This window comes from Cornus florida, unplaced genomic scaffold, assembly GCF_030987335.1.
Source record: "Cornus florida cultivar Cherokee Brave unplaced genomic scaffold, ASM3098733v1 CherokeeBrave_3.0.0_Hap2_Chr11, whole genome shotgun sequence".
NCBI classification, from domain to species: Eukaryota; Viridiplantae; Streptophyta; class Magnoliopsida; order Cornales; family Cornaceae; genus Cornus; species Cornus florida.
This window is the reverse complement of record NW_026775581.1, coordinates 90,636,755-90,688,362: the sequence shown is the minus strand read 5'-3', so window position 1 is coordinate 90,688,362 and position 51,608 is coordinate 90,636,755. Positions and strand designations below refer to the sequence as shown.

At 34.1% G+C, this 51,608-nt stretch overlaps 4 protein-coding genes across 4 annotated transcripts; 2 read left to right on the top strand and 2 right to left on the bottom strand.

Moving 5' to 3' along the window:
- Positions 1-6,745: 6,745 nt before the first annotated feature.
- On the bottom strand, positions 6,746-18,235 carry LOC132283623 (uncharacterized). The gene is made up of 7 exons (XM_059785609.1): positions 18,146-18,235; positions 9,066-9,696; positions 8,795-8,964; positions 8,631-8,711; positions 8,399-8,474; positions 8,180-8,266; positions 6,746-7,387 (listed from the first exon to the last, which is right to left on the bottom strand). The coding sequence occupies exons 2-7, from the start codon at positions 9,676-9,678 to the stop codon at positions 7,224-7,226; spliced, it is 1,191 nt and encodes a 396-aa protein (XP_059641592.1). The 5' UTR covers positions 9,679-9,696; positions 18,146-18,235; the 3' UTR covers positions 6,746-7,223.
- Positions 18,236-26,943: 8,708 nt separating this feature from the next.
- Positions 26,944-28,535, top strand: LOC132284829 (MYB-like transcription factor ODO1). The gene is made up of 2 exons (XM_059786965.1): positions 26,944-27,327; positions 27,955-28,535. The coding sequence occupies exons 1-2, from the start codon at positions 27,065-27,067 to the stop codon at positions 28,490-28,492; spliced, it is 801 nt and encodes a 266-aa protein (XP_059642948.1). The 5' UTR covers positions 26,944-27,064; the 3' UTR covers positions 28,493-28,535.
- A 6,512-nt stretch (positions 28,536-35,047) lies between these two features.
- Positions 35,048-37,260, bottom strand: LOC132284830 (non-specific lipid transfer protein GPI-anchored 7-like). Its single transcript, XM_059786966.1, has 4 exons — positions 36,833-37,260; positions 36,601-36,633; positions 36,024-36,050; positions 35,048-35,314 (listed from the first exon to the last, which is right to left on the bottom strand). The coding sequence occupies exons 1-4, from the start codon at positions 37,158-37,160 to the stop codon at positions 35,232-35,234; spliced, it is 471 nt and encodes a 156-aa protein (XP_059642949.1). The 5' UTR covers positions 37,161-37,260; the 3' UTR covers positions 35,048-35,231.
- A 3,102-nt stretch (positions 37,261-40,362) lies between these two features.
- On the top strand, positions 40,363-41,392 carry LOC132285290 (21 kDa protein-like). Its single transcript, XM_059787460.1, has one exon. It carries the CDS (start codon positions 40,471-40,473, stop codon positions 41,092-41,094), a length of 624 nt encoding a protein of 207 aa, XP_059643443.1. The 5' UTR covers positions 40,363-40,470; the 3' UTR covers positions 41,095-41,392.
- The last annotated feature ends 10,216 nt before the right edge of the window (positions 41,393-51,608 follow it).

Below are 51,608 nucleotides of genomic sequence, written 5' to 3'. Positions count from 1 at the left end.
GTCTTATGAGGAAGTAGTGGGACATAGATATACAAAGCAGCATCAATGATTGTCTGTTTTATTTATTCCACAAAAGGAAAAAATATACTTACCAATATATATATCAAGAAAAAAATAAGCTCAATCAAAGCAACATAACCTGAACTACTTTCTCATTGAAAGATGACCAGAACAATGATGTGCCAGACAATACCAGATCTCATGCTTCAGGGTAGCTTTTACCATTTGAATCATATGGAAGCAGTGACTTATATTACCATTAATGAGGAGAAAATTTAGTAAACATGAATTGCTTTACAGTTTATACCAGTAGTTTTTTAATTGTACCGGTAGTTTCCACAAAACATCTTTACTGTGAAACCAAAAAAACATGATACTTCTATATAAGGGATATGTATCTATATCATATCAGTAACAGATATATTAATACTTCTTCGATACTCGCGGATTAGTGTCAAAAACTTCTAAAACATACTGACAAATTAAAAATATTTGTTTTGAACACGTATTACGGACATGATACTTCTCAAAGACCATGTATAGGATATTTCTCAATACTTCAGGACGCTTGTCTAACAGTTTTTGAACATCAAACATGTAGCATTTCTTAGCATAATATCATAGTATAATTGTAAGGAAAAGCATAATAAGAGTTCAAATATAGAGAATTTATTCAAAAAGACGAATTGAGATATGATGATAATTATCATTTCTAAAATAATATAATAATTATGTTTCCAGCAATACAGCTATCAGCTTATTTTCAAAATGAAGGATTTCAAAGGGAATGTTAGTAATAATATATAAAACATCACAAAATATTATTATTTTATATTTATACACGGATACATATATAATTTTTATTTTTAAAAATATTTACATTAATACAACATATATTCATATACTCCATAACGTTGTTGTACCTGTATTCTATCTTTCAAGAATTTGTTGAATCACTGTGCCATGTCTATATTCCTTTTATACAATCTACATCAATGATTTATAGCATGAAACCAATTGCCACAGAAACAATAGAGAAAATAGAGGAGTGGTTCGCAGAAGCCAACTTCTATATTCTAGTCTTAGTTAATCTGATAAATTGATAAAAACACAAAATAATGATCCACAATAAATATTTTCTATATTAGAGCCAATTATTTTTTAAAAAAAAATAAGCAAGAAATATAAATTTAGGGGGAAAAAAGATTAAAAAAAATATTTCTTCGCTTCAGCCTCAACATAGATAAAAAAATTTCTTGGCTTCAGCCTCGACATGGTACTGTATGAAAATTAAAACAATAAATTTAAAACTATAAGGCTTCTAGAATTAACTTGTCCTCATGAGATTAACTAAGCGTCAAATCCACCAAAATTGTCTCAAGAAACCATATCTATCCAAAGAAAATTTACTGTAAAAAGCAAATAAATAAATAAGTAAGAACACAGTACTTGATAACTAGCAGTTTGGATGAAATAGAGATAGAATTTACTAGATATTTGTTGAGATTTTGGCCTCAAGGCCAAATGCTTGTTGCAAAGCTCATTGAACATGTACTGGATGATAAACAGCAACCAACTAGAATGACATTGAACTCGGCCAAATGTTAAGTTTAAATCACAAAATATACTGCTTTACAACACTACTGGAGAATTAAAGTCTCTACTGGAGAATTCCTACAAATAACTAATGACACAATTGCATACCCAATAACAGCCAATAAACAAATTAAAGTAAAATAAAGAAAAGTAGACATCCATTTCCTTTTTTCCCTCACCTTCTTTTTCTTTGAATAGCAAGTCGTGGCATAAAATTAAGACTTTAATAGATAGATTAAGTACAGCTGTGGTAATGAACAGGTGGATATAAATTGAGACCCAAAAATTGTGCATCTCCTTTTATAATTACAACACAGACGAACACTTGCGACATTATAATTGAAGAAAAATAAGTTTTTTTCCCAAATCATCGTCCTAAGTACCCTAAAGCAGTAGCAAGAAGCAATCATAAATAACCCAATACAAAGTCCTAAAACTAACACAAAACCTTGTTCAATTCAAATGGAGCTCAGCCAATAATATAAATTTACACAAGCCCCAAAACTAGCTGCATAAGCTAGCAGCACTACCTATAGCTTCACAGAGCTAAGTTCACTACTCTTTCCCATCTTAAATAGTAAAAAAAGGTAAACCCAGTGCATAAGGGTTGCGCCATTGCAGGGACTGGAAAGGGTCAGATATACGCAGTCTCACCTCCGGATGCGTAATACATGTGACCTCCGTGTCACAATTGAGCAACCTTACCATTGCGCCAAGGCTCACCCTCGCCTATCTTAAATACTCACAGGATAAATTACACTGAAAGTAGTCTGAAACAAAAATTGAGACATGGTAAGGTAATTCAATTTCATGATTTAATCTCATCATGCACTCCTCAAATTCCCATTCTTATACAAAAGTAACGAGAACAAAACCATATTAATATTTCACAATCAGAACAAAGAGTGACATTTTTTGAATTAAAACAGAGCAACAAAACACAATGAAAGCATATTAATTTCAGACTACAATTGAAATAGTTGGGCAATGATGAGGTAAATGGCATTTTGCTTTCCTTTGATAATAGTAGTACAATCAAAAAGTCGACAGCTCCCTTTCCTGCAATACTGCACACACAAACACATGGTATGTCGGTTTTATCTTATCAATCATCATGCCACTGTTGACACCCATTTTAATAATTGGGTTTGGGCTTCAATTGGACTTGATGATCAATGATAAGTAATATGGGCCAAGAACATAAAGCCTGGTCAGTGATGATGTGCTAGGAGTTTGGGCTGAGAAGGATATCTGGGTCATGGAAGGTGATTGGATTGAAGGTGGTTTAGAATAGCATTTTAGTTGGAATAAAATCCATTAGTGCTATACATGAACAGTGATGTGGCAGTTCTCATACAAAATAACGCTATATGCAAGGATGCTACATGGATAGAATGTTCTTGAACTTTATGTTAGATAAGATTTATGTGTTTACTTGATTTTTGAATTAGTATTTATCTAGAAATGTTTAGTTTGAATTTATTTTTAGTTGGTTTATCGATAGGATTAGATTTTATTTGGAATTAGTATTTAGTTAGGATTAGTTTAATTTGAATAATTTTGTGGTTGTATTAGAATATAACTAAGATGTTTGTATTTAGGAATTTGTTTTACCATTTATTCTATAAATAAACAGAGAGGCACGCTGTATAAGAGGTTCAGCACCCTCAAAATCCTTATTATTATTTGTTTGCTTCTTCGAGCCTTTCTAAGAATAGCATCTTTGCTATTTCTTCTTCATCTCTATTTCTCAATCTCAATCTCTCAGTATCTCTCTCTTCTTCTCTCCTTATTCTTTCCTCTTCTTTTCTTGCTATATCCATTATCTTCCCCTTTCTATTCTCTTGTTACGTTACTATAATTTGTTCACAGAAAGTCCTTTTAACTAAGGCAATATTGAACTCATTTAGGAGTTTATTTGTTCTCTATCTCCTATAATCGCCTGAAGTTAACATTCCCTAAGAGACTAAAAGTTGACAATTTACAATTGAACCATATATTTGGTTCTGGCACGCCCGTTTTCCATCAATTTAAGATCGGCTCTAGCCAGCCGATTTTAGGGTTAACATTTTTGGCATGCCCGGTGGGACACCACTAGGTGAGTGATTTATAGTAAAAATATGCAGTCGACTTCTCAACTGACATACAAATATTTTGATCAGTTAAATCAGCCGATGTACCAGTATTATAATCAGCCATATAGTTGGATAGACGATTATCGGCATGTTCCAGCAACTGATTATCGGCATGTTCCAGAAGTCGCTGATTATCAGCATGTTCCAATAACTGATTATCGGCATATTCCAGAAGTCGCTGATTATCAACATGTTCCAGAAGTAGCCGATTATCGACATGTTTTAGCAGTCGATTATCGGCAAGTACAGATAGTCGATTATCGGCAGACGCCAACAGTCGCTGATTATCGACAAGTTTCAGCATCATAATATCGGCAAGTTTCAGCAACCGATTATCGGCAGACGTCAGCAACCGATTATCGACAAGTGGTAAATCAGCATGTCACCCCCGTATCACAAATTTTGGTACTCAGGGGGCAACCGATGGTCAATCAGCAAGAAAGTTGGACAGAATTTAAGCAGAGGATGAAAACACTAATGGCTCAAATACAATGCCTACCAGTTATACCGATTCCCTCTCAGGGAAAACAGCAAAAAATAAGGGAGATTGATCAGGAGATTAAAGAATTGATAGGTCAGCTTATCCAGGCCGAGGTAGCTCAAGGGGGTAAACGTGCTTAGCCTGTGTACAAGAAACCTTATCCTGACCAAGTGGTAAATCATCATGTCACCCCTGTATCACAACCTCTGTTACATGAGGGGCTGCCGATAACCAGTACCGAAATTGGCCAGTCCTGTCGACCTCGGCAGGAAATTTTATCAGAAAATCGGCAGCAAAGTTTGACAGAATATTATCAGTTACCGACTGCCGATTATCGGCAAGTTCCAGCAGCCGATTATCGGCAAGTTCCAGCAGCCGATTATCAGCAGGTGGTAAATCAGTCACAACAGATGACTTATCAACAACAAAGTTGGAAAAGCTATCGGCATGTTACTGATGAATGGAAGGGTACAAATCGGCTGAAAGCAAAGCGGCTTATGTACCAGAATTTTTTGCCGATTGTGACAGCTAATAATCGGCAAAAACAATCATCAGCTGAAAGAATCGTTTTAACTCGCTGTCCTAGGCCTAACTTCAAGAAAAGAAGAAAAAGACTAGCCGATGTTAATTTCAAAAGGGTACTTAGAGATTGGTTGAGAAAATCGGCTAAGGCAAAATCGGCTGAAAGAAGATCGGCTAAAAAACCAACGGTTGCCGGGGGGCATGTGATTGCAAAACCCCAACAAAAGTTAGTTGATCTACACGCTCCACTTCAGCATGCCGATTATAGTGAGGTCGTGCTTGCCGATCAATGGACTTTTGGGCATAATTCAGTCCTGTCGATTGAACTGAATGAATCGGCAAAAGTTATTTTACGACATATCTCGACTCATGCCGATTATAGTGAGGTCATGATTGCCGATAAAAGGACTTTTGGGTATGATATAGTCCTGCCGATAGAGCTAAATGCGAAATCGATAGAAAGGAAATCAGCTAAGAAAATTCAGTCCTAGCATAATGTCATAGAGATAATAGGCAGATCGGCTAGAATGACGCTTCACAATAATTTAATTCCTACCGATTATGATCATCATTTGCTAGCGGAGTTAGAAAATGCATGGGGGGCAAGTCCTTCTTGGGTTTAGCAATTAGTTATTTGATAGAGTTTGATGCAAGTAAAACACTTGCATATAGGAGTTTGTTTTATGTAGTTTTCTATAATTAATGCTATAGGCATACTACCCCAGCACCCTCAGAATCCTTATTTTTATTTGTTTGCTTCTTCAAGCCTTTCTAATAATAGCATCCTTACTATTTCTTCTTCATCTATGTTTCTCTATCTCAATCTCTCAGTGTCTCTCTCTTTCTCTCTCTCTCTCTCTCTTCTTCTCTCCTTATTCTTTACTCTTCTTTTCTTGCTATATCCATTATCTTCCCCTTTCTATTCTCTTGTTACGTTACTATAATTTGTTTACAGAAAGTCCTTTTAACTAAGGCAATATTGAACTCATTTAGGAATTTATTTGTTCTCTATCTCCTATAATCGTCTTACTATATCCATTATCTTCCCCTTTCTATTCTCTTGTTACGTTACTATAATTTGTTTACAGAAAGTCCTTTTAACTAAGGCAATATTGAACTCATTTAGGAATTTATTTGTTCTCTATCTCCTATAATCGTCTGAAGTCAACATTCCCTAAGAGACTAAAAGTTGACAATTCACAATTGAACCATATATTTGGTTCTGGCACGCCTGTTTTCCATCAATTTAAGATCGGCTCTAGCCAGCCGATTTTAGGGTCAACAGCCACTCTTGGAGTTATATATATATATATATATATATAATGCAGACCAGTTTGAAGTCAGTTACCCAGTCTGATTTTGGGACTGGGTTCGTCGCCAGAGGAAGAAGCTACGTCCGCTGCTTAGGCCAAGAATTTCTGAAGCGACAGCCGCTTCGACGCATTCTTTTTCCGTCGTCGGTGGAACTTGACGCGGGGGACCTGATACAGATATCAAGGTGGAGGGAAGGGAAAGGAAAAGAGGAGGGAATTTGTGTACTACCACAAGGGCAGAGAAAGAACTGAAGATGGAGACTGTTAGAGGTTTGTCCAGGGAAATGAAATTGTTATAAATTTGGCCGGACATCAATGGAATACGTTTTTGGAGGAGTTTTTTTATTTTTTTATAAAAAAATAAAAAGCAAAAGAAAAAAAAGGATAGGAAGAGGGAGTGGGTGTGCCGACTCTCGAAATACGGAGTAATATTTTGTTGTCCTAAATTTGGTGCGAGGATCACCGCATCTATGCCACTTTTAAATCTAATCTAATATTAACATTACATTTTTAGATTTGTCATCATCATCGTAAGAATTGATACTATAATATAAACACAAAATCCAGTAGACCAAATGTTATGTAACATGCCAAATTTGGTATTGAATTTTAACTTCATGTGGCTAGCGCCATTTAATACTGTGTAACCAACTAAATATCTTTGGATTTACAACCCACATCACGCTTGTTCAAGAATATGACACGCACAAAAATAAAATCCCACACAGTTAAAATAAGGCATTGTGAGTATATTTGAATTACACAAAGATCTATCTCTGGAAATGCAGTCCCAGACTTTTATTTGCGAATGAAAATAACAATAAGGCATTGAATATTATATTTAATACTTCTTATATTTAATGCATAAATCTTTTGATAATGCCCAATATAGTTAAAATTGCAGGGACCTATAGGTATATTATATATATGCTACTACCCATGGACTCAAACTAGCAATCCCACTATATACATTAGCAATCTAGCTAATAAGCTAACAACATAAAGATGTATAGCATACAGAAACTGTTGCTTTAAAACTATAGAGTATGGATTCTGGGTAAAGGCTGTGGGAAGTCTCAGAGAGGGGGTGCCAAAAGACGAGCTCATCGATGCCTCCTAAACTGGTCCATGTTAACACCATTCGCAGCTCTTATTCTTGCTGAAGAAGAGCCTGTTCTATCTCCTATATCTTTCATTTTCTCGGAAAGCTTTTGATCGAGATGAACCTGCTGTTTCTCCAACATCCTGTTTCATGCCCTCCAAGTGCTGAGCGTGCTGTGTTGAAGGAAGAGCCCATCCATCCCTGCTCGCCAGCCCATTCTGCCCACTGCTGCTGGAAACTGTTTACACAAAATAACAGTCTAAGATCTAAATATTCCAACAATTATTACTACTAAGGGCCCAAACATTAAACAACCGCATCAAATTGCAATATCTGACCAGGAAACTAATTGCAGCTGTAAGCAACACCAAACAAACATTTTCACTTGCTTGTTTTAAAATATGCAGTTCTGGGGTGCTATTTGTTTCGCTTTAGAACCATGCGTACAAATGAAACCATATTATAAAAATGGTTACAGTAACTTGATGCAGATTTAGTGTAGTCAAATTCACGCATGCAGTAAAACTAATGTCAGATATATTGCTAAAGATGCCAAGCACATTAGACATATTGACATTGTTGAATTAGTAGTGCCGCATTGGAAAACCTTCTAGAACATCTGATCACATGCTCGGCTGCTGCCTGCTGTATGCCATCATACCATAAAGTGTGCAATCATCAAGATAAAAACATTTCTCAAACATGGGGTTATTATGGGAATCATTAACTCATGGTAACATCACAAGAAAACTAATTCCGTGTAAGAGGCACAGCCATGTGTCACCTAAAAATCTTGGGACATACTTGCACCAAAAGAAAATATCAAGTGAAAAAAAAAAAACATACAAGAAAAATTCAACTGAAGAATGTTAGAATTCATAAGGAACGTCACAGGATGAACACGAACACATCAATATAAAGGAAAAAACACAATTTGTGCCTGATAACCTTTTAAAGATACATAACTTGAATTACAAACGCACACAAACAAAAAAGGATGAGTTTGGTGCAGCCAAAGGGGTCACCATACCTTCATGTACATTGAATCGCTCCGACCAACCAGGTAGGTGCTTTCCAGCATTCCCTTTCCAAGATTCTTCAAAACCAGCTAACTCATCTGATTGTTTTGTTTTTTTAAAAATAATAATAATAATAATAAAAGGAAAAAAAACATTTGGTTAACCACTCTCTCCAACATCTTTCTGTCTACAGACTTTACATGCATTAACAAGATAAACATAAAAAATACCTTCATTAAGATTGTGCAAAGTCTGCATTGTGTCCACCCTACCATCTGAATTAAGATTCCTTGAAACGGAATGTCCCTACAGCATCACAAAACAACTTTATTCTCATACTTTAAGAATAACTGACGACTTTCCCATGTCTGAAAAATATTCAACCCAGATATAGGCGTGGCATAATTAATGAACTTAAAAGACAAATTTAACAGCGGTCGAGAGATAACATCAAATAGGTACCTTATCATAAATTCCCCTAGAGATCCTATGAGCTGCTTGACCAGTAGCCGTATCAGCTTCTTTACTTTCATCAATCATCAACTGGAAATCCAAAAACCACTCCATAAGAAACATAGGAGACAAACAAATTTGATTTGTAAAGCAGTTAAGCTTACAGTACTTACACCATCACTTCCTGTCCTCGTAGTTCTAGATGAGGTATAATATGCTCCATTTGCTCCACCACAATTAACAGTGGAGCTCTGAAACGTGAAACTATGGTTTCGGGGCTCTATCTGTGCATTGTTCAACGTGTTGAAGTTATTTCTGTAATGCATTTGCTTACTCTTTCTCTCTGCAACAATAATTAAAAAAAATAAAAAAATCCATATAACAATAATAAGCAGGAAAAAAAACAAATGCATCATTAATTTAAGTTTAGGAATCACATTTTACCTTCAGCTACATCATCTGGATCCTCAACATAAGGTACTTTGCTCAACCTACCATGCTTTCTAGGAATATCTTTCTTCTCCTTCTTACCTTCTTCCTCTCTTTCATCATCAGAGTTCAATTCTTCAATGATTGGTCCCCTATACATATTGGTCTGCGGGACTTGATGTTCAAGAAATCCAGATGCTTGTGGATTTGCAAAAGGATGTAATCCAGATGCATGTGGATTTGCAAAAGGATGTGGATTTACAAAAGGGTGTGGATTTACAAAAGGGTGTGGATTTGCAAAAGGATGTGGATTTACAAAAGGGTGTGGATTTGCAAAAGGATGTGGATTTGCAAAAGGACTACCAAAAGGACTACCAGTAGGACCAAAGATGCTTGACTCAAACATGCTTCCAAATGGGCCCCTGAAAAAAGGATTTGCAAAAGGACTACCAGTAGGACCAAAGATGCTTGACTCAAACATGCTTCCAAATGGGCCCGTGAAAGAAGGATCATCAAATGGGTCCCTTCCTCCAAAAGAATTAGACAATAAACTCCTGTGGCCACCAAAGCCCGCAAAAGGATCACCAAGGTCAAAGAAAGGATCTTGGCGTCCTCTGTTTCCCTGCATTTTCAAAATTCTATATACCTGAAATCACAACCAAGATACAAAAAGCTTTAAGAGATCTGTGTATTCAAAATTACAAGTTACAGAAAGAACATGTACTAGAACTAAACAAATGTCAAAGTAGTGATAACAGAAAACAACCAAACACACCATTAATCACCAAAACCCAGCAAATATAATCTTGTGCAACTACTAGCACAATTTCACAATTAAACCAGCTCATAAATGAGAATGACCAAAGCTGGCACAGAGATTTTAAAAAATAATAACATCCCCCTCAGAAATTTCTGAATTATCATAACACTAATTGTCATTGTTGGGAATAGATAATAGAGAATAACCTCAACAAGACCTCACCAGTATAAAGCTATAGCACACAAAACACTCAAACAACTATACTAATTACTTTATTGTAAATAAGGATACATCAGTGGTGAGGGAGAAAAAACAAAAAAATGGAACACGCTTGTAGTTTTTCCCATATTTTACAATGTTGATGATAAGAAATAGTATTGCTGTATAACCCAGAAAATGAATTTCAGAAACTCCTTGTACTTGCAGTAATGCCCAAGGGGCACTTGGGGGTAAGGATCCCCTCTTATAGTAGTAAGTAGGGAGTGTAGCCCTGTCTATGGCTATTTTTATGTATCCTGATGGTCTCTCAAAATATACCCTCAATGGAGAGGTGGCTTAGGATCTTCAAACTATCATTTTAAGGCTTTATGGATACCTTTAGGGACTTCTCAAAGACAAGGATAATGTGGATAAGGTTGCTAAGTATACTCTATAGACTACAATACCTATATTGGCTACCATAACTCTACCCCTCTCCTCCAGTCCCCTCCTGGGCAAGGGCAACACGCTCTTACTCACCTCCGGGGGGATTTCTAAGTGGTGAAGGCTCTAAATCAAGTTTTAAGGGCTTTTAGTGGCCTCTCAAACAGGATTTAGAGTAGCTTACCCCAAGCCAGTTCGAAGAAGAGACTCCAAGAGAATCTCTCCTTCCCAACCGAACCTAAGCCTAACAACCCAACAGATTAGTGAACACACGCATATACATATCCATATGGCCTCAAACTATATAGGCATGTTAGCACTGGAAAAAAATTATAGGATGGTCTAAGCAGTTATTGACATGAGAATTTCTTAACAAATTTTCAGATAGATAGCTGGGTTGGATAAAAAAAAATTATCAAAAATCTGCTCATTTAATAATTGTACACTGGAATTCACTTTTTCGATATTTTGAAAATACAATAAACACAATAACTTAGAAAAAAGAAGAATCCAAACAAAAAAATAAAGACAACATGTTGAAATTCAATATTCTGAAAATACAATCACAATAATTTACTCAAAAAAAAAAAAAAAATTACATAATGTATTTTTTTTTTTGGAAAGACAACGTATTGAAATTCCAAAATAAATAAACAGCAAATTACATGAAAAATTAATTTACCAGAAATGCTTCAAAACAGACAAAAAATTATGATTGCCAATCTTAAATCTTCAAAAAACACCGGTGCAGAAATCTACACAAGATTTTGTTCTTCCTCAAAAGAATAAGTGTCAAGTTGCTCAAGTCGCATCAAGACCAACTGCTCAATGCATCCTACTTGTTCAACAAGCTTCCTATACAATTTTTATTAACTTAAAGGGTTTAAATAATTGCACAGATCAACCTTTAGCACAAGAAACCTGTCAAAATTATGAAATAAATGACAGTTCAAAAAGCTTGCTGAACTAAAATGGCATTTCTTTTTATCAACTGACAATACCTTACCAGGACTCACTAGAGTGATTTAAGAATGTTCAACAAAAGACCATAACCAGTTTGTTCAATTACTGGGAGATTCATGGGGATATTTATCAACTGACAATACCTTACCAGGACTCACTAGAGTAATTTAAGAATGTTCAACAAAAGACCATAACCAGTTTGTTCAATTACTGGGAGATTCGTGGGGATATAAAAACATATGATTTTTATAATCACAGTTTGCACATTATTCTGGATGCTAGAAAATACTAACCTCAATTAAGCCAACTAGTTGCTATAAAATAAAAATAAAAAATCTAAGCTCAACTAAGAAACTAATTGCATAAAACTATGGATATCATGGTTACAAAGGATCCAAATTAATAACCATAAATTTATTAAGGTAAATAATAATTTTTTAAGGGGTAAAGTTGACTCCACAATTGCATGACTAAATACCCAAAACATCGAAACCAAATAAGAACAACTCAATAACCGCCACTAGGAACTACTGGCGGTTATTGAGTAGTTTGAGAAATCTTGATACAACGGGTTTTGGTACTTGGTTTGAATTTTTGTGGTATTTAGCCATGCTCTCATTGAGCGAAAGGTACATTGATCTCAACTTCAGGGCATGACAATCTAGCTATAGGAAAACCAGACATGGAAAACTGCCCCTCCCCCTTTCTCTTTTCCCCCAACTCTCTGGTATTTAAGAATATTAGTCTTAGGAACTACAACCCTTAATGTCAGAGCAGAAAGCTAATGCAATGCACTTGTAGTTTTTCTCAAACCCAAGAAAGACAAGCAAGTAGACAAACACAAAGGGAAATTTACACCGACATCAAAATGATAAAATCAATTATAAATTTATGACTTGTTTTTCGTGCTATGTGTTGTGTCAAATTTTTAATTTCAAAAATTATCTTAACTTTTTCTTTCTTTTGTTCTTTAAATTCCTTAAATCTCTTTAAAAAAAAAGTCAAATTTCCCTTTTTGAATCATACTTTTATTTTTTTCTTTCAAATATATCTCAATTTTCTTTCCTTTTTTCTTCTTAAAATTCTTCTTTTTGCCTGTTATATCAATGTTAGTTGAATTTTTTATTTTTTTTTTAAATTGTGCCCCCTCTAAATTAAAATCCTGGCTCCGCCCCTGGGTAGAGATAGTTTACAAATTAGTAGACTGGAAAGAACACCAATGGAAAGAGAGAGTCCCATGGGGTACACAGGTTTGTGTACATGTGCAATACCCCTATATTTTAAAGGTTTATTTTATTTAAATTGTTTACATTAATTGAATTTATTTCAATATTTTTTTTATTTGATTTAAATTGATTAATTTTTTTGATTATGGTTATTTGTTGGTTTAATTGTCAAATTAAATTGTTATGGTTGGTTAATTTAAATGATTTATGTAAATTTTTTTGTACATGTGTGCTTAATTACTTAATGTAAGTTTAATTATTTAATTGCTATGTTAATTTAATTGTTTGTCTATTTTAATTTAGTATGGATTGGGCTTAAAATTAGTACAACCCAAAGTAACGAGTTTGGGCTAGTTGAAGGAGGCCTAGGTGTGTTGAGAAGGATTTGGGCCATGGGGAATATGTTAGTTATATATATATAGAGAGAGAGAGAGATTCTTATGATATATATATTATTTTATTTAAATTAAATTATCATATATTGCATGATATATATATTATTTAATTATTATTTTATTTAAATTAAATTATCATATATGTCATGATATATATATGTTTGCATATTTGTACGTGTATATATATATATATTAGGAGTATTATTATTATTATTATTATGTTAGTTGGGTTTGGGTTAAGATTTGTGGGTAACTTATATATATGTTTAATAGTTAGAGAAGAGAGTTTTTTTGGTTTCTACATGAGTTTTGAGAGAAGAAGAAAAGGGGCTTGGCACAAGGAGAGAGAGAGAGAAAGAAGAAGGTGACTAGAATCATTACCGGAGTTGAGGAAGACGACCAGAGAAGTTGTAATTGATTTTCGATCCGAAAATCAAAGAGGCAAGTTCTATGTTCTACTCCTCCCCTTAGTTCTTATAAATTAAACACCTTATGTTTGACTTTAGGATTTAAGTTAGAGAAAATTGAACATGATTACATGCTTTAATTTGATATATAAATTTCAGACGATCTAAGATAAAATTTTGTCCAAACGGACAGAATTCTGAACAACAGTTTGATAAGTCCGATTTCGAACAGATCATAGTGTTTTTTGGGTGGAAACGATCGATTGAGAAAAACTCACTAGCTTTAGCTTGTGGCCCATGTCAGTTTATGGCCGACCATCCTTTAGGGTTCCGAAATCGCATTTTAAATTGTTAGTAGGCATCGCAGTGTTTTTGTGATTTTTGTTAAAGGCTGAAATAAAGTCCGATTGTCCTCATATTTTAAATTTGGTTGTTTTTGTTGATTATGTTTCTTATTCTATTTTTCCAGAATTTTTAGAGAAACTTTATTTTTAGGCTTATTTTCGGAATTGCATTCATCGCACTAAAACTCGATAAATTTTAAATGATGAGTTAAATATAGAGTGTATGTTTGATAAATAATATTAATCATATTGAAAATATACTGGGTATTGTATTAGAAGATAATAATCATAATTGAAATATATGGTGTAATGTGAGAAACGCTATTAAGTGTAATTATTCATTCTCCTTGATAACTGATACTTATAATATCATTGTTATTATTGGATATTTTGAAAAATGATATTGATCATATTATAAATTATGTTAATCATAATGTGATTTATTGTAATTTAAGTTATTAATTATATTATAAATGATATATATATCATAATTGGATTTAATGGGATTTATGATATTAACCATGTTACTTATGATGATTAATCCATAATGAGATTGTAGTTGTGTTTGTGATACTCATTATATTGGTGTGTTATGGGATATTGTAATAGATGATGATAATCATGCCTTTCTATATATTCTTAAATGATGATTATTATATATACACAAGGATGAGCTTACTTAATTTATAAGTTGTAATTGATAATAATCATTCATATATGAGTTGTGTGCACTATGGAGAACATGTAGGTTAGCTAATAAGCATAAACTTGCTTTTATAATCTGGTTTGGTTGTGTTGTATTTAGTGTCAATATTAGATATGGCTATGATGAGAATAATGTGTATCTGACATGATCATTGAGATAGCTAATAAGCTAGACTCCTTAATCTTTTATGCCATTGTCAGGATATGGCTTGGTTATATTGATAAGTATAGGTGGACTGACTAATAAGTTAGATCCATTCTATTTTATGCCATTGTCAGGATATAGCTGTGTGATGTGTGTATATGTGGGTGAGCTGGCTAATAAGTTTAGACTCACTCCATGTTGTGCCATTATCAAGATATGGCTACAATATCTTATATGTTGTCATGCCATTGTCAGGATATAGTTACAGTAGTTTATATGTTGGTGTGCCATTGTCAGGATATGTCTAGATATATATTTATGTGTGCCCTGATATTAGCTTGAGGTCTCGGGATTATGACTAAGGCGTATATTGCCGGTTCTAATGGGCAGCTGGATATATGAGATGTATGCGCCTTGGTAGGAGGAGGACTCATGACCACCTTGTGTTCGATTTTTTATTATATACCCACTACACGGTTAAGACTGCTCTATAGTCCAGTGAGAGTCTTTAGTGTGTATATATATATATCTACCGACTATGTAGTTATTGCATGAGTTTGGCTAGGGATGTATCGTTTATCGGTTCTCTGATCGGGTTGTAGTAGAAAGAACTTGTTTGTGGGTCTCAGGTCCACGTCAATTCCAGACTTGTTCGTTCGTGCTAATTAGATAGCATCCATATTCACTCTTCCGGATTGTTAGGACATTACCTTAGATTTCATTTAATATTTAGATTTTATTAGTATTTCAGTTTTATGATTTATTTAGGGGTCCAATATCAATGGATTCCCGAATTGTACTTGGGAGAGAATTTTTATTTATGGTTATTTATGGAGATTCATTATCATGGGATTATTTCTCGAAGATTATTATCAGAGGAGTTTAATTGTTTCTTATTTAGTTTTCCTTTCAGCGTATATAAATTTAATTTTATTTCATTTTGTATTCTATGCTTGTTTAAAAATATTAATTGTTTGATATCCCCCGGTCTTCGGGTGCGGACCTGATCAACCCGTCTTCGGAAATTGGGGGGTATCACAACATAGTCTAGTGTTGAGTATTTTGTACTGTTGTAATATCTCTACAGAACCATAGTGAAATTTCTTCTCATTCGTGGACGTAAGCCAAGTTTGGCCAAACCACGTAAATCTTGTGTTTTGTGTGTGACAACAGTGTTTGGTCATCATGGTCAAAAAATCATGATAGATTACATGGCATGAAGCTCAAGCAGCCAAGGTGGAGCCTTAGATATTTTGACTGATCGAACAACCCTCATCAATGCCGTGGGAATCGATGATTGGCTTGATGAAATTTGAGCCAAGGTAGAGATTGTTATGTATTATGTCTCAAATTCCTAGTTTAATTAGGTTTCTATTTTAAAGTTGTATTTTGTTAGGACTTCTTGTTAGGCAAGTCGTGGGCTCCACGAAATTTTAATCCTTGCCCAACAAGGAATTGGGTTTTGGACTCTAATCTCTATAAATAAACACTTAGGTTATGGGTTAAGTCTAGAGATAGAGAGTGATGTAGCTCTAATTCTATAGTGGAGGGTGGTAGCCTTATGAAGGAATTGATGGGTAAAGGTAGTTTACAGGTTAGTAGAGTGGAGAGAACACCAATAATAGCTAGAGGGAGTTTCGTGGAGTACACAGGTTTGTGTATATGATTTGGTGTCACATATTCTCTATTATTGTAATATCTCTACGGAATCATAATGAAATATCTTCTCATCCATGGACATAGGCCGAGTTGGGCCAAACCACGTAAATCTTGTGTTTTGTGTGTGACTGCTTTATTTGCTTTTGTTGGATCTCTATATTTGTTCATGCGCTTCCGTTGTGCCAACATTTCATCCACTAATTGCTACTATCTTCCATGCAGCTAGATATTAGGTATTAGGTTGTAAACAATAGCATCAATTTTTTGGTAAGTTGTAGACAATAGCAGCATTAAGCTCATTGTCCAATACCATTCAACAACATAAAATAAAAAATCAAAAGTAACTTCTAAAAATCGAGCTATGAATGCATATGTATGACCATGAAAATGAAAATCCAACATTAACCTTAATAATCAACTCTACAAAATATTTTCCCAACTATTTAGTGTCGGTTACTATTTCGCTACGTTCTATACCAAAGGCCATGCATCAACGAAACGCATGCTATCAATGTGTTTCCTTACTATCTCAACCCATGGTAGTTTCGGTCCTTCACTTGTGCTAGGATCATCTCAATGTGGAACACGTCACTGATACTGAATGCTTAAATCACATGAAAGAGAAGAATCATCATTTACCATTCTGATGTGCTCTTTTGTTGTGAAATTCTAACTAGTGTATTATAGTAATTATATAGTCCTATCACCAATGTAAGTTGTATTAAGTTGGGTTTGTAATTTAGAATAGCAGTCGGCAACTAGCTAAATGGTTTAATGGCTAAGACATGTTCTGTTGGTTATTCGTTGAGTCAGTGCAACTGTTTGGTGTCGGTTATTTAGTTATCAATCCTTGAAAAACTGAAGTGAGTCCAATGAGAAAGCAGGTATGCTGGAGATTGGGTTTAATTCCACCTACAACCATATAGATAAATTTCAATAGCACATTGCCTGTCACAAAAATTATCACCAAGGTATTTTGCACCGTATCAAACTAGGGAAAGAATCGGACCAGTTGCTTATAGAATTCAGCTTCCAGCCAACTCCAAGATACACCCCGTAATATTTCTCAACTTAAGAAAAAATTGGGAAAATATGCGCAGCATTGTCATAATTTACCAAATGTGACAAACCAGCATTTATGCTTCCAAGGCAGATCATCATTCGTCATATGGTTAATGAAAGAACAAGCATACTGCAATGGAGGTTGTCGTACACTCGAAAAGGCCAGCTCGAGAAAATGCCATACGGATGCCATAAAAGAGATTCATTGAGCTTTATCTTGACTTCATCCTTGAGGATAAGGACAATAGCAGGAGGGAGGAATGAATATGATGTGTTCTTTTGTTGTGTAATCCTATCTAGCGTGTATTATTGTAATAATAGAATTCTATCTGAGTTGTATTAAGTTGGGTTTGTGCTTGTGAATAGGAGTCATCAATTAAGTAAGTGGTTTAGTAAGGCATGTTTTGTTGGTTACTAGTGTAGTCTGTGTCACTGTTTGGTGTTGGTTATTGTAATTTATCAATCCTTGTATAAACTGAGGTGAATGCATAAAAAACCCTAAAGAGGAACATACACAAATTCCCATTCCTTATATCGTTTTTCATCCAATCAAGGAAACCCTAAGTCAATTTTTTAACCAAAAACACAATATAGATAATAATCTAGACAAAGGAATCACAATCAAAAGCATAAAATAAAATAAAAATTAAAAAAAAAAAAAAAACGCTTCTCATAATGAAATCTGAACGCAGACCTTGCAATAAAAATTAAAGCTTTAAAACTAACATCATAGTAGTAGAATTCTATTCGATCACCAAATTATACATTCAAGAGAAAGAGAAATTACCTTCGTGAAAGAGAATGGGATTGCAGATGACGTAAAACCCTAATTGCCTCGGCGATTAATATAATTGATGCGTATATTTACCGGACTAACTACGTATAGGGGGAGACTAAAAGTTTTGTACGCGCCACGTCACTGGCGGTGGCCGACTACACGTGTCATCTAATCGATCCTATGGAAAAATTACAGGCCAGTGAGGGACATAAAAGTAAAATCGAACTTCTACAAAAAAAACAAAACACTGCTACAAATTTAATACTATAGAGTACAGACACAACACGTGGATACAGTGACACCGATAGACACACCATGTGGATAAGTGATATGATAAATGCTCCGTATTTAAAAAGAAAATGATTAAAATTTTGAAACTTTGAAGGAAAAATTATCGATTACTCCTACTTTTAAACGTCAAAATAAATAAATCTTATGAAAACCTTCAAAAGACAAGGAAGATTAATTTTTAAGGTTTTTTTTTTTATTTAAATAAGTTCACATTCTATAAATAATAAACTTTATTTTTAGTATTGCCTCTTTATTACTAAAATGCGGCATGGAATTGAAGTTTTGAAATTAAAATGGGTGAAATTGAAAAAAAAAAAAGTTGGTTCAATTTTTTAAGTTACTTTTCTCCAATTATATGCCAATTCCAATTCAAAAACTCCAATTTCATACCTGTCAAATATAGTCTTTTTAAAAATACAACAAAATACTTTTCATACATTACATTTATAATATTAAATGAATTATTTTCATTATTTCTACTTCATATTTCTTTAAAAATAAAAATCTCTAGAATAAAAAAGAAATCTATATAAATTTGGGACGATGTTCTCTAAACAATTTATTAAATTATCTTAATATACATGAATTTAAAATAAATCTTTTTTCTTAAATTATATATATTTAATTCAATTTTTTAGCAAAATTCTCTGGAGAAAAATAGTAGTTAAACAATACATGAAATATAAAAAGTGTAAAAGAGGAATTCACCTTATTTTATTGGTCTCTAGAGTCTAGAAAATTGTAACAAAACCAAATTTTGTTCTGTTTTATATTTTTCAATTTTTTTAAAAAAAATAACAAATAGACTCCACTCCTATGAATGTCTTTTTGAGCATTTTCATGACAAGGAGACAAGGCATTGAAATGTAGTGAATTTTGATTTTCAGATAAAATACCCCAACTCTATTATTATTTCATAATTTTGTCCAGAAAAACTGCATGGCTCATGATAGATATATAAATGTGAAATTGTAGCACTCAAAGCTACCTGTAGGTGCAAAATTTCGCTCAACCAATAATAATTGAGAAAAATAAAACAATTCACTCAAAGAAACAATAAAAATAAATAAGAACAGTGTATAGAGAAACGCAAATTGCTTGATCCTTTATTGGAGGTCTTAACCTCTATTTAGATACAAAAGATTGCAAGATTATGGTAGGACTCGCGTTGCTTGCCCTCTAATTCTTTCTATATAACCATTCTTTTTTAATAGGGTTTTTTCCATTGTCGAATTTTCCATACATAGAACTTGCCTTGTACAGAACTTTCTATAGAATTTTCCTTCTATAGTAAATCATTCATATGGTAGGACTTGTGCATTCTTGGGCCGAATATATTTTGATCCGACTGGGCTTGAGTAACAGGCCGGATGTTAAATACTCATAAGCTTGAGTAACAGGCCGGATGTTAAATACTCATAAGCTGGGCTGATGACTTCTTGATTCGGCCTTGATGGAAGTTGGAGGACAAATAACAATGGTCTTGGACTATAAATACCTTCAACTTGGACTTGAGCATGATGAACTTTATATGTTCTTGGAATGTTGATATGGATAGTGGTGACGCGTGCGCTTTTTATTGGAGGGCGTTTTTTCCCTCCCCACTACCAAATTAAAAGCAAGAAAGGTACACCTACAAATCACCAAGAAAAGATGTCACGGTGATGGCTAAAAACAATCTGAAACATTAGACATTTTTCAATGACCTTACCAACTTTTTGTCTTGATTTTGAATGGAATTTAGTCCAAATTTCACATTTAACAAATGCAACAACTAACTGAGACTTGCCATTTTCCAACCAACCCCCCTCCACCTTTTAATTTCCTATCAGACAAAAAAAGCTATAAATCTAATCCGTCAAGAAATTCTATCTTTGGAAAGTCCCTTGTCATTAGACCACTAATTACGGAGTTGATTATTTGGACTTCTCCAAAAACAAAATTCAAACAATAATTCAAAAAACAATTAATCTCGCCTCTCTCTCATTGAATTTAAGTCCTTCAGTGGGCTGACCATGGCCTACTTGGGCTTGCCCAACTTGATGGTGTTCATGGCTAATCAGTTTCCTTCCACAATCTATGATCTTCTGGTTTTTATGATTATATTATTACCAATCTTTGCTTTAATGACAATTGCATTACACACTAATCACGTCATTACATTATCTAATACTACTATAATATTAGTTTATGACTTTTTGCATTAGTTTATACATGTTTTTTTGTGGAAAATAGTCATTTCAATGTTTTTAAATTCTTATTTGTTAGCTCATGAGTCGCTTTAAGGTATGCTTATGGTGTTTTAGACCATAATGATGCAATCTGAATTTTTGGGTGTGCATCATTTACACAAGTGGGAGAGTTCTCTCTCTCTCTATATATATATGTCTGTTCATGTATATGTATATAGTTATAGAGATTAAAATAATCAAAATGATTAAAGTGATGTTTAATTAATAGTATGACATCTAAATCAACTTGCTTTTCCTTTGAGGGTAATTAATTAAGGAGGCTTCTGTTTGTAGTCATTAACAACAATTTTGAAAATGGTATTACTTATCGATTAATGTAATATAACAGTGACTGGTACCCTGTGAACCATAGAAATTTGATGACCAGAATACTCCTACTAAATTTGAAGCAAACTTAATTCTAGTTCTAAAATCTCCCCATTTACCAAAATTTGGTCAAAGCGAGGCATCCCCCGATCGTTTATACACGTAGTATGTATCTTGGTATAAAATGTTTTCTATATTTGTATATATATTAAAGGTCATTATATATTTTGTAAAATAATACAAAATGTAATTTCATAAGTATGAGAATTGATTTGAATACTAAAAAGTGTATATAATCCAAATTTTAATATTTTTCGATTATATACCCTTCAAGAATTGATTTGAATATCCCTTTTATCTGAACATTTATCTAAGTAAATAACAAAATAAAAGTGATCAATGTGAAGCGGACTAATATATGATAAGAATTCAGTATTCTTTATGAATATTGTAGGTTTATTCTTAATTATGCATATTTCTAACTATTTTTATTCTATATTAAGGGATTTTGGTAATTGTCATTCATAATAAATATCACATTTGAAAATGATAAGTAATCGAGGACTCTCACACTAGCCAGACTATTTCATGTGAGTAGGGGATGACATCATGACGATGTTATCAATCATAATGACATCTTCAATCATAACAGTGTTATCATGCACTCACAAAAATTACAGTTAAATATATCCCACTTTCGAACTCTGAATCATAACTCTTCAATGTATGAAAAATGATTATGAATCCTAGAATTCGCAAATTGAATTCAACGATTGATAAAATTTAATGGAAATAATTTGTTTTCATAGCACTAATTCGAGCACGAAGCATAAAAAGGACACCCTTTCAAAAAAAAAAAATTATGTGACTTATTAGTGTTGTATCACACCTTCCTCTGTGTGAGATTCAAACTGCTCACTTTCCCATGCTCACCAGTGATCAGGGGCAGAGCCAAGATGCCCCCTGGCCCATACTGGCCATTAGATTTTAGAGTATTATATTTAGGCATATAATATATAAAATATTACATAGTGCCCCCCTAATTTTATCTTTCTTTTTTCTTTTTCTTTTTATCTTTTTTTTTTTCACTCTTCTTCTTCAATGTGGTGGCCCCCAGAAGCTGACTCTGTCCCTGCCCGTGATTAACCATCAACAACTATTGCTGGTCAAATCTTATATGGGACTCAATTGCCATTCCCAGGCAAAAATTGCTACTCTGGATTGCAATTCAAAGTAAACTCCCTACCTTAGACAGTAAGGTCATGACAAAAATTCAACCAAAGCTATGCCTCCTCTGCTCGGTCACGTAGGAATCCCACTCCGACCTCTTCTTTGGATGTGAATTCGTCAAGCTACTGTGAAGCTTCATCCAAGACAAATGCAGATTTTACGCAAGAAGTGGGAATTGGACCCAATTTTAATTTGGGCAAGTCACCAATGGGTTAGTGGAAGCCCTAGAATCTAACTCTGTGCACTTAACTCTCTTAGTGATGGTTTATACCATAAGGTAAGAAATGAACTATAGGCGATGAAGGACCCAAAGGATTGTATAAAAGAAGGTGACTTTGAACGACAATAATGCATGATGGGGTATCATTAAAACTGAGAATCCAACTGCTATGGATTGGACTAGAATCTAACTCCGTGCACTTAACTTTTTTTATATGAATTGGACCATAGTTGTCGTTATGATCATGAACTCACAACTGCTACAGTAGTAATATATAGTTGTGATCAATTCAATCACACAGACCTAACTTTGCAAGCAATGTCACTCTTATCTCCCTAGCTTCTACTATACTACTATAGCTACGTATATCATACATTCTTTTTTAAAATAAAATAAAATAATAAAATAAAATCTGAGTAAATAATATATTGTTTGCATCAAAATTCATCATTGTGGCATGTTTTGGATTCGAGAACTTCTACGTGGCAAATCAGGATTTCATTTGATCAAATAATGGAGATTGCAAGAACTCGTACGTGGTTGGCCATGAATCAATTCAAAATTTGGGAGATTTTGAGTGTACATGAGACAGTGACCTGCATGTACATTATACAAACACATTTACAAGTGAACAATCGCATCACTTACCTTTCCTTATGGGGAAAGTATACGTAGTTCATAAAATGCATGTATATCAACTATTCTGATAGAAAACAAATTAATGAATTATATGGGAAGAAAACTAGCTAATAACATTATCAGATCGATCATGTAGTGCCTTCCAAGTCATTTGGTACTTCTCAATTTATATTCAACATCTGTCATTATGAAAATTCTACGCTAGCTTGCTTTTTAATTCATTTGGCAAATTCTCAACCTCAGCCTTAAATTAAACTGGCTAATTGTTGTATATATAATATATCAATCGTATGAAGCAAATTGAGGAATGGACAATATTAACTTTGAATGAATATTTTTAGACTTATTGATCATGATTATCAATACTTCCATTTGATTACCATCAAATATTATTCGATCTAAAATTCAAAATGGTTAAGAACCTGTATGTTTCAGTTTCTAGAAATAAAGTGTTTGCTTGGTTTGTAATTCGAAAATAATTCTCAAGAATTTACAGAATAAAAAACTATTTTCAGATAACTATAAAAGACATATTTTCGAAAATATTTTTTTTTTATAATTGAATTTTTAGAAAACTGAATCAAGCAAAGTTTTTTTTTTTTTTTTTAAAAACAGAAAGCTGTCTTAGAGTTACAAACCAAACATACCTTAATTGTTTTCAAAAATTGTCAACTAAACAGATTTTTGTATATTTTTCTGATTTTTAATTTTCAGACAATGACTTTTGATTTTCTTGCATACACCTAGTTAAGCTCAAAATCATGAAAAACAAAAAAACAAACGCTTGCTTCTTAAAACCATTTGGCAAATTCTCCACATCAACCTTAAATTGAACTATTGCATATATAATCAATCGTATGAGAAATGGACAATATTAACTTGAATGAATATGTTCTTTATCATGATTATCAATTACTTTCATTTTATTATGATCAAATATTATTCTTAAATTAAAAAAAGGCTAAGTATCTATTTGTTAATTAAGTTTTCTAAATACAATTTCAAGAATTCAAAAATATAAAAAACTATTTTCAAATAACTATAAACGCATTTTTTTTATAAAAAAAATGAGTTTTCAAAAAAAAAAAAATTTGAAACTGTCAACTAAATAATTTTTTATATAAATAATTTTTTTTTATTTTATTTTTAGTTATCAGAAAACGACCCTAATGTTTTGATTCTTGCATAAACCTAATTAAGATAAACAAAATGTACTAGTTGAGACCTTACCCCAAAGAAAAATGGGCTAGTTAGAGGGAAAAGGGTCCACATTGAACAATACATACCTAAACCTAGAGATGCAAGTCAAAGACCAAGTTTTTGGATTATTACCTGCCCCCATCTAGAAAATGTTAATTAGATAATATAATGTAATGCAATACAGTTTGTGTTCACATAAAATTAATTATAATGATCATTTGAAAAGGAAGGAGAGAATTAACATTGACCTAAGAGCTTTCCTCTGCATGACACGTACGTGTTACCGTGTGTACCTTTGTTGATGCTGCGAAGTCGCATTCTAAATCAAAAGCGTTTGACGAAGCTTGTACTTTTGTCTGGCTTTCTCATCCGTCTTATTTAAGGCTTAACAAAGACAAAATCAATGGTCAGGAATTAGTATTAACCAGTTGGGTCACCCTTGAAATGTGATCACCAATGGAACAGTCTAGAATTAAGCACATATGGGCGGCTCCAAAATTGATGCTACGTCTTACTTTTAACAATGAAAATACGAGTCCGTGTCAAATATACTAAACCCTAACAATGAGTATGTTTCTCTAAGAAATGGACGAATTAATGCGTGTGAGAGTGGAGGAGATTAAATTATTGAGCTAATCCTAGTATAGCAACAAACTCTAATCCAAAAGTTTTGTACATTATGTGTTGGATAATTTTTTAACATTAGTTTGAATGGTATAACTTCTTTTTATATATAAAAAAAAAAGGGGTGAGAAAGTTTTGAGTCACGGAAGAAGTACATGTCACAAGTGCACGTTTGGTTGATCGGGAAAAAATAATATTATTTAGAGCTAAAATCATAAAACTCCTCATTTTATTACTTTAAAAATTATGAACTAATCCCCTCAACTAAGAAACTGTCATATTATCTCTTAATGTTTTAAAAAGTTTATCATATCACCCCCTCCTCGTTGCATCATTCTGAAAGTTGTTTGATAATTGAGGGGGTTATATGAGGTTCTTGGAAACAAGAAGGGTTTATAATTTTAGCCCTATTATATATGAGATCAATGGTGAAAAATGGAGAAGAGTGAAAAGGATCTTGATTGGTAGATCGCATGGCAAGTTTTTTTTTTTTTTTTTTAGCACGAGGAACTTACCTAGGCAAGGCCCCTTCGGGACCCACCCTAGGTTACAAACCTAAGGGTGCAGAGTCTCACCCCAAGGATGCACCGGGTAAGTCGACAAAAATTGAAAGATTTGGTAGGAGTCGAACACTGGCCAATTGGATGCTAGTCCCGTACCCTTACCATCACTGCCAAGCCTCCGAAGCTAGCGCATGGCAAGTTGTTATTTGTTAACGGCTGCCTTTTGATGGGAAGCAACTCGTGGAAATAAACTAGTCCATATGTGATTTTCCCGCATGCCAAACATAACCATCCTCGTGTGAAGATTATGTTCAATTACAAATCTTTTGAAATGCAAACTGACCTGTGCCCATTCTATAAATTTACTTATATTCTAATTGGAACATCTTAATTGATTGATAAGAATACAGATGAAAAGTGTTGGCTCGTATTAGGTGTATGTATGTATATATGTGTGTGTGTATATATATATATATTAACACACACACTACAGATAACTTGAAAAGTATGCAAGTTTAGCACTTGCTATACGGATGTTTTTTCATTTTATACCATATTTTGCATTTAACCATGAAATTTCATTAAAATGTTTCCCTGTTTTTAGTCGCAGCATCCATAAATTAACCAAATAAAGTTACAGAGGACAAAATATTCATTTTTTTAAGAAAAAAATGGTAATAAAGGACAAGAAAGCTAGTTTTTCTTGACAAGTATATTATTTGATCATCAATCACACAACTCAAAATCATTATCAATTAGACTAAACCACCAATATTCCTCCTAGGAATGTCAAACGAGGTGCAATGTTAATTGATGACAATGAAGATATTACTATACAACTTGCCAATGCCACATTATTTTTGTTTCATTTAAAGCTAATTAATTATCAACGGGCCAGTGATTTAACGGTATCAACTTCTCACGTTCCAAAAGGAGGTAAGGGGTTCAAGTCTCAGAAGAGACATGTATGTGTATGAATACTAACTAGGAAAATAAATAAATAAATAAATAATAAAAAAACTAATTAATTAGCCTCAGATCAAAATGACTCTTATGGTTTAGGCAAATCAGCTCCATATGAACCACTAATTAACACGGGATCATGTAATTAGTAGGCTACAAATAGAGGACAAGTTGAGTGTTTGAACTCGATAAGGATAATATTGTAAGTGTGTGCATGTCTGCTCGAACTTTCGCGAAAGAATAAAAATAAAAATTGTGGCAGTATAATACCGGCAGGTATACGTGTTGATGACGAAATGGGTGATGGAATGGTTGAGTAAGAGTGCAATGAGGGAGTGGATTGTGTAGGAAAATGGGAAGAAAGTATTTGGGTGTGCATAGATGTAGCTTTTGTCGTTGGATCAACCTATGATTCACCATCACCACCTTGTGTAAGCTGATAACACCCGGACACAAGAGGGGATTGTAGTTCACGTGTACCTTTCACAAACCAATGTGTGGGCCCTAGAATCACCACTCTCTCTCACCATATATATATTCGCAATGGGGGAGAGAAAGGTGAAAGGACTTTATATAAAGTTTGGTGGGCATATATAAAGTTTGGTGTGAGGGCTTTTTGAGTCTTTACTACAAAATTTGTTTCAAACTATAGTTTGGTGAGAGACTATCTAGCTACCTAAGCTTGTGTTGTGTTAGTGACATGGGTAGACAACCCTGCTGTGACAAGCTCGGGGTGAAGAAAGGGCCGTGGACGGCCGAGGAGGACAAGAAACTCATCAGTTTCATCCTCACTAATGGCCAATGTTGCTGGCGCGCCGTCCCCAAGCTGGCCGGACTTCGTCGCTGTGGCAAGAGCTGCCGCCTTCGCTGGACTAACTATCTTCGCCCAGACTTGAAGCGAGGCCTCCTTAGCGAAGCCGAGGAACAACTTGTTATTGACCTCCATGCTCGTCTTGGCAACAGGTTAGTTGAGAAAAAGGCTTCTTCTTGTTATTCGTGTGGTGCATGTTTAGTGCACGCATTCTTCACAATACTTGTTATTAGTTTTTTTCTATCGAATGATTTTCCTTTTTTTTTTTTATGTCTAGCACTAGCTTGTATATATCAAATACATGTGTTTGATATATATATATATATATATATTCAAAAATGTTTAGGAAAGATAGAGGACGGATTGTAATGAAGTTGGTGAAATGATAGCGTGGGTTCAAATAATGCACAAGAACATACTTCGTCTTTAACCAGCTAAAGGTTTTATAATATGATTGTCATGATAAATTTATTTAAGTAACACTCTATTAATTACTAGTTTCTTGTTTAGCTCATCAATGGGACTAATAGAATATTGAATCCAAAGGGTGCACTAATGTTTTGTCAAAATAATTAGTTCAGCAACTTGTTGGCTTCAGATTCAATTGTTTGAATTTTGCTTCAACCAACCCTAATTTAAAAAGAAATGGTGTACGTATTAAAGTAATGAGATTAGAATAATATTTCTTGTGCTAATGGGTTTTAGATTTTGTTGTCTGGGTAGCTTGATATATGATTAAAGTACTAATGAAGTTTCTTTTTCTTGTTTGTGATGATTAGGTGGTCCAAAATTGCAGCAAGATTACCAGGAAGGACTGACAATGAGATTAAAAATCACTGGAACACTCATATCAAGAAAAAGCTTCTCAAGATGGGAATTGATCCTGTCACTCATGAACCGCTCCAGAAAGAAGCCAAGGCAACTGAAACATCCTCTCATGCAGATGATTGTTTGCCGGAATCCGGTAACCATAGCTCGCAATTACCGGAAGCTAATGGCACCGCCAGCTCGGAAAACTCTGGCTCACCAACTGAAAATTGTTCCGGCGACGAGTCCCATTTGTTTGATAACACTGTTTGTGACAATGACCCATTAATGAGTTGTTTGTGGGGTGAAGAAACTTCCCTAGTTGATGGGCCGTGGGAGATTCCGACCACCGGACAGAACTTCGACAATACCAGCTTGCCATCCTGGGATGAAAATTGTTCGTGGCTACTGGATTGTGAGGATTTCGGTATTCATGATTTCGGGTTGGATTGTTTCAATGACTTCGAAGTGAACACGTTAAACACCTTAGAGATGGGCAACAAGCAATAATCTGTACCATGATGGGACTTAAAAAAAAAAAAAAATGTTACAGCTTCACTAGTAGTGACCATGTTACAAAGTATAATGTCTGGCTAAAGTTAGATATTACTTGTTTTATTACAGAATATTCATGGAGGGTTGAAATGAAACCTCAATTCTTTAAGAGGTTTCTCACCAACCAAACAAGTTAAAGTACAACACCAAACCCAAAATCTTTGAAGTTGAGGGTTGTTTAGAAATGTTGTACTCTGTTACTTTTAGGCGCATTGGACATCATCAAAAGATGTAAGATGGAGAATGGGCCTTGTGAATATTAGAACTTTTGTATATATATGTATTTATATATGTTGAAAAATCAATAAAAGAAAAGTCATTTTGTTGTGGTTCTATATATATATATATATATATATATAAACATTATAATCTTGAGTTTCATTTGCTTCATAGGCTGAGTAGGCTTACAATTAAAGCATTTTTTTCTATGATCTTTTTTTTTTTTTTTTCTTTCCTAAATGCATTTTTTTCAATGAATTTTTCGATGATCTTTAATTCAACTGTTGTACTCTATCTTCTGTTGTTAAGCCAGAATTAATTAAGATCAATGAAGTAAATAATAGCTCTGTGGAATCATGACTCAACCAGACTTTTTTTAGGGTTTATTGACAATGAAGCAGATGAAAAATGGTTGCCGGAGTTAAAAGAGTAATGATAGGCTGATATGGGGTCCAGGTCTAGGTTTTTTTCTTTTTTTTTTTTGATGACCCAGGTCTAGTTGATGCATCATGCGATCTCTGATGAAGCATCTTTGAAAAATGTACTCCTAGAAATAGACAATGGGATGATGTCAACCAGTCGCAATGTAGTGTATGGATGACATACTAAAAATTGATGCTCTTTTAGATCACACTTGAAATGTTTATATACACCAGGACTATATCAAAACTTGTTGGAATTTTTTTATGGAAGCACTACTATTGTTTTTGGTATTTTATTTCGTCACAATTTCTTTCCATTTTTAATTAAAAAAAAAAAAAGTATCCATTGCCTCAAAGTTTCTATAGTATTCTTTTAAGAAGTACACACTATGTTCAACACAAAGATACGCAAGTCATGATCAAGCGCGTGTCCGACACGACTACAAGTTTCAAAAAGTTCGAATGTTCTTTTTGAATGATTAGAGACGTTGGAACATAGCGTTAAGATAATGGAGGCATATGGCCACTTATAAGATATAATGAAAAAAATTTGTAATTATCTTTTAAAAAGAGGTTCTAATGCAATTTTAAAACATATTGTGGGCGAATAGAAATATAATTATAAAGCTGTAGAAAAGAAAACACCGCCCATCCAACTTCAAGCTCCTAATTAACCCACATGGGTGGCCTAGCTGAGACAAACTATAAACTCGGATGTTCGACTCTCACAATGCAAAAACACCTTGTTTTAAATGATATGTATTGTTTGAGGGTGATTGCACGTATTTAAAGTTTAACAAGTTCACTAGATTAGAGATGAGCTGGGTAACCCAATTGATAGAAGCACTCCCTGAGTTGTATGGGAGCCCAAGTTCTACTCGCCCCATCCTCCCTCTCCTTACCAAGTTAAAAAAATAAAAAACAATATTAGAAGGATTTTCCCAAAAATAATAAATGATTGCATATATTCGAGGTTTACCAAGGTCACCTGACTGGAAGAAGGTGTGGTGGTGTTGCTCGAGTGATAAAAGGGCCAGGCCAAAAGTGCCCCCACCCTACCGATCCCCCCTCCCCCAACTAACTACTAACCATTGCCAGGACCCCAAAAAAAAAAAAAAAATGATTGCACATATCAGAGATTCACCAAAGTCACTTGATTGGAAGGGTTTTCCCTAAAATAGAAAAATAAAAAATCAAGCTCTAGAATTTAGGGGGAAAAAAAAAAAATCAAGCTCTAGATTAGTGATTACATTCATGTGAATAACAAGTGGCTTCCTTAATCATCTAGGCTTATTTATTAATGCCCTCCACATTAGTTAACTCATACTTTAAGTACAAAAATAAACATCCTTGAAGTATCAGATAAAGCCCTAATCCACTGGCACTATTACTTACTTAATGGCATTGTGGGGGGAGACATAATAAGCCATGTTCAAGTGGGTAAAGTAAGAGATAATATTCCAAGAATCATGGGCATTATCCTCTGAATTTCTTATCAGTGTTCCTCAAAACACACTATGGGAGTGACACACTTGTGGCTTCCTTATAAATTAAGCAGGTGATAGAATAAGACCTGAGCACACACTCCATTCAAGTTTCTTCTATCATCAATAGCAAGATCTTCAGGAAAAAAAAGTACACTCTCACTAAGCCTTCTAACACTAAAATAATATCACTTTTTGAGTACTGACTTCAATCATGACATCTAGATATAATCTAAATATGCCATTATCATCACTTCTTAGTGGTGATAATTATAAAATTCATTTGAAAAACCAAAAAGCAACTGGTGTCCATTTGAGACATTTTAATGAAGTACTAGGCATCCAAGAAAATCCCACATTGACAACTTCAAGTACCTACAAATACTTTTGGAAGCAACAATTAATGGAATTTATATTCCCTTTTATTGGATGCCTAGTACTTCATTAAAATGTTCTACAAGCTAATGACACCATAAAAGTAAACCACACAACCATCAATATTAATTTTTTTCAAGGAAAAAAAAAATCAAGTAGCACAAAAATTAACTAAAAGTTTAGGGCACCCATGAATGCCTTAATTTGATTAGATACAGTGAGACATAAGAAAACATAATGCATATACCTGTCTTGTAGGGTAAGTTTTATGGAAGCTAAGTAATGGTATCATCCACTATGAAACCATTCTGCACAGACATTCATATGAATAATGACTTTCATTGCCATAAACAAAAAACAAAAGGGTTGCAGAACATAATGGTCCCTCTCCCTAGAGTTGAGAGGATCAGAAGGGAAGTGTGGAAAAGGAGGGGAGATGAAAAGACCCTACACCAAGATTCTCAATATCTCAAAGCACTTGGTGGCCTGACATTGCCCTAGAAAAAGATTGATTGGTGAGTGGAATTTTGTATCATTTGATACTTGTGGTTTCGAATTCAATTGGACGATATTTATAAAAAATAAAAATAAAAATTGACATTCTAGTTGTGCTTCACCTTTCAATCATAATTCTTCAAAAACATCAAAACCCATTTTCATATCACACCAGAAAATAAAAATAAGAATAATAATTTGCACATTTTCATCGTATGGATACAATATAAAGGTCCAACTCTCTGGGCTCCACAGAAGAGGAGGGTGTATATCATGTGTAGAACAAATAATGTTCACTTTGTAGTGCTTTAAGGAAAAGGCTATACCAACTTCTACCAGATCTACTAGTTCCTACCAAACACAATCATACAAAGAAAAAGAAAGAACTGGGAGTGCAAGCACAAAGAACAAAAGAACTATTAGGTTGAAGATGAATGGATGCACACAATGAAGAATCTCTAGACTTTGGGTCATTAATTTACCTGGAATTCCTGGTTTCTTCATGGATATATTGCTAGAACTTGTAAACCTGAGATAATTATTTTTTTCATTCTTAAAAATAATACAACAAAATAAAGAGATTAACTTCCAGGGAAAAAGAAAGAGAAAAGGAAAGCAACAGCTTATTTATAAATGTCATAATCAATGATGATCCTCATGCATCAAGCTCTAATACAAGTTGTAATGCCGTAAAAGGAGGGTCAAATTAAGATCCAATCACAAATAATGATGAATAATTAACAATCAAATAAAGAAAATAATATTTATGAATTCTTGCCTACGTCAGCGAGAGATCATCTCTATAACTGTAGAAAAATATAGAGGGTAGAGAACATATAATACCTAAAATTAGCAAACAAACTTGAGCTTTGAAAATCTTGTTTTCATGCTCTTTAGAATTTCTTCCATCTTCATGCACGGATCTTTCAATAAACTTTTGTAATACCTTTTCAAAACCAAGTTCTGTATTGGACAAAAATATATAAGTTTTATATCTCTATAAGATAGCTCCAAACAGATAACCTGTGCATATAATATACATATGTGTGCGTGTCTATATGAGAAAATCAAATTAAATAATGAATTTAAGATAAAGCTCCTCCACTTTTTCTCAAACTCCATCAAGCCAATTAGGGGTTTTCCTAGGATTGTCGATTTATATGGTTCTCTATAGATTAACACCTCACAGTTTTGTCATAATCATGATCAATTGAGAATTCAGGCCACCTGGTCCACTCCACCTACAAATGAAATCCAATCCCAACAATTGAGAATCCTTTTCACATGTTCTAGACCTCACAATGGCTTGTGCAGATCAAACCAAACTCTCAAACAAAATCTTTGGTTCTAATACCAATTGTTGATGAAGTATTGAAATGCAAAAACCCTCCAAGTTTTGTGTCTTATTGTGTAACGAAGTAAAAAACAATGAAGAGAAACAATGACCAAGAACCAAGGTTTTGTGTGGTTTTCCATATGCCTCCATCCACTTGCAACCAACAAGAGAATGATTCATTTAAACTTAAAAATTACAAAATTCATGAACTAAACCATCCATGAGATACGCAATGAAAACCTACAAACATTCCTTATGTAGAATTCACTCAAAATCCCAAACCTATTGCCATACCATAACCCTATTTTACCATCATTGACCTTTCACTTCCATGATCGCGTGTCAGGTCACTAATGTGGGAGCTTGAACCAAGCTCAAAAACTCTTGCTGCGTGACGAGCTGCGCTCAAACAGACTCTTAATCTGTTTGGCTTGACTCATGTGCAGCACTAGTTGTAAGATTTGCCTGACATGGTCATCGTGGAGTCAGATTAGTTTCATGGTCCAATAGGATGTCCTTTCTTCTGCAAGTCCCAGTGTCCAATAGGATGTGGATGTCATTACCAGATGTGCCCAGCTGATTTCTTGTGTTAATCAACTCTCAAACTTCTGAGTAATAACAAGATCAGCAAATCAAATGGACCTTTAGCTGGCCTCTTGAGCTTTCGAATACAGTCTTCCTCCCAACTTAGCTTAATTGTCTCGTCTAAAGATTTGTTTTTTCATGCTCAGCTGATTTTTCTGTTTTTTTTTTTTCCTGATTTCCTTCCTTCAGGAGTGGATTAGCATGTATATGTTTTTCTTTTTCTTCTATTCTTTCTTGCTATGTCCTAGAAATTAATTACTTAAATAATTAAAAAAAAAAAAACGAAAAAATATATAGTGACTTTAACATAAAAATTAACTCTGTTCACAAGCAGGAATTCTTCTTTAAAAGTGGCATAGTAAGGTATAACAAATGAAAATGGATGGATACATCGGCTAAAGTTAAACCGGGAATAGGCCAACTTATTGAAAGATTATAAATGAATGAACTCTCACCCAACATACTCACACAAATCTGCCTAAGAACAGGTTATTTGGGAGGTCTACAGGGTTACAGATTGAAATTGCCACACTAATTTTGATTGACCTGTAAATTATGAGTAATTATTTCTGATGCACACTTGAATAAAATGATCCTAATGCCAATAGATAATTTTGAGTAGTCTTACCTCATGTATTTCTGGTTGCTTTGTATGGCACATGTATGCCAGACTAGAAGGCTCAACTTGATAGTTTCATATTAATCAAATCTTTCATGTAATCAGCAACAATATCTACTCTTTCAGCAATCATCAGCCATATGAAAGTCCAATTTGTCAAGTTTGTTTGCATTATGTGGGATCTCTATGCCTCAACTACTCTAGAGGCTTTGCATTTTCTTAAAGCTAAGTTGAATGATCATATAAGGGAGCAAGTCATAGTGAAGAAGATGCTCCATGAGGAACCTTTGTAAATGCACATTAAAAAGAAAGAACTTTGTAAGACGGCTTTGCATTGGTCTAATCATTCGGAGTAGAGAAGAAAGACCACTTAAAGAAATGGAACTTGGTAAGATTTCCAAAATCAGTGCCTAAGGGCTATCAAGGGTAAGTTCCTTCCTCTGTGATACATTAGTGTCTATAATACGTCTGAAATCACGCAGTCAGGCCTCTAATGGCCAGTTGCAGGAAATCATTTTTGTTGAAATTGTTTCAAAGATCTAAATGCGAAAATTACATCTTTATTTTATTTTTATTTTTTTCCAGACAGAGAGAGGAGTAATTCTTCTAAAGGATGTTATAAGTGACGGCTTGGGCACTATAGTACTAACATAACCAAGACAAGCAGAACGTCAGCTGTTGGCACATCATGAAGCTGCAATAAAATTTAAGTCATATCTGGACATCAGAAATAGAATAATTTTCCTTCTAATGGAGCAGTTATGGCAAAATTTTATCAACTTAGAACAGAAATATTACAGAAGCAAACTCATGAACAACAGATAAAAGCTGGAAAAAAAAAATGTCTGTTGATGAAATCATCCCCTTATGTAACAGTAATATACACCTACCAAATTCTCAGACAGCAAGAATAATTTTCATATGCAATGTGGAACTTGATTAAATGGGTTCAATCAAGGATAGACATAATGAAGGTTGACATAAACTGGTGAAGTTACATAAATTTTATTTAGTAAAGTATTGGATACAGCACTACTCAAGCCAATGTGATACTCATACTAGATTACAGGAAACAAGCAAACAAGAAAACCTCCGTGTGCTAATTCCTTTACATACTACTGAAATTATTCCAAAAGTTTACCGAAGATGGAAAAATACCCTAATAAAGCATCATAGAAGCGCAGAACAGTAGTAAGCTTGATGTTCCCATGGATGCAACCTTGGCCCCATTGCTTGGAGGTGCTGAAAAAGATTCATCCCATCATTACAAAGAGAAGTGACCGATTGACCTTTCCAAATGTAAATGCTATGCTTAATTTGTAAGGTTTGAAGCTAATACAGAAAGGCTCTAACATTGTAGCCAATTCGTATGGCCTTCTAAATTAACAATAGGGGAGATTTTCCTCTCCATGAGGTCCATATCATATGCGCTAATTAATTATCAGCGACATTAACCTTGTAATAAATTATTATGAATTACCAAAAAAAAAAAAACTATTAAACTATTACTCTTTTTTCCAATAAGGCTCCTAGACTTTTTTTCATCCTGCAAAAAACCCTCTGCAAACTGGACTGAATTATTGACATACAGTCCCCTGAACTATCAAGATTCGTTGCAATCAGACCCCTGTCGTCGATCCTCCAGCAATTCAACAGAAATAGTCACAAGGCCTTTGATATTTCTTTATGACAAAAATGGCTCTTGGGAATTTCTGCAATTTTGGCTTTTTAAATTTTAAATTCAACATACAAGGACTATTTTTAGTTTCATGTTTTTCTGCAGCTCTTCATACTTTCTGGGGTTTTTCAGAATGCCAAGTAGTTATTTAACACTAATAGTTCAACAGTTCTTTTTTCTTTTTCAATTTAGTCAACAAATAATCATAAATTGGCGGTAAGTGCTTCAAAAAGGAAGAAGTGGTGATACAAACAGGAACACAAAAGTAATTACCTGGCACAGTCGAAGTTGTAGCAGTAGCTGGAAAAGAAAATGTAATTAAAAAAAAAAATCACTAATTAGTTGATGTATACACCTCCTAGAAAGAAAAGCAGGACATCATATGACTAGAAAACTTGGCTAGTATAAATGACATTATAATTACATAAGAATGAGGCCACAGAGACCCAAATTGTAGTCAAATTGAACTGTAACGACCCACTTCACCGCATCATGAACTCTCCAAATTCAAGTTTCCAATTAAGTTGAAAACAACCTTTCCACGAGGAGTTACTGCTGCGTACATCTAACCCTCCCCCGACGCTGCAATAGTAGGAGCCTCGTGCACAGGCTAGCCCTTTATAATGCATAATAAGTTGTTCTAAACGACTCATCTAACTCACTTGAACTACCCCAGTGTTTACCATTTTCTGTTACATTATTTACATTGTCCTGTTTGGATTTCAAGCTGAGTGGACACTCTCTAACTCAAAATTCCACAGAATTGAAGGAAATATCTTAGCAAATATACACTGAGTTATGAAAAGTGAAAAGAGAATCGGTGAAATTAAAAGGGAAAGAAAGTTATTACCTGGTACAGACGAGGAAGTGGGAGGAGTCGTAGCTGCAGAAGAAAAATAATTTTTTAAAAAAGAATAATTAAATAATGCAAAGAAAAACAATAACAAAACAACCAATAAGTTCTGAGTCAACTCACTGAGTTCCCTCAAGCTTTGATAACAAACACAAAAGAGTGCACACTCATATGAGATTCAAACACAGCAATTCATTAGTAAATTGTGCAAGACAAACACAGAACACACCTTTGGTGCAGGCGCTTGTATTTCCGGGGACATTACAGTGGCCAGGAAGAAGAAGAGCCTGAGTGACATTAATGCCGAGAGAGGCTAACAAGCCAGGGGTATTATAGAGATTGCACAGGCATTCTCTATCTTGTGTCACTGCTTCTCTAAGTGGGTCACAGCACGAAGCGGGTGGGTTGGTGGAGTTTATGTAATTCGCACAAGGCACCAGCTTTTGCGCGCATGACGGCGTTGATTGGCCCTCCGCCACTCTCGTCGCCACCATCACAACCACCACCACCACCACCACCACCACAGTTGTCACGGCGGACGTTTTAGGAAAGGCCATCTCTCTCTGTATAAAATTGGTTTCTCTCTCTAACAAAGGCAATTGTTTCTGGTACTAGTTGAGTTTGCTTTTTTTTAGGTGTCACACACTTGAGTGGGTACTTCAATGTGGTGTCGCCTATTTATTTATTGGATCATGTAAAGTACATTGTACACATTGGCTAAAAAGGAAAAACAAAAGAAATATTAATTGCATAGAATTTTATTTTTTAAAAGAAATTATAAAAACAATAAGTTAAAAATTAACCTGAAATATCAAGTTAGAGTTAAAAGAGATAGATAGACCGTCGAAGTTGGAATATTTTTTAGAATTTCAATTTACCTCATATTATGTTAGATTAAGCACCTAAACCCTTAATTATAAAAATAATAATAACAATAGTAATAAATTACACATTACTCTTATTCCATGGTTATTGTGTAATATTTTTAGGAGTTCAAAAGGATTTGTCAAAAAATACTGAAGGCAATTTATTATTTTCCAAGATACATTTACACTTTAAAGATAGTTAGGTTGTGATTTGTGACAGATCGTACAATGAAATTTTCTCTATATTTTAAAAAGTAAAAATAGTTACGAGTGTAAAGATTCTGTGAATTATTGGCCATGACTAAAAAAAAAAAAAAAACTTTAGAAACTTAGAATACCTAGGGATGGCAACAGGACGGAGTTAGGACGAATTTGGCTAAATCCTACTATGCTTAGTTAGAAAATTTATTATACCAACTACGACCTTACTTTGAAACGGATTTATAATTATTATACCGTCTTCGTCCCTACTTTGGTAGACAAAATACCGATTCCGTCCCATGTATTCTGTTTAATTACAGAGTGCGTCTGGGGTGAGCCGGGTTATGCCACTTTTATCACGTGGTTAAAAATAAATAAATAAACTAATCCAATGTGCTCAAATTGGCCTGATAAATAAGTTAGCCCAATTTTAAAATTACCAAGTAGTGAATATTAATATATTAACAGACATTCCCAGTAAAATAATAAGGGTCATAAAAACATAAAATATAAATTTTATATATACAAAAAAACTTAAAAGGTACATGTATAATCGGGGTGGGGTTTGGTTGGGGTCATCACTCAATCGGCCCCCATCCCAAACACGTTTCAGATTTTCAATTATTTTATCATACCCATTCCAAATCCATTTAGGAACTACTAAATCCATGGTGGAGGCGGGTCAAAAACATCGGCCTCGTTGGAAGAAATTGCCACCTCTAAGAACATCGGCCTCATTTGTAAAATTAGAATTGTAAAATCAGAGTTAATTTAATTTTAGTGATAATGTGTTATGTTATAATTTAGAGAGTTTTCATAATGGTACAACGCTGTTTAATTATTGGGTTCAAATATCACCTACAATTATTTAGTCTTAAAAGAAAATGGATTAAAATAATTGGTTGTTGGGCTGGGAAGATGGGCCTAGGGCGGTTGTAACTTGTACTACGAAGTATGAAATCTTCGGGTCCATTTTCGAAACCTTTAGTCTGTCCCTTACTGGGTAATGGGCCTTTAGCAACCCACAAACGAAGATAAAATCCATGACATTAGCTTCCTCATTATCTTAAAAAAATGTGCTTACGACGTTAACCTATATGTACATACTACATAGAAGTCTTAAGACTAACATTCTCATGGATTAATTTTGGCAAGCAAAGTAAAACGAGCTAGTTGGCTTCAACATCTTTCATATATGCTGTAAAATATGATCAACCATATGTCTTGTTAGCTAAGTTTATCATTATGGATTACAATTTTTGATGTTCGTTTCTCAATTACTAATCTCAATTAATTTTTAACATGTTCGTTTCTCAAGCAATAATGATCAACCATGTCTGTTTTATATTGGATATATAAAAGATGAGTGTAAGGTATTTTTATCAAAAGACGTAGATAAAATAATTCGGTATTCTCGCAGAACTACTTCAATAGTATTAATTCACTCAAATGAAAGTAAAGAAGGGTTTAGTGTAATTCTTTATTTTCTTTTCTTTTTTCAATTTTTATTTTTATTTTTTATAAGTAAATCATATATGTTTATTTATTTTAGTAACTTAAATTGTTCTTCACAATCTTCGCTAAGGCTTAAATCCCTAAATTGCTTTTTGGTAAATAATTAGATACTTGCTAAAAACAAATTGTATAGTATATATAATTATAAAAAGTTTCATATACGTGTATATATACTTAGGATGGATTGACTAGCATTCAAACCTTTCCTTTAAAAGTGTGGTGGGTTTATCAAAAACTCTATCTACCTTCTGCTTTTGTTCAAAGTATGAACCACATTGGAGTAAAGAAAGGCATTTATTACACTACCGATAAAAAAAAGTATATGCATCTCTATCTATTTGCTGATAACTTTGAGGAAATCAAAGGAGGAAGATTAGGATGGATCGCTTACCCAAAATAAATAAATAAATAAAAAATTAGAAAAATCACAATCACTTGCTATCAATTAAAATAAGAAATATAAAGTAACGATGTTTTATCTAGGTCTTAAAAACAACCATAAAAGCACTATGCTATTCGGTATTCACACTTTACCATTCAAAAAAGAAAAAAGAAAAAAGAAAAAGAAAAAAGAAGAAGAAGTATTCACACTTAAAAAGCCAATTGTGCTATTTACAGTTTCACACTTAAAAAGCCACCTGAAATAGCAGCCCAAATAATTAGATCATCCATTTTAATTATCTTTTAGCACTGATATTTTGTGACACTTATAAAGAGTGTCTAATAAAACTCTTTGTATAGTCTTTCACCTTTTAAAATGTTTTATTTAAGGATGGGCAAATTTATTTTTTTCCATTTTTTGAGAAAAAAATGATAAAATTGTCTATAGGTATCAGATAGACTCTGATTCAACTTTTAAGACTAGAGTGTGCATCTTGAAAAAGAGTATCTGTAAAATTCTACTATCTATTATAGCATTACTCAAAATTCTATTTATTGGAGTTGCTCTAAAAAATGGATCAAATATTGTAATTTTACCCCTCTTTTTTTCGATAATTGGGATGTCATTTTATCTCAACTAATTCACGTGCGAAATGTCATTTCTTACTAATCAAATAAAACGTGAACTATGCATACGAATGTAATTTCACCTTTACAATGATTTATATTTTGTAGTATTATTTTAAGATTATTGTGGAGTTCAAAAAACCTAACCATTTTTGATTCTTTTCTTTTCTATTACTCCACTAGGCAGGCACTTGAAGATATATCTGAGCCTCTCTCTATATAATGGCTTCCACTCTCTAATTCACAACATCCAAATCCAGTCCTCCACTTCACAGACATGGCAAAACTTGGCTTTTGCTTCTTCTTCTTCTTCTTCCTCTTCTTCTCTAATTACCATTTCATAGTTGTGAAGGCTGAGCCAGCAGCCAGTGCCACAAACTTCATCAAGGCCTCATGCAGAGCCACTCGCTACCCTGCCCTGTGTGTCCAGTATCTCTCAATCTACGCCACCAAAATCCAACAGAGCCAGCGACAATTGGCTCAAACAGCCCTCTCAGTCAGCCTATCCCGGGCTCGATCCGCCACCGCCTTCGTGGCCAAGATGACCCGAGTCTCCGGCATCAAGCCCCGAGAGTACCAAGCCGTGAAAGATTGCGTTGACAACATGGGTGACACCGTGTACCAGCTTAGCAAATCTATCAAGGAGCTAGGACACATGGGTCGAGCCAGTGGTCAGGACTTCACGTGGCACATGAGCAATGTCCAGACATGGGTGAGTGCAGCCCTCACCGATGAGAACACTTGTGTTGATGGCTTCGGTGGCCGTGCCATGAATGGGAATGTCAAGGCTTCTATCAAGAACAGAGTCACCAGAGTCGCTCAGCTCACTAGTAATGCTCTCGCGTTGGTTAATCGCTTCGCGGCCAAACACCGAGCTTCTGAATCCACCAAGCTGCCTTAGATTTATGGTTGGATCTACATGTATAGCCTCAGAGGGTCTCAGCATCTTGGTTTGTGTCTAATTTTTTATATCTAATGTACTCTGTTTGGCTGTGCCAGTTTGCCTTTGTATAGTGCTTGGTTTTGTGCTTGAATCAATTTTGTAGCTGTTGAAATCACCATAATGCTTATGTTATGGTGGTTTATGTGTGGATGTTAATTAGGGTCTCTAAGTAAAGGTGTGTTCTTGTATCCAGTTTTGTTTGTCATGTATTATACTCGTATTAGGCTTGATATATATGTTTTTTTCTTCTCTAGAATGCTAATTTTTGAAGATATTCTATCAATTCATTAGAATTGAAGAGAACAAATCCTTTCTACACTCTTGCTATAAATTTATTTATTTATAGTTAGTGGCAAAAAAAACTTATACACTTTCATTTTGCTCGTCGAACTCTAGCCATTCACTTTAAAAAATAAAAAAACAATATTAATAGAACCACAAAACAAAAACAATATTAATAGAACCACAAAACCCATGGTAAGATTCCAAAGGCAAACAAAGTTCTGCTCCGGTATGCCGGTGACTATTGTTTGATTTTATTTATTTCACTTGCCTTTGATGACTTCTTTTCCTCTACTAATCTCATATGATTGGGTTTTCTCATTATTAAATTCTGTAATCAATACGCTTTATCGAGATGTTGACAGAGAATATAATCAAACCCTCCTTTTGAAAACGTCGGGCGGTAAGGTAATAAATGTACCCGATTGCTTTACCTTTTTCAAAAAAACAAAAATAATAATTATAATTTGTCTGTTGAATTACTAGCATTATTTAAATCGTGTCATGGCAATAATATCATGAATAACATTATTTAAATGCACTCCTCGACAAACTTAACCTTACTAGTCAATGGCTAGAGTCGAAAAAAAAAAAATTGAAAATATACAGTATACATTTGGGACATAAAAGAAATTACATTTCATTAGGTTGATTTTTAAAGAATATTTTTAGTATTAATAATTTATAACTTATTTCACTGTAATTTCTCTTCCTATTTTCTTAAATTGAGGGAGAATATCAACAAGTGATAAGGAATAGCTATCCCTCCCTATTTTTTCTTTTCTTTTCACTTAACTCACCTAAACATATTTTCACACTATCTTCTCTTCTCTTTTCTTTTCTCTCCCTATCCCTTCAAATCAACCCTACCAAATACACCTTAACTAAATTTTAAGTCATCACAAGAATGCTATCATTATTTATAACATTCCCCATTTTTTAGGAAGGGCATTGCGGTGGAATAAACAAAATCATATCACCATGGGGAGACAATTTGGCGCACTCCACGGGATTTATAAAAATTATTTTAAGCATATCACCATTTTCAAAGTAATTTTTGTCGTGTTAGTGTGATTCTTTCGACAACTTTCCACCTTTTTTTCTTTTCTTCTTGTGGAAGACCAAATCTCAAATCACCTGAGCTTAATCTTAAATCATCACAACTATGCATTGATATGTGTGCCAGTATTTATCTAAAATAATTGTGTAGCATTGTTAATCCAATAATTATATAAGTAGTATATATACGCATGACTAAGGCAAAAATAGTGCAAGTAAATCCGTTGAAACCAATAAATGGATATAAAAGATGGGTTAATTTTTTTTTTTTTTCCTGAATGGGTTAATTTATTTAAAATTCTCACACTCGAAGTATGTAAGCAAAGTTACTCATCTGCTTATAATATTGATTAAAACAACACAACATATTATAATAAATTGCATAGATTTATTATAAGTTTTGGTGGTGGTTAAGTCATGTATGTGATGAGTAGCATAGTTTGGTTAGGTATGAAAGTGAAAGTAGAAGGCAGTGGAGCTTAGAAAAGATGTTCTGCAGAAACACACAGAGTCTCGCAAAGTGGATCTGTGACCACGTGAAGCCCAACTGCCCATAAAAAAAAAAAAGTTATTGGGTTTACAGACAGGATCCAAGGTGAGGCCACATGGGAGATCCTATTATTTCCTGCTTTATGGGCCCCAATGACATTGACTAAAAACACATATATCCCTCCAACTTCGATTCCCCCTCTTATCAAATTGTCCATTTAATTTGTCACCAATTAGTTTTATGTTGTTTAGTGAGTACGAGTATTTTTTTTACACCAACAAGAAAACAATCTCTTTCAAGAGTCATATTATAAGAGCCTTCTTGCTCCAAATGACCATAAGAGCCTTCTTCCTCGATGCATGAGTTACAACATTTCTTTTCTAGCCAAACAATCTCCTTCAAGAGTCATATTATAATAATAACCTAGAGCTTAAGAAGAGAGACCTTCTCTTATAATCAGACCTTCTAGCAACCGACGGACTTGAAACATTAAATAATAAAAAAAAAGAAAAAGTTAGTTGCACTCCACCTCAAAGGTTGAGGGTGTGGGGTTTTAATCAAATTCATCCATGTAAAAATTAAGAATATTTTAATTAATTAAAAAGTAATTTATACTCGTACCAGATTGATGATTAACGCATATATAGCTTTAGAATATCCATATAATCTTCTGTGAGTTCCTGCAAAACATTTGAGCGTTTTACTCCCTTCTGAGAGTTGTTGATACGATAAGTCTGAATAAGGGTTTTAAAACCCTTATATATCTAACAACAATAGGGGGGGACGCTTTTTCTACAAACAAGCATATCTAAGTCTTCCTTCCTATCATGGAAATTTAAAAATCAATGGTTAAAATTAAATCACACCAAATAAGTTGGAAAACCACAATCCAACGTGATTCGTGATTCGCATGAATGAAATATCACTCCCAAACAACCGCATAAGATTGTTTATCACTCCCAAACAATCTTTAATAATTATTTTGGATTTACAATATCACATCTAGCCTAAACAACCTCATGAGTGAAATACCACTCCCAGACAAACATAATAGTACGTGCATAAACCATATATATCAAGATAATAACAATGATGCATCATAACTTTATTTTGGATGCCAATAACTGTCACCATAAGGCGTAAATTGGAGGAAAAATAAGTGTCGCGTAAATAAACTAATTGTAATGTAGCATATATAAAAGAAATGCCGGACATCATAACATGATAACTCTCGAATACCTATCCGAATCACGTGCTTTATAAATACTTTATTATCTTCAACTAAAGACCTTTAGTGAGAGGATCTACAATCAAATTTTCTACTCTATCTGGGAACCTCAATAACACCTTCCTTAACTCTCTTACACATGAAAAGGTACTTTATGTCACTCTTAAATTTTTTTCATATATTTAATTAATATAAACCTTTAGAGAAAGTCTGAGTATGCCAGTAGCGTGATCTCTATGGATCCTAATACCAATGACATATTCTGTATACCCCATGTTCTTCATGTCAAAATTTGTACATGAAATTCTCAATATCATGTATCACTTGAATGTCATTACTACCTAACAAAATATTATCAACATATAGGACAAGGAAAATAGAATAACTCCCACTGAACTTGAGGTATATGCATTTATCCATAACATTTTTTTTTAATATACAATTAGTAATCACTATATCAAAATTTGGATACTACTGCTGTAAAACTTGCTTAAGCCATAAATGAGCGATAACGAAAGAATGACTCTTAAAAATTCCTTTAATAAACCTGGAGAAAAAATTCAAAGAAATCAACCCTTAACTTTTGCTTAAACACTTAGTCATCAATGTTGTCTTATATCTATCATATACCTCAAAACACCAACTACAACACACTTCCAAGCTCTAAAAGATCTCCTAAGCTAAACAAGCTTAAGAACTAGATTGAAAACTAAAAGAAAGGCCTACAAGAATAAATAACTAAATGAGTGGGCATAATTGAAAGAGTGGTAATTAGAGCTTTAACTGAAACCACTAAAGAAAGTAGAATGAAGCCTAAAATAAATAAAATAAATGTTGAAAATGTTTTTCTGCAAAAGAAACTACAATATCTTAAACTCCCACTGGATTCGTCACTCTCATCAAATTTGTATGATATATATCAATAATCTCCATAGGTATACTGGACGGTAAAAAAATTTCAATCCTTTAATCTTTTAAGATGCTAAATAAAATAATCATTGATAGTGTGAGTATCAAGCTCTTTGATATCTGCATTATATAATTGTCTCAATAAGACATCCACACACTTCTTTTTTTATTTTATTTTTATTTTTTTTTATTATTATTTTTTTTTTTGTAACTTTATTTTGCCCATGAGAACTAAGAATGGTGTACTATGGAACAATGCCATACTCTTTAAGTATGTACTGAAAGTACTATGATTTACACCATTTTTACCATTCTCCCAATAAAACTCATCACCTTAGTGCGATCTTAAAAACCATAATCACTATACCCAACTACTTTCAACTTTAATCTGGTATATTTTATACACATCAAGTGCTTCGGACTTCTGGTGGATTAAGTACACAATCATACATTGAGAATCCATCAATGAAGACAATGAAATACCTTTGTCGCTACAATAAGAAATGAACCACAAATGTCGGTATAAATATAGTCCAAAAGACTAAATGACCGACTAGCTTCAAAATTGCGTTTCTTAGCATCTATCCTTTGACACAACCAACGTATAAAATTTATGACCCAATAATCTCATCCTTGACCAAGCGTTCAAGTCTCTTTTTTAGAGACATTCCCAATATCCTATGCATAACATAGATAAATCCTCTCTAATCAAAGCACGATTTTATTCGGAAGGTATCGAGTCTATAAAAAAAAAACATTTATCATTCCATGATCAATGTCTTTTCATGTATATTGTTCTGTCTTTCTTTATTCTGTTTAGCTTTATACACTTTCTTGCCACTTAGTTTATTCTTGAAACGATTCTTGCTGCCACGGCAAGATTAGCTGACTCGGTTTTAACATCCTTGAGTCGCTCCCCTTCAATCACACAAAGTGCTAACAGCTGGTTAATGTCACATTAACATCTTGTGAATTATAATTCATCTTGAAAAGCTGAAAAAACCTAAGTAGATAATAGATTACCAAGTGGACAAATAACTTATCATCAAATATGATTCCCTACTACCTCTAATCATTAACCAGCTTGCACATCTTATAGATGTACTTCCTTACTGAACCATTGTCATCATATTTGACTAACATAAACCATGTCAGATAATAGTATTGTAGTTGCTTCTTAAAACCCATTAACTCTTTCTTGATCAAATTAAGAAGCTCATTGGCAATATCAAAACTAGAATATCACCATGAATAGTATCACCAATAGAAGTATAAATTAATCTAATGGCATGGTAGTACATTTAGTCCACTTAAAAATGCAACAACTTTTCTACATAAAAAGACTCTACACTGGGCATATAGGTTTCTTCCTTAAAAATAAAAATAAAAAACACAGATTCGTAGTCTAAGAAACCTAATATAATATCAAAACCTGTCTTCTAGGCAATATAATTTTAACCATTCAACGGTTCAATCCTCATAAACTATCTTTAAATTGTGGAAGCGTCTATAACCTGAATAAATGTTATATTGAATAACACCATATAAACACCATATAAAATAATATGTCATAACTTTAGGGATTATTACTTTAATTCGTGCTTGGGGTTTTAAGCCGAATTTCTCAGGGTATTTTACTATATGCAAAAACTGTCCACCCTGCGGGAACAAATAAAATACCATCTAAAAATCACATTTTGGCAGAATTATTATACTTTACCTCCCAAATCTGCGATAAAATCTCATATATACCTATTTGATTATACTTGAATTATTGCTAAACACTTCCACTACCTTTTGGCAAGAGGGTTATTTAGTTATAATCCAAGCACTCTTAAATATTTTACTCACTTATCCAATACTAAGACATTGATCACCTTTTGGCAGAACAAATGCCCTTATGTAAGTAAGTACACTGTAAGATTTCTATAAGACCAATGCCTTAAAATTTTAAAAAAATAATAACTTTCGTGAGTATGTAACCTTTTGGCAGGTATCACCCATTTTGGCTACCACATTTGAAACGGTCACTTTACTGGTCTTTCTAAACCCCAAAGAAGAACCTAAACTGCAGAAGTTATTTAAGTTCAAAATTTTATTTATAACACACATAAACTAAACCCAAATATTATGGAACACTTGATTTTACTGTAATATAAATGACTTTAATAAAAATAAAATAAAGCCTCCTCATACATCTTAAGAAATTCTAGTAAATAATATAATAATAACATGCACATCAATCAAGATTTAAAAATCTTATATAATTAAAATAAAATAACAAAACTTGATGCATGTATATTATATATCCGATAAACAATTTAAAGTACTTAATTGAATCTTTAAATCAATTAGGATAATACTGCTTGTTTATGCCACGCAAGCCCCCGTAAAATTTAGGCCAAAATTAACAAGTATCATTAATTACTTAATAAAATCATTGACCATAGGGTGTGGCTAGATATCCACGCAACCTCACGTTGAACCAAAAAATGGTCACTTATACTGTAATGTAACATGAATTAAAAGTTTTAACCTGACATCAAATAGTTTATATATGTGAGACCCCTCGGATCCGAGACACGGGTTGATCAGGCCCAGGCCCAAACCCGAGGGAGTATCAAACAATTAATATTTTATAGCGAACACAGAATACAAAATGAATTAAGAAATGAAAGTTTAAAGCTGAAAAGAAACTAAAAGATAATCCTTAAATAATTAAATATGTTAAATTTGATAAACCAAATATCCATAATTTGAACAACTCGGGAATCCATCTCTAGTGGACCCCTAATAAAAGTCTCACACTGATAAAACCCCAAATCCAAGATCTGGAAAGAAACCCTACATCTTCGGTAGAATGGAAGATCGTCTCTGCTCTGCACGAACAAGCTCAAGCCTGGAACTGACGTACACCTGAAAAATAGGAGTGGGTCAGGCCCACGAACAAGTTCTAACCTACTACAATCCAAGCAGAGACTCGATACGCATGTACATACTAAATAGTTCAACAATAACTAATAATCCGTACATAAATAAATCCACACTACTGGACTCTCGCTAGGCCATGAAGGGGGTCTCAACCTGGATAGAAGGCATCACACAATACGCACCTGAGTGGGTATGAGTACCTAAACCTAAACAGGGTATACCTCAACCTTCACAGTCAGCTACACATCCAACTGCATATACGCACCCTAACCGTCGACACTGAGACTCAAGCTCATGACACGGTAACATAAAAATATATCTAAACTCCGTTTCTATCCATCCACCAGAACTCCAATAAGTCACTCGGCGTAGTCAACCGTACCGACTTATATATATAAGGAGGATTGTATTTTATAACCCGTGCCCTTACTCCAAAATAGGTAGGACTTAGCAATTTGAGCTAATCCAAACCCAGTATGTCACCGTCCCATACCGGTACATACAATCCAATCCGTCCAATAGTTGATAAAGCATCGATAATTATAACAACAATATCAACAATTCCATACTACACATAATAGAATGCATTAGCAACCATTCTTAAAAATACCAATAATTGATTCACATTGAAAATATAAATATCAATGTCAACTACTCCTTACTATGCATATTGAAATAGTTAATCAACATGCTTATTTACATTTACAGTTGACAAAATAATGACCATATAAATGTCAATACCAACAGTTCCAAACTAAACATGTTAGAACAGATTAACAAACATGCTTAAGTAAGCCAATTCAGAATCCATAATTTGATCATACAGGGCTTTATTTATAATGATGACCTATTCCCAGTTTCCATAGAATTAACAGAGCCTAAATAGACATTTTCCCACTCACATCTATAGCATGCAGAATAAATATAAGTAATCTATTATACTTATAGTTTCCTGTCCAACAACTTGCCGCACTAACCGTTAAATTTAATCATCAACTAATTTTCAGTGAAATATAAATTGTTTTAGCATAGTTTCTATTGTCATGAACATATAATTCGAGTGGACAAGCTCTCACAGAAAATTTCTAATATAATTAAGAAATTAGAAACTCCAAATCTACACAGTCTACAAGACCTTCATAATTAACTCCATGTAATCCTAATGATTAACGCTTTGTGTCCAATTTATATAATCTGGTTTTTGCATATTTATGTTTACCCTAGACCACTCCTAAATCACCCATTACAGTATTCATTCACCAATAAACACATTAAAACAATCACTAGGAAGCCTAATCACTGAAAAAAAATTGAAAAAACAACCCACAGAATCAAAACTCACGCATAAACAACCGGGAGCCGGCTCCAGAATATTGGAGCCGCCTCCAATGGCCCTGGAGCCGGCTCCTAGACCATTAGAGCCGCCTCCAGTCCAAGGGGAGCCGGCTCCAATCCAATAGGAGCCGGCTCTCTCCCTCCTCTTCTTCGTGTTCTCCTCTCCGGTCGCCGTTTACGCCTCCCACACTTCACAGTAGAGGTTTTCAGAGAGTTTCAATTAATCCTAGGAGATTCCAGTCCTTAACTCAGTCCTTATTATGCTACTAATATGGATTAAACCAAGAATTAAATAAGACAGTTCAAAGTTTAACAGTTTACAAGTTTCAAACCAAAATCAGTTTCAGTTACACTCTAGGCATGACACAGACAACGTCTTTTATTTTTAAACATGTAATTCATCCTGGAACCATTGAGTATGCAAAGAACACGAGTATAAGGGAGAGAGTAAGGTTAGAACTTGCCTTTTGAGATTTTTGTTAAAATCTCTACGTTGTCTTCTACAATCTCCGGCGACTCCTACTGCAACCTCCTCTGTTCCTCGTTTCTAATTCCACAGACGTGTTTTGGTTGTATTATTTTGTTCCCTAAGCAGACTTATCTTATGTATTTATAGGCGACCAAAACCCTAAGTCCAATTATACCTAAAGTCTGAAACGAGGCCCATAAACTCAACCGTCGGCTCCTTAAATAACCCTAAACCTAAACAGAACTAAAACCCTAACCACACTTTTTTTTACCTAGTCACAAATTAAAACATGTAATTACTAATTTAACAATAAAAATTCCAAGTTAACTACTAATTCAATTAAAGAAACAAATAAAAATTCCAATTAATGTAAAGAATGCAAATAATTAATTAACCCAAAGAAAACAAATAAACTAACGAATTAATTCAAATAACACTGAACAGAAAACAATTAAACAAATTAATGTCAAATAACACTGAACAGAAAACAATTAAACAAATTAATGAACCAAAAATAATTAATAAACAGAAAACAATTAAACAAATTACCGAGACTATCCTTTCAAAAATTAGGGGTATTACATTCTTCCCCCCTAACAAAAGGAATTCCGTCCTCGGAATTCGCTCTTACCTTCTTCCAAAATATCAGGAAACTGCGAGCGAATGACATCTTCCCGTTCCCAAGTAGACTCAGCCTCATTGTGATGACTCCACTGAACACGAACCAAAGGAATAACCTTATTACGAAGAATCTGATCTCGTCGGTCGACAATACGACACGGTGGCTCTAAATAAGTTGCATCCGGTTGCAACTCAATTTCCCCAACATCGATATGCTGATATCGATCCTCATCTCGCAGAAATTTTCGCAACATGGAAACATGAAATACGTTGTGAACGCGATCCAAAGTATCTGGAAGTGCCAACCGATAAGCGACAGCTCCAACGCGATCCGTAATCATGAATGGACCGACAAACCGCGGAGACAACTTCCCTTTCTTCCCAAAACGCATAACACCCTTCATAGGAGATACTTTTAGTAGAACCTGATCCCCAACCTGAAACTCCAAAACACGAGTGCGACGATCAGCATAGCTCTTCTGCCTACTTTGGGCAGTACGCATGCGATCTCGAATAAGAGCAATCTTTTCAGAGGTATCCTTGATGAACTCAGGACCTAAGAATCGATTCTCTCCAACCTCCATCCAACAAACAGGTGATCGACACGGTCGACCGTATAACGCCTCAAAAGGTGCCATCCCAATAGTCTTCTGGAAACTATTATTATAAGCAAACTCCACAAGTGGCAAATATTCCTCCCAGTGGCCCTTGAAATCCAGAACACACGACCGAAGCATATCTTCCATAATCTGATTCACCCTCTCAGTCTGTCCGTCAGTCTGAGGATGGTAAGCAGTACTAAGGTGTAACTCCGTACCTAAAGCCTGCTGAAAACTCTTCCAAAATCCAGATACAAAGCTCGAATCCCTGTCCGATATAATAGACAATGGAATGCCATGTAGCTTCACAATCTCTGAAATGTAAAGCCTCGCCAACTGCTCCGAAGTGTAGTCAGTGCAAATAGGCAAGAAATGAGCTGACTTGGTCAACCTATCCACAATGACCCATATGGAATTATGCCCCTTGAAAGAATTTGGCAACCCTTCCACAAAATCCATAGATATGCTCTCCCATTTCCACTCCGGAACTGGTAGTGACTGTAAAGCTCCTGGCGGCCTCTGATGATCAATCTTAACCATCTGACAAGT

What these genes read in the sequence shown, in the direction of transcription:
- LOC132283623 (XM_059785609.1), bottom strand. Translation starts at nt 9,678, where the DNA reads ATGCAGGGAAACAGAGGACGCCAAGATCCTTTCTTTGACCTTGGTGAT. An exon ending in TCCAGATGATGTAGCTGAAG is followed by an intron (nt 8,965 to 9,065) that starts GTAAAATGTGAT and finishes TTATTGTTGCAG; the next exon opens with AGAGAAAGAGTAAGCAAATG. An exon ending in GCGATTCAATGTACATGAAG is followed by an intron (nt 7,388 to 8,179) that starts GTATGGTGACCC and finishes TTGTGTAAACAG; the next exon opens with TTTCCAGCAGCAGTGGGCAG.
- LOC132284829 (XM_059786965.1), top strand. Translation starts at nt 27,065, where the DNA reads ATGGGTAGACAACCCTGCTGTGACAAGCTCGGGGTGAAGAAAGGGCCG. An exon ending in CATGCTCGTCTTGGCAACAG is followed by an intron (nt 27,328 to 27,954) that starts GTTAGTTGAGAA and finishes TGTGATGATTAG; the next exon opens with GTGGTCCAAAATTGCAGCAA.
- LOC132284830 (XM_059786966.1), bottom strand. Translation starts at nt 37,160, where the DNA reads ATGGCCTTTCCTAAAACGTCCGCCGTGACAACTGTGGTGGTGGTGGTG. An exon ending in CACTTCCTCGTCTGTACCAG is followed by an intron (nt 36,051 to 36,600) that starts GTAATAACTTTC and finishes TTTCTTTTCCAG; the next exon opens with CTACTGCTACAACTTCGACT. An exon ending in TACAACTTCGACTGTGCCAG is followed by an intron (nt 35,315 to 36,023) that starts GTAATTACTTTT and finishes AATCTTTTTCAG; the next exon opens with CACCTCCAAGCAATGGGGCC.
- LOC132285290 (XM_059787460.1), top strand. Translation starts at nt 40,471, where the DNA reads ATGGCAAAACTTGGCTTTTGCTTCTTCTTCTTCTTCTTCCTCTTCTTC.